Source organism: Styela clava, chromosome 11 (assembly GCF_964204865.1).
Source record: "Styela clava chromosome 11, kaStyClav1.hap1.2, whole genome shotgun sequence".
NCBI lineage: Eukaryota > Metazoa > Chordata > Ascidiacea > Stolidobranchia > Styelidae > Styela > Styela clava.
Window position 1 is genome coordinate 17,748,159 of NC_135260.1, and position 60,948 is coordinate 17,809,106.

Genomic DNA, 60,948 nt, shown 5'->3' on the forward strand with positions numbered 1-60,948 from the left:
ATTAGCTTCTGTTTATAACAGCTTAAAAGTATTTATTTTATATACAGTATATATATCACACTACACTGCCTAATAGCTAAAATAAATACCAGCTGTCCCTGTACTAGGAAGTTAGTCTAGGAAGTTAGTCTTTGGTCTCATGCAGTTCTGAAATAAAGTTAGGAATGAGAACTGAAGCACCTTCACGTAGTTACGGCGTTGTCAAGAACTATCCGTAAACTTGTTTCGTCACAATAGCGTATTTGTCTATATCGAGTAACCCCAAAGCGTATATATATATATGTATTTTTTTCACGGATCAAAATTCTTTCTATCTCGGATCAGTGTCTTAAAAGACACGTCATATCCGGGTCGAATCGGATTAGCGCTTCATAAGCATGCCACTGCGTAAGCAGCAGTCATACACTTAGAAATGCTTCGTTATTAGCTGCGCCATAGTACGGCACAGGCTTCCATCCCGGGGTTTGGTGTACGCTGTATGTCACAGCACAACGTTTTCCCGGAGCTTCCACATATGCCATCTATGGGACAGCACAACTTCCGCCTCCCCGGCTTCGTATCTGCCATGCATTGCACGACAAAAACGGAACCGAAAAAGCGTGATTATTCGGTGCCAAGACGGCGCCGCTCAATAATACCACGCTTATCAAACAGCAATATGACGGTGGAAGAGAAATTGCAAAATAAACCAACGTAACTTTGACTTATCAAGAAAAGCATGCAGGACGAAAAAAGCACGCATACTGATTTTCAGGTTTTTGAATCTTGCGAGATTTGACGGAGCGATTTCGCGATGAATCGAACCGAAAAAGCGAAGTGTGATTACTCGTCGCCAGATGTCACCGGACCATACCGCACGTATCAAACAGCAATATTGCGAGAAATTGCGTATTAAACCAACGTAACTTCGTCCTCGGTAAAGCGATTGAGACGGTAGAAAAACAACGTCATAATTGCGTTATATATTTAGGTAGCATAAAGCTTAAAGTTCAATATCCACTATTCGGCGGCTTCATTCTAGCCCTAATAACGGATGACTTATTCGATACAACAACACGACGAAAATTACTTTAAGACTCTATTGTTTCGCGTTTCCCAAATTTGGCACAAGATGGCAAATTATTGTTCGTAATACTTTGTGGAGCACGCCCTTTCATTCCCTACAAAGCCTTGACGTAGCCGGGATATTGCCTAACATTTTATTCATGGCTTGTTAACATCCTCCGCATTTTTTGTTATTTATCAATGATTTATGTTCTGCCTCCATACTCGATTGTGTTTTGCCCTCATACATCATCATTGTTTGCGTCCTGTTTAATCATTATTATATTGATTGAGTTTATATTCTATTTATTTTATCGCTTTACACTACAGCCCCCTCCCATTCCATATTAACACCGCCCTTTGTAAAATCTCAGGGGCAACTTATGCTGGTATCTGTGGGTCGCCCTCTATTGTCGTTTAATACAACTTCACTTAATCGTGCGAATATCCCGACAGCAGAGCCTGTAGTGTCAATCTTGATGAGATCGACTAAATAGATGAGACGACAACGAAATGAGTGTTAACAATGTGACACTTTTTGCCGGCCCATCTGTGCTGTCGAATATACAAGTCGGCCAATCGACTGACTTAATATCATATATACTTTTAATAAATATCTCAGAACTCAGACACTTTATCTGACAAAGAAGACCTAACGAAAGTATAGCACACCGTAACAAGACGGTAAAGGGAAGAAAGGACAATAGCCGCCAGTACCGTCTCTGCACTTGTATCTATCATTTATTTTGTGGTGAGAAATCGGCAGGCTTGTTGTCCATGGGGCACGGGCATAAATTGCTGACAGAAAAAGATATCCCAGTAACTAAACGTTTCCTTCCTAGTTTTAACCACTTGCAGTAATGGGCATTCAATGACCTGCAAGGGCATTGTGTGCGTTGTGAAAATTGCTTGCAACTGCATACACAATTTGAATTTATTTTTAACATTAGAATATATAAACTACGGATTGGTAAAAAATATGGATGTTTTTACGGTCAACAATGTCAATCATGATTTAGGGATGGGACGAGTCCTGTCTAACTTTGTTCTGAGCGAGGTTTTGTAGATTTTAGCAACAATTTCTATATAGAAAGAAATCGCACATAATAAACTCGATTAGAAAAAGTTGTCGATGAAATGACCATTTGGGTTGATCCCCTTTATATTTCGTGTTATAATATTTCGACATGAAACGGTTTTTATCAGGCCTTACTTATTCTTGGAAGGCAATGTTTCATTTCTACGCAGACTAGCATATATTGTGCCAACTCATACTTGTCTTATATACACCAATAAGGATAGATTATATGAATAGTTAGAAATTTTCGTAGATATTCGTGATTTGGCGCCGACAACATTGTTATAAATGAACAATCGTTTCTTGCGTTATTTTACCTTGATATCTATATCGTTTTTATTGTGAGCTATATACAGATGTGCGACCAGTAAGGTCTTGAACATGTATCCCGTCCCTGTTATGCCGTTTAATTATTATGCAGATACTGTTACATTTTTGAGGCAAATAAACATACATACATAGGTACCGCCTGTATATAGCCTCCTATATAACCTCACAATAAAAAAGATATCGATATCAAGATAAACTAACGCAAGTTAAAAACAATTGTTCATTTATAACAATGTCGCTGGAGCCCAATCTCGAATATCTACATATTGTATTATTTTTAAGCATTGAGTCTCGGATTTTCAACTGTATATATTTTGTATTGATATTTACAAGGGTAAAATTCCATATCGAAAGCGTCAATCGATAAAAACAGAATTGATTACAGATTCGATAAAAATGATGTAGATTCGAAATCGAATCTCGGCCCATCCCTACCACGATTAAATTGGACACGGTCATATGCAAATTGTGACATCACAATCAATTTCGCCCTTTGAAAAAAGATTTCTGGAATGCGGCTCTTGCAAAAAACTTTGTCCACGACTTGGGATTTTTTAATAGGAGTAAACTAAAACACCATGATTACATTCATGGAATTGAGCACTGTCTGCATCAATAGTATTGCATGCGCCTTGAATTCCCAGACTTTGTTCGAAAACCGGAAACAGACCGTACCCCACAACCTTGAATCATTTCTGCTTGTTACTCTTATGCCCAAGTAAATTCCAAAAAGCTTCAGCAAACTATTATCATTTATTTTTTAAAACACAACCTACATCTCAAACAAATAAATTTATACTATACGATACAATGTTAGAAAAGCTTCCCTCATCAGTAAGTTAATGATATTCTCAATCTGGTGCTGCAGAAAGGTTTGTAGAATAAATGGCAAATTGAGAAAATATTAAAATGACATTAAAATATTTTTTCTAATAAAAAGGCAAACTTGGTCATGGCAATACAAAGTTTAATTATTGCCAATTAACAGTTAACAATTATACTCACACAGAAGGATTATTGAATCATGTAAAAATAGAATAGAATACTGTAATCGACTAAGAGATTTATAAATCTGCTGGCTGCTTTGGCGAAGATTGTATAATATTTGGTGGCTAATAGGTAAATATTTCAGGAATGTAGGTGATATAACACTTAAACAACAAAATCTGTTTTGAACTTTATAAAAATATTTAATAATAATTTATAATATACTTGATGTATTGTATCATACTAGATAAAACAAATGGCAACACATTTGTGATGTACCTATTTTACTCATCACTTATTCCATTTATAAGTTTGATGTAGTATGATACAATATATAACTAAAAATGGCACACAAAATATACACTTTTAAGTCATTCAAAAAACAAAGATAAAGGTTATAGAATCACTAGTGAACAATAACACACATATGCTAATCATCTAACTGACACAAAATGGCAACTCCTCTGTTGATCCAGTGACTCTGGGGTTTATCAGTAGGAATTTCCATCAGGAGTACAAAGTTGGTGGAATGTCCTGAATTATGAAAAATTACTTAGAATAATATTACATTCAAGGATTTCCGCCTGATTATGATTAAAAGAAGCTCATGCTTTGAGTGACTCTACGAAACCTTATAGTGATGTCACTTCAATTACAGTATTGGATATTTTGTTTAGATGCCATTGAAAGTACCTACTTAGAAATGACCAATACATTCTTACTCAAAAGAAACGGGATCACCAAACAATGGGCGATGGGTTGCCATGGAATAACCTGAATAATAAAAATATACCTGTTGTAGACAAAGTTCCTCTTCGTGCACTGGTTTTATAAACAGGGCAAGTGTAAGTAGGCTTGGGCTTGAATGTAGATTTCTCCCCAGGTTGAAGCCATATTATAGGCATTGTATCAAAGAGTACTTTTGGGGATGACTCTCCCATTGACATAGCTTCACGATCCCATCTGGCTCCTTCCAGAAACAATCCTCTCACATAAACTCCTGTGAAAAGAAAGATTTCAAGAATAATTTGATCTGTTGTCTCAGATATTTTCTAGTATAGGAAGCCATAGTTTGATACAGATAAACTTGAAACTTTAATTTGTATTAAGTAAAATATTGATCTGAGCTGAAGCTCTTTTATCTTACAGCTGGAACTGATGCTAGAGCTCTCCTAAATAATCTTCAGATATGGATACTTATTATATTATGAAGAAAAATAATACACAAATATAAAAATTTGAATAATAAGGGTTTCGGTGCAACTTTATGATATTATAATGTTTTTACTCTCTCAAATCGCTGTACATAGCCTCAGCAAAAATGTCACTATATCACAATTTTACTGTATTTGTTTATTAAAGTCCTGAAGACTACTACTGAATGATTGTTATCAAATAAGTTGAACTGTCCAAGAGAGTTTGTGAGTGAATGAGTTACACATACCATCCTCTGGTTTCTTCTCAATTTCTGCTGGGCCTTCCGCTTTCATCATTTCAAACTCGAATGAGATGTGATCAATTGGTATTGTGTATCTGATAATTTCAAATAACAATTTATAGAAATATTTATTGCGTTCGAACAACAATAGTCTTGTTGTCATGAAATATTTAGGAACAAAATAATCTATTGGTCATAAGCAGAAATATGTAAGGTATGTTTAAAATATTGAATTGATACATTGAAGGATTATGCTTTCTTTTGAAAATTGCACTCGAATTTAGTTCATACATCAATATTAATTCACTGTCTTGCAATATTTCTATTTATATATTCAATTTTGAGAGAGTCCTAGCTTCTATAAATTTCAAAAAAATATGTGGAAATATAATTTTTAAATTTGCAGAATGCTACAAAAATATTACTTTCTCGCATAGTTTTGAGCTGCTCCAGTGAGAAACGACTGAGTAAAATAAAACCCAGAAATCCAGAATACATCAGGAATTCCATCATTTATCCAATCTGTCAAAAACTGGAGTCTCTGCAGAAGATCTGAAATACAATTCCAATGATAAATAAGCCGCCATGATATTACAGTTGGAAAACAGGAGAATAATAGCCACATTCACCCAATCAGGGTTTCTTATGAAGTCAATGTTATCTGTTAAAATACAACTTACCAGTGACATAACTTCCCAATGGCTTCAGAGATGGATAGGATTTCGATGCCCACATCGCTGGTACTTTTCCTATCGTCATGGAGTTAAAAACTTCCTCCAATTCTGATGACATAACGACAAGACCTTTGATTGCTTTACGTAAATTTTGAATACTACTGCGAACCACTGATGTCAGACGATTAAATCGAATCAGTTCTTGCCTAATTGAACAAAAAAATATAATACCATTAAAAACGAGATACGATGTGTGGAATAGTCCAATCTACAGTACCTGAAAATTATGTGGTAAATGAAAACTTTTTGACCAATCTCAGTACAAAGCAACCACATAAGTATATTACAGATATATCAGTTACCGCTACATATTCTGTAGTGAATATACACTTTCACAATTCAAAACATACCTCAATACAGTATTCATTGATTCATCATAGACTACAGGGTACTTTTCCATGACCATTTCCATATCAAAATCAGGGGGTAATTTGCTCAATATATCTGCCGCAAGATCATCTATTACTTCTTCCGGTGATTTTCCTTTCCCGCCAGTTTGTCTGGGCAGTGTCATTAAAATTCCATCAAATAGTTGTTGTGTTTCCTGATTGTCCTTTGTGATGTCTGCATTTTCATGAAGTCCAAACACCTTGGAATTATTCAAATATATGAGTTAGCAGGGTTTCTAGTGTTTTTAGACAGTTTTTCACTGTTTTTAAGCGTTTTAGCAGGGTTTTTGGTGTTCTTAAAACAGGAAACTATAAAAAAAATGAAAAAAAAAAAAATGGTTAAACTCTAAATTAAATTAAGATTGCAAATTTGACGCTCCAGAAGTATGTGTACCAATATGGAGGTAACTAATTTTGTTCACCTTCTTTAGATCAAGTTGTGTAAAAGGACAGAAGCCTATAGACACAGACAGTCCCCGAACTTGTAATAGAACTAAAATAAGAAAAATCTGAATAAAATTATGGCCCAACCTTAGCCTGGTACACATACTACGGGAGTACCGCAAATTTATTGGAAGACACATATTTAATATAGAATAAGTAAACAGAATTGTTGAAAAATGCTCACTCACCTCAGGGTGTGGTACAAGAGGTAATTCACGTATATAGTCAATGTACGATTGGTATGGGCCATCCTTGGGTGCTTTATATTTTCCACTTGGTGAAAATGTATAAGAATCGTCATGCACAATATCATCCACATAGAACTGAAAAAATGTTATCAGTGATCTATCTGCTAGGAATTGGTTAAACGTTTAATAAAAGAATCAAATGAATTTGATTGAGAGTACGTAATTACAGTGAAAGAAGCTGAAAAAATAACTAATGTGTTCTTCGTTAAGAAAAAAAGAGAAAACTCAAGATTACACTATTAACGTACATTGTATTATTACAATAAGCATCGCAAAAATTAAAACTAAAGCACCCTAAATAAATTTATTCAAAAAAGTGTTTTATATTTGTCGCAAAACTATTACGGTATTTACTTCAAAACAAGGAATGAATTGTTATTTATTATAATGAATTGATTTGAGACTCAAATAAATAAACAGAGTTCAAATATGGTCATTTCCGGTGGAAACCCTTCATCGGCATACTTACAATTGAAAGAAGTGAGAGCAACAATCTTCTATCTTTATCGTCTGTTACACGACCACCGTAGTTACATTCACCCGACAAATAGCTTAAAGCTATAAGAGGGAGGTCATCATATTCATTCAAAAACATCTGGAAATGACAAAATTAACACTTACATTTATACTAGATAAGACTGACAACTAAATTTAAAATATAAATATGCAACCATTAAAATATTATTGGAAAAAAATGATCACAGTATGACAGTTGGGCAGCAAATATTACAGAGATATCCTAAATTTAGATACATCTTAAATACTTCCTTCTTTGTATTATAATTTTTATACCTGTAGTTGCCTCATGCTTATACGAAGATCAGATTCATTGAATTCATAAGGAATATTCCATCCTAATGGTCCAAATTTACGTCTTTCTTGCACCATGGCATGGAAGAAACATAGGCCGAAAAGGAGTTTTTGCCATTCCTGAAATAAAGTGAGAACAACAAAATCATTAAGAAAGCATGATCATGTGTGAACAAATAACTAGTTTCTTTCTTTGTCTTTTAACAACTTGAACTGCTGTTTTCTTTCAGTAAATAAGCATTTAGATTTTGACATATATATAAACTATTACATCGTGATTATATTATTGATAATGACACAATTGAATATCTTACCATTCTTTTGTTGCAACCTGCGAAAAATGTGGGATCAGAAATTGGATCATTTAGATACGATCGAAGCAAGTTTGCACGAAGTCCTTTCGGAGGTTCATTTGTCATTTTAACACCATTCTGAGGAAAAATAAGTGGGGAATTAGTAAAGTGATTATTCATTGTATGCTGCTTGCCTTCATACAGTTAAAATTGAGTATTATCACTCTCTGGTTTACATCAAAGGATGTACATCATGTATTTGATTGGGTAACCCATAAACTAGGATTTTCTATCTTGCACTATAATATGTACTTGTTCAGTCCTATGAGATGCATCAAAAGATTTAAACGAATTTAATCATGAAAAAAACAAATATAGGAAAAGTATTACTAAATATTACCTGTAATATGGACACAGGAAATTTATCAGACGGATAGCTGGTGAGCCATAATCTGAAATCAGTGTGAGTGTTTTCTGGCACAATTGTTTCCTCACAAAGTTTTTCAAGTGTTGGCATCCAACTTGTCGCCAAGTGACAATTCTGAAGCACAACCCAAGTACCCTGCAAAAAGCAAAACAATAATATGATGAAGAAACTGCATATAATTTAAGATATAACAGAGATAATACACAAGCTTTACAACACATGAGTTTGATAAACAATGAAGTCATACATTGAGAGTTGCATCATTAATCATTTTCATAGCGATTGGTCCTTGTCCTTGTCCAAGAGATATAGTACCGATACGATCACCACCATATCCCTTGTCATCAGCAAATTTCAATAAACCTGCCATGAAAATTAGAATATGTTAAAACATAAATATCAACCTAAAAAGTTTTTTACTCTGTTGATGATATGAAAATTTTATGATACGAGAATTCATGTACCAGTGGCACCTAATGATAGATGAAAGCAGCAAATTGAGGACTAGAGATTGTTCTTGTTTACAAATTCAAAGCAATTCTATTATCTGTAAAAAAAAATTGAAAAAAGAATCTCAACAATTACTTTTTATGAAAAATGAAATATTTTCTTTTATTCAAACCTATTCGTATAATAATTGATTTTTCATTAGATTGGAAAATTTTCTGAACCAATTTATGATTTATAGCATACTATTAGTGGTAGCATGCAAACATTAAAATTTCATTACCAGCCATAGGATCAGCTCCTGGAGAGAGAACAAAAATTAAAGGTGTGCAACATCCAGAGTCTCCAAATGAACCAGCCAAGTCAAAAGTTGGAGGCTCAATGTATGCTCGTCCCATGACATCAACAATATAATCTTGTATGGCTGGAATGGCTTTGTCAGGTCGAACACACCTGAGTATCACCATTCCGTCAAGTCCAGATAATTTATTCCACTTGTCAGGAAATCTGAAAATAAGATATTATTTTGATATTTTTATCAGATCATTGAAACATTATGTCAAGAGACGGAATCATGTTTTCAAATTCGATGTGGTCGGGAGACAAAATTCCCAAAGTCAAGAGTCAGAATTTATATTGGAATAGACTTTTTTAAAAGGTGATGAAACAAGTCAAAATTTTATCAGGAACCATGCGTTTACTGCACATTCTCAACTAACTATTGAAGAAGACTTCCATAGTCAAAGTGTATGATATTAAAATTTCATATCTTCCCAACTGAAGTCGAGTCCAAATTTTTAGAACCTAGAGTTGATTGTAGATTTTTCTGGCTTCACAGACCTGGCTCAAAACGTTTACCAAGAAATATGTTGTAAGTAAATATAGATAGAAAATTTTACTTTTCAAGATGCGGTGAAGGAGAATCATACAGCGCTTTCCACTGTGTGATATTTCCGGCAAAATGGTCCATCAATCCATTCAGATTTTTCAAATTAGATGCTCTGACAATTTCTGACCAAGCTTTGTCGCTCAACCAATCAGATCCAGGGTTTGCATGTGGATTATCTAGAGCCACTCCCCCAGTGAGGAAGAATCGCCAAACGTCATCATCAATTTTACCTAAAATCACGAAAATTACAATGTAAATTGAATTAAAAATGGTGGTGCTGAATAAGTTATGAAACTGAAAATATGGCATTATGCTATAAATGTTAGGAATATTTATCGTATAAATCAAAATAATGTACCTGCACTATTTTGTAAAGCAACAGTGAGAACGAATGAAAACAGAAGTTTATCTTTTTCAAATAACGATCTGCAGACATTGTTGTAAATACTTGCAGTGAAGTGATCGTTCAAATTCTCAATTCTTTCATCCAAATCATCAGATTTTGAACTGTTTTCGATAGACTGTGACACAAAATAATATAAGAGATTTCAACTATATCAGTCAGAAAAAAATAACCCCCAAAAAAATAAAACAGACATACTGGCTCAATATCCAATCTCTCCTACCAAAACATATATATCCCGCATTTTTACATTTGCAGATGAACATTATTTGATAAATAAGTTAACTACATTACAATAAAAGATCAATGAAGCAAAAATTCAGTAGTGATACCCAGGGTGGCAAATGGCTCTACATAGGCAATGATGAAATGCTGTTCGATATTAACAAATTTGCTGTGCACACTCTCACCAGTGTGCATAAAATGCTTGATAATAGTTCATTATGATAATCAGTAACCTCCATGGTCACTAACAACATCAAATTTATTTCATATAAAAGATGGTTCATTCAATTCATTGATAATCAAAAAGTGAGTGTCAGTGAACAATTATAGAAAAGAAACTTATGCCGGGAGTTCATAAGGATGCAATTGAGTATGTCAACTTACCATTACATACAGGTTAATAAACCATGTGAGTGAATACTGATACATTGGTTCGATGTTAGCAAGATCACTGATGCAGAAGAATAAAACTGCTGAATGTATTGATACTGGTTTATATCCATTCCTTGTTTCATCAATTTCTTTCTCAGTCTGGCAAACAAAAATGTAAAGTCTGACAGTTCATACTTATAAGAACAAATAAACAAATAATATCTGATATACGACGATTAAATTTTCAGTTGCTTCCTATATTCGTGAGAATTAAACACTGTGCTGTTTATTTTGACTTCTAAACAAGCGTCTCTGTCTGGAATATGCTTATAGGATAGGATTTTCATGTTTATCTAAGTGTTCATGTTTATCCGTCTAAGGGAGAGGAAGGCCAATGAGGCGGCCTAATCCTCTGATCAGATTACCAGTCCATGGCAAATATGGAAATAGTTAATGGTGGTGGAATCCATAACGAACAAGCAATTATGTAAACCACCATATGGTGACGACGAGTCCAGTAATTCTCTCGCACACATTTATTCTCTATAGGATTAAAACCTGCGAATTCACACAGGGTAATTATAGGAGTGTATTCCCAATCCTAAAAAAGATAATACATAATAATAATAAAATAATAAATAAAAAAATACACCATTGAAATGATTGGGTGATCAGTGAAATTAATTTCATTTTTAAAATGCTAAATGCATCTTCAAACACTGAAGCAATAGTTCATATCAAACATATTCAAACCTGATTAGCAATTTCTTGCTTAGCTGAAATTTCCTCAGATAATGTTTTAGATGAAGATAAGATCTGAATTGCAGTTTCATCTTCTAGAATATTTCCTTCTGATGAAGACAAAACCTATAAAATATATTTTGCGAAAAATTCATTCCAATGAATGAGGAAACAGTGTACACTGTACATATGTAGTAATCAGTTAGAATGCCAGCAGTGAGTGCATCAGGTCCAATTTGGTCAATATCTAGTTTTATTACAAGCATCTCAAAAATTTATATGTAATAAAACCACTTTTAAAATACAATTCAAACATCATCAAAAATTAGGTAATAAAGTTATCCAGTTGACCATGTAATAATACATATTTCTCCTGGAAATCAGGAAGCATGACTATGATCATATATCACTGCAGTGGAACCAAATCAGTTTATGTCACAGTTTAGATTTTTCGTAAATAGCATTTTTGTAATAGTGCAGTACTTACAGCCAAATCTAAAATTGACAAAAGCGCTAGCACGAACCAAAACTAAAACAAGTACAACTGTGAAAAAAAGACCAAAAAATAACTACTAAAAACTACATTTCTGAAAAATGTAACGTAAGCTCCTATGGTATAGTCTCTCTCATTGCAAGTGATTGACAAATCAAATGCTACTCGGAATTAAAAAATTAATAAAACGACATATCCAAAGCAGGAACTAGACAGCTATTGTTTAATCTTAATTAATTTCACAATACCTTGAGGATCTTGTCTTCAATCTGCTTGAGCTGTCTTTTGTTCTCAGCACCTTCCAGTATGAGTTCATTCTTTTTCTGTTCAAGTTCAGGCTTTTCTTTTGCAGCAACAATTCCAAGAAGTTGATCTTGTAATCCAAGTGGGGTAATCATGAAATTTACAAGACAGACCTGAAAATGACAACAATATTTAAATCAAAAGAAATTCTGAATAATGAAGATTTTCGATTTTGTCCACTGGCTTTTCTTGTTTTCATTATACCTAAAATTACTGATTGGCACATCATGTTAAGCACTGTGAATATGATTTCCATTGCACCTATGATTAACTTGCGTAGGTTTGTAGGTTCAAATCCCGAGGGGATAATTATGTGCAAGAGTATTTCTGGACTCCTCGCCATTGTGAGATTTTTCATATAAACGCTGGTCAATTGTAGCTCCCTCCACTATGGACTGGTAATCAGGCCCCATGTCGTGGTTTGCCATATGATTGAAACATCTTCGACTTTAGTTTCCCTTGGAAAAATATGAAAATCCTATCTTATTTGTATTTAAAATACAGCGAATCGTTGCTGTAGATTACCTTCACAGAAACTTCAGGTAAATAGTGAGGATTTCTAAGTCTGGTTGTCATGTAGAATTTGAAATCTCGTGAATATTCAATTGTGTTGTCTCCAAGTTTAATATATTCAACACCTTGTTGTTTGAAAGTTTGCTTCAAAAGTACAGATTCAAGGATTGCATCCAACTCCTCACCTGGAGATGAGAACAATCAAAAAATTTTGGGCTTCGTTGAAAATCTTCTTAGTAGATTTAGCTTTCACTAACATGTTTCCCCGGAATTTAAGACTGGGTCTTATTTCAATTTTCTTCCGAAAAATAACACTAGGGCTTATTATCGGGGGATGTCCTATATTTTCATTCATCAAAAACGAAATTACAAAGTAGAAAATTACGAGATTTCCAAACATACAAACCGATATCCATTTATTTATAAATAACACGTTTTTATTCAAAGCAACTGCAAAACATAGATTATCAATCATTTGAAACGTGTAGTAGATATTTCTTGCTATCAACTATATCAAAAAATTTATTTTATTGACTAGGTCTCATTTTAAGGGTTGGGCTTATATTAAAATCATTTTCAAAATTCAGGCTAGATCTTATTCTCGGGTACGTCTTATTTTCGGGGAAACAAGGTAGTTATTTGTATTGACGTCAGTGGTAAATTTCAGTATTATTATTATGTCACGTTTTTTCAAATTATTACGCAATTGTTCATGTGAATCTATCTACACTGAACAAACAAGTTATTTTAAAACATAAAACCATGTTACCTATATTTTCAAGCAGGACTGGAGCACCGAACTGTATGCAGTTTTCAAGAGTTCGAATATAGTTAGCGTCAGAAAGTTTAATGACAGATAGTTTGTTATCTTTTTCCATATTCTTTATCCATTTATTTGCTTGACCTTGTGGATCAATCATCAGTGGCCAACGTCGAGAATTACTAACGATAATACCTGGATAGAAATAATGAGGAATAAGTTAAAAGGATACACCAATTCCTGAGATCATAAATCCATTAATCATGATTTTAATTTTCGGCACTCCCAAAGTATGTGAACCAAGATGGCGGACACCAGAATGTAGTATGTGTACCAGGTTAGGGTTAGGCCATAATTTTATTCCAATTTTCCTTAATTTAGTTCTATTACGAGTTTGGGGACTAGCCAAGTGACTCCCTTAGTATTTGTACCTAAAATTATCTTGGTTCACATACTTCGGGAGTACCAAATATTTTATCTACTTTCGAATACTTACTTCAAATATCTTCAAATATTTCAAGTAATGAAATTGAATACACATCTCACAAATAAACATTGGTATATCCTATAATTATATCAGGAATGAAAATTTTCAAATTCGTTCAAACTGATATGTTGTTAAATGTTGAATATCAAACTTAAAAGTTGTGAACACTATTTAACAATGGCTCCATTCCATCCCAAGCTTCAACTAAAATACCAGCGCTCCAGAAGTATGTGTATAAATATTGAGGTAACTAATTTTGTTCGCCTACTTTACATCAAGTTGTGTACCGGGATTGAAATTTATGGGTCACTTGGCTAACAAAGACATCCCCCGAACTTGTAACAGAACTAAAATAAGGAAAATCAGAATAAAATTATGGCCTAACCTTAACCTTGTACACATACTAATAGAGTACCAAAATATCAGTCACTAACCATTCTCAATGGAGAATGCATCAACAGGAAGTCCACATATTTGCCAATCTCGAATTTTGACAGGATCTCCCAGTGTATTTGATAAAGCAAATGTTTCTGAGCAAGGAATCTTCTTTTCATTACATATGTTTTGCCACTCGCTGACACAATCCAACCGGAAATCCACAGTGAAAGGCCCCAGATATGCGACAGTTCCTGTAAATAATCATAAATTTAGGAATTATAAGCACAGTAAATGTTCATGATTGTATACCGATTTAAGTGGTACTTTGTAATATTGTCATCTTAGTGGCTCAAGTCCAAAACACCTGGGAAATGTTTTTTCAATGACTTTTGATCATATTTATTATTATCTCTCAGAGTTGACATGAAAAAGAATAGAAATTAAATATTTTGCAACACAACAAGAGTGATGGAATCAGGATCTGGGCATTTAGCGCATCATGGCAAGCGCTGATAATACACTCGTTGATGCACTTTTGATTACTCGTTGCGGGTTGGCATCTAGAGAGGGTAAATTATTTGTAAAAGGCTTGCTAGACTCCTCTACATGGTATGGTGTTTCTCAAAACCGCTGGTTGATTATGGATTCCTCCACCATCCTATCCATGTATCTGAAACAAATTTCTTGGGTAACTCTACCCATACCCGACATGAACTGATAAACGGATGTGAGGCCAAGTTATCTTATTGGCTTTCCTCTTCCGGAAGAAATACAAAATTGCCATTCTATTCTTGTTTTAAATTCATTAAACGCTGAACCTAGTATAAATTTTGATAAACTTGAGTATTATCATAAGATCATACCTGATGACAACAAGACATCTCCAGTCAAGTTTGTTAGTCTTATACGAAGTTGTTCAGCTGAGTCTGTCCATCTGAATAAATTATTCAAGAACTTATTAATCAAATCAAAAATGTTTATATTCTTAATTTTATATTATCTGCCTTTGATTTATGCCTGGAAAAATAACACATATGCATGTTCATAATCATATTCTGCTATATCTGTTTCTCCATAACACTAAGTGAAATGATGAATATCGAAGCAAAAAAGTTTTCATTTGAGACAATTTTGGCACCATGATGGCCTGCCTAGTGGTAAAAGCATTAGACTTAATTGTGTTGGCAACACAGATTTTACATCTTAGGTTCAAATCCCACGTCGCCCCCTCACCTAGGGTGTAATAAATTGGGTAGCAATGACAAACCAGAAAATTCTGGTCCACCCAAAATCATAGTAGATCCTTAGATATCATTGGCTGTTTGTACAGGGGCTTGCTCTGAGCAAAAGATCTGATTGAACAGCATAAAAAAATATTTGAGACGCTGTTGATATTATGTTTCAGGCTGTAGCCAGTCCGAACACGTAATATATCAAACCTTTCTTTCTCTCCACCAAGACCACTGATCAACTTTTCTGCTCTGACTAATTTTTTGGAACACATATCGATATTTGCTTCTAAATCAATTTTTTTGTTGTTCATTTTTTCAAATTCAGCTTGTAATGCTTCCATCTTGTCAACAACCTGCATTGAATTCACAACCAATCAGGACAAGCTTTTTAAATTTATATAAGGGAGAGAAAAATGAATAGATGGCATAATCATATGACGTTTCACGGCCTCTAAACTGGCCATCAGTCTTGATACTTGACTTGCACAGACTTGATATAGAAACTTAATTCATTGCAGTCACAATATAGGCTGATTGGAAGCCAATAAGGCACAACTTTGTAACACGGATATCAAAATTATGTCACATTTCTATATTCATACGTGAAGATTCCAACTAATATTCTGCCGCCAGCGTTTAGAAAAATTTACCGTAAACCACATAGGCTAGAAACAGGCCTCTTTTGTTATAAAGACCAAGTGGGGATAAAAGTGAGTTTTAGATGCATTTAATTTTTCCAAAAATGTTTTGAGATCCACTAATTGATATGGATGCTTACAAATTGTTTACTTCATTTTTGTGTCAGTGTTTGAGCCAGACCGGCCCCAATAAAACAGGTTCAAATTTGAATATAATACAAAGCTGATGATACCTCCTTCAACTCTGCTCTCTTTTCATTCAGTTTTTTCATCTGAACGGCTAAGTCAGATTCAGCTTCAGCAAGTTTAATTTTTTTGGGAGCAACAACTTTCGCGACTCTCTCATACACTTCCATAGCTCGAACCCATTTGCACAAACCTGAATTGCAAAAATTCAAACAAATATACATGTATATATATACCAGTATATATCCTAAGTGATGCAATAGTCTTGCTGCACACTAACACAAATATATTTTTGTAACGTTTCGTCTGACGGGGTATTTGTGTTAGTGTGCAGCAAGACTATTGCATCATTTAGGATAGTTAACTTCAAACTTGCTACAGCATCCTTGCATTATATGCATACGGATCCACCGGCATAAAAGTATAGAAGACGGAGAAGTAGTTGGTCTTGTAGAAACCCCATCAATAGCATATATATATATATATATGTAGATATATCTCGAAAAATACTGCTATTGAAGACTAACTACCAATTAACCCACTCTGTCTTTGCACTAGTTGATATGCGTAAAATCCAAAGGTTCTATATCAGGAATGAAGACAATTCTTGAATCACTTGAATACACTAGTTCAAATTTGCACTCGATGTGAAATTTATTTTTGTACAATATTTAAGCGTTGTCAGTAAGTAAACATAATACACGAGTTCTGTCATAGTTTCAGATATCATAAAAAACGTATTAATATTGCTTCAAGTCTTGGTCAATCTGTAACACACAATTTCAAACTATAATTCGTTACAGTCTCAATAAGTCTTAGCACTTTGTAAATTCACTTAGGTCATTCATAACATCACTCAGAGATAAGTTCCCTTCTGAGTGAGTACATATGATCTTGCTTTGAGCTCATAAAAAGTTCATAAATTTGATAATTTTGCTCGGCGATGATGAAATTTTGAAGTATATAAAATTAGCATTTTTGAAACTTGAGAAAATATATTCTACATACCTTCACATGCAGAAGATACATTCTTAACAACAGATGGTAAAAAGTCAGGATGTGGAATATATTTTTCACGAATCTTCTTGATGACGGCTGCTGGAATCTTGTCTTTATCGTATGTTTTTAAACCGTCCAAAAATTTCAAATCACTCAACATTTTCTTGCTTGGCCCCCAGAAGTCTTCAATCATTTTTCCTATCGATTTAGAATATGGAAAAATAAATTTGATATTGCTGTTCCTAATAATATGACATAATAAGGAAATATCACATAAATTTTAATAGGGTTAATGATTCAATGTGAATTAAATGATATTCATAATCTGGACAATCACACAGCGATTTGGTGTATTCATCTCTAACCAAAATGTATGTCATAATTTTTAACTTCATCTCATGCATACATCAAGCGTTTTACTTTATCATGCCAACATTTTATACCAGAGTTTCCCAAACCGGGGGTCTGTGATGACTGCATAGAGGGTGCGCATCGATATGGGCCTACGAGTTTGCTTGTCAAAAATTGCTCCGAGAGTTAATAAATCGTGCAGTGAAAAGCAAACTCATCCATCAATCAATGTCGTTTGCGCTGTAAAGGAAATTTTATCCACGTTGGTTAGGCATGGAAATTTATATGGCATAGAATGGGGGTTCGTCAAAACTAAGATTTACAAATACGGGTCCGCGGTCCAGAAAGTTTGAGAAACCCTGTTTCATACAATGCAATACAGTTGATTGCGCTGGAAAATTTCGACAGTGCATCAACAGCCATTCCGGCACTTTATTAAATCAAATCCCTCAAATAAACTGAGTGCAAAACGTTTTAATTTTGTGAATATAATAGCCACAGTGAGCAATCACACAAACTTATAGGAAAGTCAAAAAGTCTATAAACTTGAAATTGAATCAGTCACACTGTGACTGAATATTTGCCACTATGCCTGGTACGATCATCAAGTGACATTTCAATAACCAAATAGCATATTACATTTACTATTATAACATACAAAGTACTTTCAGTAAAACCTTACAAGACGGACAACTTCGATGGAAACAAAAAATTATTTCCAAGAGTTCTAAACTTTGACATAAATGCTCATGACGTATATTTAGTATCCAACCATAAGCACTAATATTTGAAAACATTTGAGATTGAGATATTTATAAAAAAAAGTTTGATCGGAGAATATTATGTGTATGATATATAAAATATCAGTAGGGCTGGGAATTTCAGGGAAAACACTTTAACCGTTACCCGGGTTAAATTAACCGGTTAACAGCAGCGTGACATTTGACATAATAATTTATGATTTTAGTTTATTACATCATAATAGTTACAAAGCAATTTTGCGTGATCCCGGTATCTCTCAAAATTATCTACGAAGATAGTTTCGTGATCGCTCTGCTGCAAAAGATATGCAGCGTGCTACAGACATATGGAAGTAGTTTAGTAAAACCAGATTACGTTATTAAATGTCATTTATGTGACAAATTTTCAGTGCTCTATGTACAAATTGTACTTTGAGATATCACATAGAAATACAGAATCGACTGCACACATTTAATAGACGATTTTGAAATAAAATCGTGAACAATATATTTTTACCGAAAACTGATTCTGAATTCATCATTGTCAAATTTTCATAATCAGCAATCTTGGTACTTCAGATATTTTTCACATTCATTGGGTCCTTAGCAATACAGTTAGTGGTATTCTTTTGAATTGAACGCCACAAGAGATAAATTTTCGATACCGTAATCATTTTTGAAAAAATTGTATACCATAAAAATGATTGGTATCTGAAATGTCAGTTAACGGTTAAAATGAATCATAACCATTAACCATCCAAAATCGGTTAACCAATTAATCGGTTGACTATTTCCAACCCTATATCAGACTACCGGTATATGCTGCATTAGTAATAATATTTTGGAAGAATTTCTGAATACAGAAAAAAAAGTCATATACAAAAAATCAACCTTACCTGATCCACCAGGATCTGGCTTTCTTTCTGCTTTAATTCCCTTCATGACACAAACAGACTCCAGTACAAGTTTGATTGCACTGGCAGGATTTTGCATTGATTTGACCACAGTGATATCCTGTAAGCGAATATTATCATTTTGGAATTTATAAAATTGTTGCATGCTCAAACAAAAACTCTATCGAGCACTTTCAGATAAATAACTATCCTGAGATTTGAGTCTAGAGTGGTTGGCACTTTTTGCGTTGACATAAGAAGTACAGGTTGAATTGTTTCAATATGTTGATTTTTGTAGTAAATTGTATGGCAGTGGTAAAAGTGGCAATATTGGCATTGGTACAAAATGACAGAATAAATTTAAATGAGATTTCAATGATAAATTTATAGAAGAGATTCAAGAAAATCTCGGTTTTCAATACATTTCAGCCAAATTTGCACAACGTCTGAGCAAATTAACATACCGCAGGTTTTAATGTGTTCAATGCTGAAAGAGCTGCTTCAAGTGCAGGCATAGCCTCTGCTAAATCGGCATGACATTCATCCGCAATTGCTTTTGCAACAGATGCCGCTTCATTGGCAACTTTTTCATCTGCAGCAACGACCTGTGGAAAAATGTTAATTGAATCTTAAATAATAATAATGATATTTGTCACATTTTTTTTATTTGGTAAAGAGTTTTTAACTCTTAACAAGAGTTTTTAAAATTTGAGTATGATGGTTAACCAAGTGACTGCCATTCAAATACAAAATATTTATTCCACAATTAACATAGGATTTGCATATATATCCTGGGGACGAGGAAAGTCACGGCATCTCTCCTAGTTACCAATTCATGTCGGGTATGGGAACGGGGCGATAGCGAAGAGTTTATCAATCCTGTCGCACATATTCATACCTCTGCTAAAAACGGAACTGCCCCGCATAAAAAGTGCGATGACAAGCGCATACCTAATGCATAGCGTGATGCACTATATCTTCGAGTAATAAATGACCAAATGTATAACTTCTAGAAATTCACTACTCGCCTCTTTTTTGGCTTCAACTTCCACTGAATCATGTTCAATTTTCACCATAATTTTGTCAGTTTCTTCCGATGTTTTGATGAGTTCAGGCTGCAGATCAGTCAGTTCTTTTTGCATGACTGACACCTAGACAAAATTTATATTGCTTTTTTAATCTGTACCAGAATCATTTACATGAATGAAGTAATATTCGATTATTTTCAATATTTTATTTTTTTAAAACAAGTTTGCTTAGAATAATATTTAACTAAAAAAGGTTTACATGCTTCATAGAAACATGTTTAATCAAATTATTTTCATTTTATTTCAAGCACATTTTGAGAAATAAAGTTTGAAAGAATAATAACAAGATGTCTATTCAGTTTCTACATATATCTTTATTTGACCATAGACGGGTTAAGATGGGCGGGGCCATCTAGGCACACAAGATTGAAGCAAAGTGAGTTAGGACTTGATTGAAGATAATTTGAAAAATGGGGGAAAATCGACAAAAAACAACCGTAACTTTAAAAAAAGCATCATATTACACGTTATATCAAAGGTGTCAAGGAGCTCAGTACCCTCACTTGCAGCCCTAGGAAAATCCTCGATGAGCTCCCAGGTTTCTCATTGGTTCCATAGTAGATGGCATAAATAATTTATATATGAATATACACGCTTAATAAAGGGAGTTTAAAGTAAAATACAGTTCATTTAATTAGCATGCAAATCCCAAATAAATGTTTAAGAGCATTTAATTACAGACAGCTTACTTGATCATCAGAAACGATTATTACTTAAAATTATTTGTTAACAATTTTACTTGAGATGCTGCAAATGATAATTTGTCCAATCCATTTATGTAACGTTCCAACATCAGTTTTACTTCAGAACGTTTCACTTCCAGAAGAGACTTGAATGTCAGAATTAGTTCAAGATAGGATGTTGGTGTCACATAGTTGTGTCGCCGCAAAACATCCCAAAATCCAGCAGAAAGTTGGCGAACACTGAAATCAAAACAATAAATATATCAGAAAACATAATTTCAAAAAGGAATTGTTTTGTTCAGAAATTTAAAATGAATAATCACACTTTTCAATGTTAAAATTTCTCCTGGTTATACCGATATTGTCATTCTTTAGTCTTCCAGCCATACGCACTTATTTTCGGAGGCATTTAAATAGTGCTAGGATTTAATTTACATAGGCCTTGCCTAGTTAAGTACCCCGCTAAACTAAAGTACACTGAAATTACCATCTCACGATAAAAAATAGAGACAAGGCGCAAAGCCATATCTCTTTTTGCGTGACATGATAATTATCTTGGAGTGCCTCTGGGTTATTTGGTACATGTATTAATTTCTCAAATTGTCTGTTTTCCAATCATCTATCAAGGAGGGACTTCCCAAAAACCCCAGTGTCAGCTAATAATACTCGCTCAGAAAAACGTTCATAAAGGCTGGTTTATTCAGATTATGAATGGAAAGAATTTATTTAAAAAACAGGAAAATACTCGAGAGGTTTTATAAAACAAAATAATATAAAAAATACATAAAAAAAAATAATATAAAAACAAAGATCTTATTAACGATTAATTGCTAACACAAACCTTTCATGGAAGTACTTGCACATCCCGACGCAAGATAATCTAACGTCATCATCCAGATCCACATCTTCTAAAAACTTGTTTGCAACCATTTCCAATGCATCTTCTGGCCATGCCTGATGAAAAAACATAAACAGTATAGAAAAATTGGATCATACAACTCATTAAAGACAATAAAAACAGAGTTAAGGTTTCGAATATGTATATTCATAAAGTATAGTATTATGGTATTGTGGCTCCATATTATATCAGTGACAAGAAATTTTGAAACAAAAATGAGAATCTAGATGTGATGAATTGACATGAATCAGACTAGAATCTAGCTGCTCAATAATAGATCAGTGCACAACACAATGCATGCAATGATATAAAATCAAGGGTGGGCAATGTTCTTGGACCAGAGGCCAGAAATTTTGCCCATATAGACTGGCGAGCCATGTAAGTGTGAGTAAAAGTTACATTTTATAAACAATATTTACAGTGTTACAAAAGCAAAAGTGGAAAAAAATAACCCTCGTCTTTAATCGCAATTTCAACAAATTCCTTCAGTTATTTTTTAGCTTAAAAACATCTAAATTTGGTTTTAGTTTGGTTGTGGCAGCATCAGGTGGGCCAGATTGAATTATTAAACGGGCTGGATTTGACCCGTGGGCTGTAGTTTGCCCATGTCAGATATAGACTCTCATATTTAATTGTTAATTGCAGAATCCATGAACTGTACTGGTGGAACCTCTGGTTAAAAAAACACTGTCATAACCACTTTCATCTTAAATACATTACAACTTTGTCAGTTAGCAATATTCCCAAGGTGCTTCACTAATTTCTGAGCCCAAATCTGAAAAAATTCAACTTTCTTACCTGAAACCAATCTATTGTGCAACAATTGATAAGTGAGGGAAACATTCTCAGTCGATTTCTCAGAGAATCACCAATAGGACTCATTGCGAGGACAACGTGTAAATTGCTCTTGACCCTCTCAATGAAGAAATTGTACATCGCCAGAGGAGTACCTTCTATTTTCTTTCCTTCCTGTCGCGCAATTCCCTAGAAATTAAGATATTATATGCAGAAATTCTCATGGTGCAAACATGTAATAGTATAAAAGGAGTATAAAAATGTAAAAATATTATAGAACAGATAACATTTTTTATCAGAGGGAAAAGCTGCAAAAAATAGTCAATATCAAAACAGTAATGAATCAGTTCAAATTAAATTATCCCTTATTCCTTTTTACATTCATTTGATATGAAAAAATTTGATAGGTCATAAAGATGGTTGAAAGAAATAACAACGAAAAGGATATTTGAGATGTTTTTTTTCATCCACTCTCAAAATTCCTCTATTATAACAAAGTGGCATTTAGAGGAGTGTAATATATCTGCAATATTTATTATTCAAATCCCTAAATGCTTTTTCGGTAGTGGATCCGTATGTGTATAATGTAAGAATAATGTAGAAGGAATAAAAATATCATAATATGGAATTCAAGAGTCCTGCTGCACACTAACACAAAGGTATTCTTGTACAAGATTATTGTCATTGATGTAAACTGCTTGTTTGAGGAAGTCTGATTTTGGTCAGACAAAACGTTAGGAGAATACATTTGTGTTAGTGTGCAGCAGGATGCTTGCATTGCATAATAAGTTACAACATACCTGCATTTTCTCAATCACTTCAGCTTTTTCATCAGATGGGAAAAGGTTGGGAATATCAGCTGTGTTCAATATCATATTGATGTCTTCAACAAAAGATTCTTCTTTGATCTGTTGATCACTGAACAGAAACACTGTCTGTAAACCTTCCACTCCAGCCTTCAACATCATTTTCTTAATATCTTCACGCCAGTCATTGAAACTGTATGTTCTGTTGAAAAAATCACTGATTAAAACAACATCTTTCAGTTTTCTAGTTAGTTAAATTATGCGTGGTTGGTGAATATTCAATAACATTTATATAAATGAGGTTATTTTAAAATCCCTAATTAGAAGCATCAAAATGGAAATGAATTCAATATCAAATGTTCATTTTAGATAATGAGAAAATCAGTCAAATGACTTGATTCTGCAAGTCTAACTACATATACTTCTTCTTATGTTTTTGTGCAGGTGTATCTGTATGCATATAATGTAAAGAGGCTGTAGAAAATGTGATGATAACTATCCTATGTGATTGAAGAGCCTTGCTGCACACTAACACAAATATATTTTTGTAACGTTCTGTCTGATCAAGGTCAGAATCTTCAGACATACATACTACTGGTAATTCAACTGTAACAAGAAAAACAGTTGCATGCACAATGATTGTTTAAATTTGCATGCAATTGCGTTTCTTGATACAGTTGAACTAGTGTGTTTGAAGAAGTCTGATCTTAGTCAGAAGAAACATTACAGAAATTTATTTGTGTGAGTGTGCAGTAAGACTATCGAAGCACTTAATTAGCCAAGTGTTTCTATTTTCTGAATTGGTATTACAGTATTGTCATACATCTTTATGTCTATATTACAAACTGTACAAATGCCATTGTGATTTGTAATTATCCCGATCTAATAATTGTGAAGATCGAGCAATAAATGAAAACACGGTTTTTATGCACATAGAAGGAGGAATGAAGAATTTCAAAATAGGCAGAAGAAGGAATGTATCATAAAACGTGGGGAACCACTGTCACAAACAGATGTGATACTTCAGCGAACTTCACCATAGACAAAAGATGTAAAAAATATTTACTGTATATTTTCTGAATCCTATTCAGCAAAGAATATAACAAAGATGTTATTTTATCTACAACAGGGAAATTTTATTAAACAAATTTAAAACCTAATTCCAATCATTTACCAGAAGTTATGTTTAAATTAAAATGTAATCGAAATGAAATATTTTAATCCAGCTCCAATCAGGGAATCAGTAAATGTTAAAAAGTAGGACTGAGCATTTCAAATAGTAAATTATTTGAATTGGTTCAGAACAAAATTTCAAATCGTCGTCATCTTTTTTTTTTCTTTTTGCCAATGGTTGAGGTAAATTTCTCAATTTTTTTATTGGAACCATATTTTTTCAATTCAATTCTGACATATGACTCCTTTCTGTAGTGAATTATTAATGAAAACATGTTTTTTATTGTATGTGGACACTCCGCAATCTGCCTGAGTGATGTATTCAATGTTTTCAGTAATTTATGTGTCTGGAAAACCTAATACAAAAAGAAATTTACATACAATTTTACATCTCTCAAGTATTCGAGATCTGATTTGATTCAAAAAAAATATTCGATTCTAAAATCATCAGGAATTCGAAAATGCCCAGCCCTGTTAGAACGTCCTTCTCATCTACCACATGTTAATGTTGCGAGAATAAAACAAATAAATAAAAAGTACAATATGAGAATTTATAAAAGAACCTTGTGATTTCAATCTGATACAACTCATAATCAGCCATAAATGTAGATAATCTGCAAGCACTTTTGCGACCTGATCCACCGATACCAATCAGAAGCAGATGCCCATTGTCCTGTTTCAAGACACGAGATACTCGAGAAATATGTTCAATAGCAAATTTAAACATCACGAGCGCCATAGGTGCTTTTGACATCTGTAAGATAAATATTTAAAAATTTATGAAAAATATAAATAAGAGAATACAATTAATCCCACAACACAATATGGGAAGGCTGATGTAATAGTAAAACTTTCTCAGTAATTAATCAATAGGTAATAAATATACAAAGAAATATTTAAGATTTCTGATGTGTAATAGTACATTCTACTGCAAAATATCGTGGCAGTAATACAATGAACTAGTTGTGGTAATACTGGTCCAGATAATACCAAGACTTCTACAATGTTATTATACTCAAGAATATCATTTTGTAACTTTGTTTTTGTATCTGAAAAAGTTAGTCTTGGAATTTAAATTTTAAATTTTTGAAGAAGGGAACATTTTATGCATTAAAGTTTGGTAAACCTGTACCTGGTTATGTTCATCAAGATAATGATCCATGACAGCAGTAAGCTGAGATAAATCTTGAATTTCATCATAAACTCTTGGGTTTGCATCAGGATCGAGAAAGTCACCGAAAAACAAGTTTCTGACATGATCATCCTGGAAGATGTTGAAAATAAATCATTGCAATATTAAATATTGACAGTTGGTTTCAATTCTACAGACAAGGTTTACTGTATTGTATTAGCTCCAGCCTCCAGCGACCACATCCAAGTTATATTGAAAATTCATATATATATATATAATAAGGCATTTGATTGATTCAATCATCATAAATATGGTGACCTATCATTTCTTGTTAAGTTGACAGCTGAGAGAGTAAATACCAATTGTTCTTCAGTAATGATGAGCAGTAGAAATTAGCATCAGATTTGGGCATCGGGTATATTCACTTAGCTAATACAGACAGTCCCCGAACTCATAATAGAACTAAATAAGGAAAATCGAAATAAAATTATGGCCTAACCCTAACCTGGTACACGCACTACAGGAGTACTCAATTCAGTGTACTTCTATGCAATTTCGGAAGTTTAAATTGCATTACCAAAACAAAATAAAATATGTCCAAATGAAAACTTGAAATTAGCATGAGTAGTGATTTTTTACAAAAGTCTTCAACAACACCAAATCGAAGTGTTTGAACAAATGTATACCTAGCATAGATTAGAAAGCATCTATATTCAATCTTACCAAATCTCAATTTTGTCCATCACATAGTGGAACTAACAGAAATGAATATTACTTGAAACCCTAACACATGACCAAACCCTCTGTTGCTGCCTTCTGACTTACATGAAAATAATAAAAGCAGTAAAAACTCACAGTCAATGTCTTTGTCTTGTATAAATGACTCAATACTTTGTCAAGATTCATTTTGAAGAAATTAGATGAAGTTTCTTTCACAATTCCAAAGAAAGTTGTTCTGTCGTGATCATCAATCAAACGATCATAGAAAACTCTGAATATAAGATTCACAGGAATTATAAATCTATAATGTGTTTGATTTGACTATAAATTTCCAGCTATAATTCTCTGAAATGTCAGTAGTTCTTGGCACATCAGTGGCCGGGAGTAACTTCTCTCAGAAACCATTCTCCTTTATTTTTGAGTGAGTGCACATGACCTTGGTTTTGAGCAAATGTTCTAAAACATGATAATAATGCAGTATTGCAAATATGATGAGCATTAATTTCCATAACCAAATAATTTGATAACCTAGGATTGATTATAAGCATTAATATGATTTAAATTTTGAATCTGCTAGAATTACTTAATTTTTTAAAAAATCATAACATAACACTTTGTAAAACTTTTAATTTCGGTAATTAAATTTCTTTTCCAAAAAGAATAATTTAGATAAATAAAAAAAAATTTTGAATCGAAGAATATTGGAAAAATCTATCTTAGATAGCATTTCGAATATCTTTCAAACTGAATTTCTATCATATAATAATCAATCAAACACAAAAAAAATGAAAGGTACAGTTTTTATATTCCAGTAGAATTAATTACTTATTATGTTTCAGTCTATATTTATTATCCAAGAAAATAAGAAAAAAATGCAATCATATACTAAGAGGTTGTTAATGTGTACATCAACTGAAAATACAGATTACAAAAGCACTAAAAAGCGTACCTGTATACTTCATGCACCCAGAGTCTCACAAACTTATCGGTATCCGTCATTTGAGCACTGGGAACAAGAAGAACTCCTCGGATGACTCGAGCAAAATCACGAAGGTTGAAAACATAATGAGATTTTGTTGGTGTGGGCAAAAAATTTTCAATAGTGGCTTTGAAGACACTCATGGTAGCTTGAACCATGATCTTGCCTGTGATAAATTTATATAAATTTGAGTTAAACATAAAAATGCTCTTTTCAAGTGATTCCATGAAACATAACATAATCAGGTTATTATTTTGACGATATAGTGCATGGAGAGGTAAGTTTTAATAAAATCTATATATAATCACTAAACTGAGCTTTGTTATCGAGATGCTAAGAAAGACATGTTAGCACTCATTCAAAAAATAATAATTTCAGCTTGAAAAGGCAAAGACAATTGCCATTTTTTACAAATTCTATCTATTCGAATTATTAGACTCGAAGTATAAACCGAGTATGTACTAGAACGTATTTTTCATTTTTGTTTTAACAAAAAACAGTTTAATATAAGATTTCTCATTTCTCAAATTTAAACTGAATCTCTTTTCTTACCAAGCCGAACAAAAGCTGAGTCGAATCCATTTGCAAAATGCCAATCACTTATTGTAGTGAATATTTTTGTCATAGTTTCATCGCTGAATGTATCGATTGAGATTACATTCAAATGTCGAGACATTCGTCCTGTTACATCGTTTCTACCACCACCAGGTGGCCCCATACCACTGAAACATGCAAAAAATAATTGTTAGTTCGAGCATAAGCATTCAAATAGGTAAATTTATATGAAATAAAACAGTAAGTTTCAATTCATTACATCAGTGATTTTCAACCCGTGTTTCGTGGATACATTCTGAAAATTCCATTCAGGTGTTCCATGTCAAATTGTTGTTTCTCAATTTTTTCTCATTGAAAAGTAGAAATCAAAATTCACTAAGCATGTAATTAATTTAGGATGAGCTTGTTGTTCGATAATGAAAATCCACAGCGTGAATTTCATAATATCTGAATCCCCTTTTTTGGTTTTATTATTACGTTTTACTTTTATTTATACGTTAGCTCTTTGCAGCCATAAATTTGAATTTTTTAGGCATTTTTCAAACTTAGTCTTTTTCAATCTCCTTTCTATGACAAAATATTTTGTGACAGGAATCTAATTAATAATCAGTTAATCGGATCTTTCATCTCTGAAAACTTGAATTCCCCCCAGTAATATTTATGATATCAAAAGTGTTCTGCGGCCAGAAAGGGTTGGAAATCACTACATTACATGATTAAAAACATCAGCAGTCTTATTTGCAATATTCAATCTATTCTACAAAAGAGATCTATAAAATTAAACCATAATCATGCCATCACATTGATTGTCATGCACTAAAATTGTGTTCTGTACCTGATAAACAGTACATCAGTGAGTTCAACTTTGGACATATCTTTCTTGTCGTATAAAAATTTGTGATCAAGCCATGTTCGAAGAAGTTCAACTGGTGGTTGTGCTCCATATATCTAATAAAACAGAATATACACTGTTTTGTTCGTTACTAGTATTATTTCATTAACAAAAAATGTCAAATTGGACATCGCAAAGGTAGAAAGTCAAAATGAGGTAAACTACCTAGTTTGACAAAAGGTTGTGGTGGGCAATCTAAAGTGGTTTTAAACTGTGTCGTGTGAGTCATTTCTTTTCTTAAAAATTTATTTCTCGTTTGCTGTTGTTTATAACTTGACATAAAATGATCAAATTTTTTAAAATTAACGTTGATAGAGATGTATGACTGGCTGTATTGGACATCTAAACATGTTATGATCATTCATGTGCACGAAACAAGCTTACTCATTGCATTGAATAAATAAAGATATATTATAAATATGTATAATTATTATCCATGTCCCAATTTAATGTTAATAAAGCGTAATTTTTATTCCAGTAAGTAAATGAGTCATAGTAAATTCTACAGAACATATGATTTTTATCAACAGACATAATAGACACTTACTTCTTTTGCTGGCATATTGAGATCATCAACAAATACAACACATTGTTTGCCAACAGGAGGTCCATACAATCCCTTGCGTCTTCTATCAAGTTTCGACATAATAATGTCTTGTGTTTGACTTGCGGACGTTCTTGCAGAAAAGTTGATGTTGTTTGGTATGTATTTATCTTTAGGCAGAGAAACTAGATAGTCATTTGTAATTGCAGATTTACCAGTACCTGAGTAAAAAAAAATATTATATTAAATATTATATACCCAAATCATGAAGAATGGCAAGATATTTGTAGCATAGATACATATTTAGAGTTTTGGTAATTGAATTGGTTTCTCTTTAACATTATATACTAGCCATACAGAAGGTAAGGATGAAATTCCTTCAATTTGGTTTCAGTTATGCACCTTGTCAAATAGTTTTATAATCAAATTTTAAATCTTGAAGAGGTATACGACTCCACTTAATGACTAATAACTTTGATTTGGTTTTATTGAATTGCAGTGAAAATTTTCATCCTTTTATGTTAATTGGAATAAGCCAGAATTATATTTTGTATACTATATGCATAATGACAAACTGATACATTTTTTTTCAGGACTGCTTGTGGCCTTGGCCAGTGGGTCTCAAACTTTCCATAGCCATATAATGACTTGAGTGAAAGTTGCAGGCCCCTTCAGTTAACAAATAAACTATATTGAGCCATTGCAATTATAAATAGGATAAGATTAACAGATTTATGCCGGAGGAGAGAAAAGCTAAAAGGCGACTTAATCATATGGTGACCCCCGGCCACCTGTCTGGTTACCAGTCTATGTTGGGTATCGTATTAGTTAGTCAATCAATGTTCGGGAGCATGGACTTGATGATGGAAAAACCCGCAGTTAATCAGCGATTACATAAAAGTACAATAACGAAGATTACATAAACAATACTCGATATTCATATTGTGTTTGATTCTTAAATTATTCCTGGTCAACAGGATTAATTCCATAGATGTTTGATTCACTACTTTACAGGAAAACTCACCAGTAGGTCCAACAAATAGAAGCGGAACACAATGGCTGATGAAAGTATCCAAGAAAAAACATTGTTGAGCAGTGTTGACTGTCTGCACAATGATTTCACTGACCTGGAAAAAGTTATTTAACTCATTATTATATTAATACGATAACAACAACTCATGTTGAAGTTGAAAATTATGCGAAAGAATGTGAAGTTCAACAGCACACTGCTTCATTTCATAGTATTACTTTATGTTTTTCGAAACTAATCATAAGAGATGAAACACAAATAAAAAACATTGCCCAAAATACTATTCTGCCTATATTGACTATTGCAAATTTAAAAATGATGTTTTGCATAGAAAAGAATTTACTTTGACGTCTTTGCCAATTGTCATCTTTTCTTTATCGACATAATCAAGCCAGTTTGCCCAAGATCCACTCGATTTTTTTTGGAAATAATAATCATAGATTGAACCTGTAGGTTAAGAAAAATCATATTTCTGTCACAAAACAATTTGTAGGGTGCAGAAACAGAGTCAGTGATTCCATAAATGTGTGGCGTAACCTACATTGTAGCCAACTGATAAAAGGTGTGAGGAATCTAGACGAAATAAAGTCTGTAAAAATCTTGAATATCTGTTGCTATTTTTTGCATAAAATTCGACATAGTGAGTTTCCTCAACTTTTAATTTAAAAATACTATCATATCAAATAGAGCTATCAGTTGAGGTTGCACGAGACTAACTCCCAATCCTTCGTCAATGCTATTGTGCTAGTGGATCCGTATTTGTATAATGCAAGGATGCTGTAGCAGGAATAAAAATATCATACTGTGCAATTCAAGAGTCCTGCTGCACACTAACACAAATGTATTTCTATAACGTTTCGTCCGACCAAAATCAGACTTCCTCAGACAAGCAGTTTACAACATAGACAAGAAAAACTTTGATGGAAAAAAAAAGGATTTCAAATTTGTTGTTGACATATCAATTACCGGTACTCTTACCTCTTTCTGGGAACACATGACTTTTTGTAAGTTTTGAAGTTTTTGGTTTGGGATGGTTGGTGTCAGTGCCACTGATCAAATTACGGAAAAATTGATCAAATTTTGACCGACTGTCACCATCAATTGTTCCTCCCAATGTCCATACAAGAGAAAATAGAAACAGTCCTTGCAACCATAAAAATATCTGAACAATAATTTAGTATGTTTAGATACAAAAAAACACCAATGTAAATGGCACAGCCAAGATTTTTTGCGCATAAGGGGGTGGTTACATTCAAATTAAAGCAATGCAGGAAACACGCAATTCGTGACACTGGGGTCATCCTCATATTTGAAAAGCTAAAAATCATAATTATTTGTTGTTATGTGTGAAGAACCATTAATTAAATTCCAGTGTTGCGTCTTGCTTGCCTTCTTATTCTAGACGACATTCTATTTGGGATGCCTTATTTTAAACAACTATTATTCACCGATTGTTACCCTTATGTAAGGTAATCATATCCAGCTCGCATTTTGAATCCAGAGCGGGAATTCAGACATTAAATGGTGATCATCGAAAATTTTCTACATAAACTCAAAATGGATTAACTTGACTAATATTTCCAACAAACAATTAAAAAAAGTTTAAAAAAGCCAATGTTTTTGTTTTCAAGAATTTGTTTTCTGGAAGTTCGGAGCTAGAGTCAGAGTCAAAACTTGATGCTTAAACCTGAAGTTGGGAACCGGAGTTGCGAGCCGAATTTGTGTCAACCCAAGGTCAAAGTCACTTTTTAATGTCTTGGAGTTTAGAGTCTGGTCTAAATTTATTTGATTTCACAGCCCAGTAGTATGGACAATTTGTGAGTTTCTGATTGCTTTTTATTCCACAGTACGAAGGATATTTAAACTTCTTACATAAAAAAACAATGATTACTAAATTTACAGTATTATACCTGCTGGCTGCTCATAGCAGTCGAGCCCTCTTCTGATTCTGTGGGTGGCTGTGCAATCTCATCAAGTAATGAATTAAACAACGACAGCATGGTGGATACCAAGTGCATTGGTGACGTGTTGAGCTAGGTAAACAAATAATCCTTTATATAGATAAACAAATAAATGAGTAAAAATACAGCTAAAATGAATTGAATATTCGTGCGAATAAATTTTATTCGACTAGATTTCATACAAGCAATGATTTAAACAAGAAAAATGTATATGGGATATATATTTATTAGAATTTCTGTTTGGAAAATTAAACAAAGTGCAAAAACAATCATAATGTTTAGCAATACATAAGCATACTCCAGAGAGTCTAAAAATGTAATGTAAATTTTTAAAAATATTTCTCGAGTGAATTCAATTAATAATTAAAAACAACATGCTTCAATATTACAAAATAACATTTGTAAGAATTGAATGGATTATCTGTGAGGTACATAAACAATAAGCTCAACAAGAAACACACAAAATATTGGGAAAAACAAGAATTGGTTAGTAAATCATACCTCGAATGTATGATATGTATTCATTCATAAAAGAACTAAAAATTATTAGTTGAGCTGTTGTTAATGATTTCTGCAAAAAGATACTTACAATGAACTTGCAATAATGTCGAATAAAATCAAGGCATGGATCAATCAACCACTCAAATAAATCATGTAACATTTCCTTATGATCTTCATCCAGTGTTTCAGGAACTGTACTCATGTACGACATCTAAAACAAAAAAAGATAAAAGTTTTCTTTATGTCGTCTTGCTTCATATAACAAAGAAATAATGGTTGGAGATTTATAAGCCAGAATATATTGACATAAATGGATCACAAATTTTTTTTCTGGAATCACTAATACTTCAAATTGATGAAAAGATTTTTTAGTTTGTAAAGTGCTTTGCAGCTTGATGGTATCCCAGGGATGTCCAAAATGAATCGAATACATTTGAAATTCAGTATGTTTGCGATAAAAAAATTTCGAATTCGGGAATCTTTTTATTTAAAAAGTAGGGATTTTGAGCTGTAAGACAAGCAGATCAAAACGCATGATATCTAAACTGGTAACAAATAACACAAAGAAAACAATGATCTTTATTTGTTGTTTTAGATATGATCAACACGAAGATATAGTGAATTATGTCATTTTCCACATGAAATTGCCCCCAATTTAAAATGTATTCCATATTCAAAAATATGTTCTTAGAATGTATTTAAAATAGTGGAATATTTGGTTTTAGCTCTCCCTAATGTAGAGCGATATACATAGTAATATTGCTATCAAACAGCCAAATTTAATTACCATAAAAGGTCTCCAACCAAGCTGATGAGGTTCAAGATAAATCATTCCACATCTTGAAACTGTAGCAGGAGATGCTTGCTCAAGATCAGCTGGTTCAAAAATTAAATTCATCTAAAATAAAATAGTTTGAGCATTAAACGTTAGCATAAATCAGTAAATTATAACAAATAACATTGTAAATGGTGCATAAAATTTTTCTGTGGAAACTTTATTATATTCAATACAGTTATATTTTGATTCTTTAAAAATTAAAACAAGAGAGCTATGCTCAAATATATGGACACATAGAGCCACATTCCTGAAGCCATATTGCTGAAGCCGATTAAGAAAATTCAAACATAAATATAATTTCAAAATTGTAAACACAAAAGCAACGCCAAAGCAATCTATCATCCAAAGAATGACTATTTACTTTTTTAAATCAATACATATTTTTGGGATTTTACAAATTTCAAGAATAAAGTCAGTTTAATATGAGATTTGTTATTTGTTTAAATTTAAAAACCTTGCTGCTCATCTGTATAATTTCTCCAGACATCAAGCATAATTTCTTGTTGTCATCAAGTACAGTGTTCATGTTCTCAATCCATACGGCATCTACGGGACCATCAAATATGATCCATTTTCTGTGAAAAAAATTCTATGAATATTTGGAAATCTATGGTCTATTGCAGAGGTGAGCAAAGTTTTTGAACCAGGGGTCAACAATTTTGCCCACCTAGACTGGTGGCCGGTGGGCCATGTAAGTGTGACGTAAAAAGTTACATTTTATGAACAATATTTACAGTGTTACAAAGCAAAAGTGGAAAACAATAAACTAAATTTAATCATTATCTGAACAAATTTCTCGGGCTTATTTTTAGCTGAAACGTCCAAATTTGGTTTTAGTTCGGTTATGGCAGCATCAAATGGGCCAAATTAAGTTACCCAAGAGGCCAGATTTGGCCCGCAGGCTGTAGTTTGCCCATGTCAGGTCTATTGGCATGTTGGGACATGGATATCAAATTTAAATATTAATGTTTATTTCTGGACATAATAAAATGAATTGGCTTACATAACATGATATGCTTGATCCGGGCCAATAAGACAAGGATAATAAAAGAAAGAATAAATTACGCAAGAAATTGAAAACTACTACTTCTTGTCCAATAAACGGTACTCTCAAAGTATTCGTGAACCCATTTGGCGGACACCGGAACGTAGTATGCGTACCTGGTTAGGATTAGGACATAATTTTAGGTACAAATACTACAGGAGTCACTTGGCTAGTCCCTGAATTCGAAATAGAACTGAAATATCGGAAATTGGAATAAAAACCATACTACGTTCCGGTGTTTGCCATTTTGGTTCACATACTTCGGGAGTACCCAATAAACATACCTGTTTTCACTAGTAGATGATGCTTGTTCACGGAAAACAATTGGTAAGACACCATCTGTCCATTCATGAGATACAGGATCGAAACAACCATACAATTGTCCCATTGTAATAGATTTAGGATTGATAATTTTGTATTCAACAGCGAACTCTTCCATCAATCCTGCTGCATGAAGGTCAGTGAGAGCACCACTGAGAACCTTGCAATGCAAATAAATAGATATTTAAAAACAACTATGAAGAACAAAATGCGCCTTTGAACTTTATATGAAATGACAACATTGAATAAAAAAAAATAGATCATATAATACCTAGCAACACAAAAAATGTGAAATGCTAATAATAAATATTCAACTCTATATTACTGTTAGATATGAATTACATTGTAGAGTAGATAGCATAGCACAAATCAGCACTACCTCAATAATGATTCGAAAACTATTGAATAATTCAGTATCATTTAGATCAGGGGTGTGCAAACTGGGGCCCCGGGGCCAATGCGGCCAACTAGGAAAAATTGTGCGGCCCAAACAGAAGTGCAAATTTTAATTGGTGTTACACGAACGAGTTCTTAATTTAGTTTAATCTGGTACGTACGTGCAAGTAATTCCAATTCCTTTGCGTTGCAAAGCGCGAAGCGAACAACGCATGTCATAAGATTAATAACCAAATTTTTTATGCCTGCAACTACTAGCAAGCATATTTGTTAAATAAAGTTGCGGCCTGTGGTTTCACCCATTTATTTGTATCTGGAACTCCTGTATTAAAGGCAGCACACCCCTGATGTACATAATGCACATGTTTTAGACCCGTATCAGTATTTTTTTTAATTTTATTTTGATCACTTGGAGTTCTCAGTTACAGAGAAAAAGGCATATAAATGGATGTTTTAAAACTGCAATGCTAGAAATGACAGAGGGGTTATGATATATCTGGGAATGATCAAATAGTCGCCAACACTCTTTAGATCCCAGTCGTAAAAAGACTGACACAAAAGCTGAATTTTGAAAAAGTTCTGTTTATCACAGCATAAAATTTAGTTAATAAACATTTACCTTGTAGGACATCGTCTTTCCTCCAAGAGGCTCTCCAACAATCATGAAACCATGACGGACTAACATCATCTCATAAACCTGAAAACAAACAGAATCATATCACAAATAGGAAAAATTGCCCTGGAATAAAGAAAGAATGAGTGACTGATTACAAATCAAATTAGAAGGTCTTGAAAATGAAAAATATGAAAAGAAAACTACTAGAATATGATGTGAAGACCATCACACGTTCGGATTAAAGCTGCGAAAAGCAATAATATTTCCAACCATATTATTTAACCAATATAATTATATTATATTAATTAATTACCCAAGGACAAACTCACCTGAATCATTTTATCAATGGACCATTGGTGAGGCTGCAAGTTTAATTTCGCCATATTGTCTTTTATTGACTGAATGAAAACATCGTAGTCTGGTGCAGGAAGTATAACACCAGGAAACAAATCTGATATGATACCTGAAATATATTTCAAAATTAATTTTCTTGTAAACAATGTCAAATGTATACAGTATATCCTATATTAAATACAGTATGTTCTTATTCGCCAATATTAACAACCTGATCTGTAAATGTAATTGTTGCAACTTGCAACATATATTATTGATAATAATTACCATTGAACAGTGGAACATCCTGAGCCAAAAATTTCGCCATGTTGACATCCATCAATGCTCGAAGCATAAGAATACTTTCATCTTGCTGTGGATATTTCAACTTCAAGTTTCCAGCTGCAGTCAATACTGATTTGACAGCTCGCATACCTGTGTATTTAGAGGGAAGTTTTCTTATAAATAATATGATAAAATTAAATCTTGTACGAATATTCTTTGACTGACACGAGTTGGAGATGAAAATTTGACAGTAAATATTTCAAATAATTTTGTTCATGAATATATTTCGGGTTTCTTGATACCCCATCAAGTAGATATTATTTTACAAACTTGAAAATAAACAAAATTCAAGCATAAAAATTACCATAATCATAATGATGCTGAGATGAGAGTTGTTCAGAACAAAGTTTGTAAGTCGCAACAATTTTCTGAGACAAACTTCTGGCATCAACGAAACCCATTGAATAGAGAGAAATTTCACCAATCATACCATAATCTGGTACCATCATAGCTACAGTTCTAAATAGCACCTGCGACAAAATCAGTTTAATTATATATCATGTAATATATTAGGTAGCACAACCATGATGCTATTTATTTTGGCCGAAAACGTGTATAGTGCTACAGCAAACTTTTTATGGTCAGGAAAGAAATTCTACTCAAGCAAATTACATTTTTCGATCAGCTCTTATCCACATAAAAGTCACCGCCACCCAATTCAAATTTTCGAAGCTATTTATTGAGGTTTACAAAGTTTGGTTTTTTGAACAACATCTTTAGTTCATGCGATTCCAAACAGAAACTGCTGTATTGTTAGGTCTTAAGCGTTGCCAATAAATGCACACAGTACCAGGTTAAGGTTAGGTCATAATTTCAGGTACAAATACTACCGGAGTCACTTAGCTAGTCCCCGAACTCGTAATAGAACTAAAATAGAGAAAATTGGAATAAAATTATGGCCTAACCTTAACCTGGTACACATACTATGTTCAGATGTGCGCCATCTTGGTTCACATACTACAGGAGAGCCAATTTATGTTACCGAGATGTTAGTATGTTTTTACATCCCTTTGTGACTTGATGGTTCACCAAAAAAAAAGGTGATCACATTGTAACTCACATCAGATGTTCGCCATCCATGCCTGGCCCATATTATCAAACCAAAAAATATCTACCTTGAGATTGTCAGGCAGTTCTGTACGTCCAGCATAGCCAGGATTCATTGTGATAAATACAGCACAAGTCCAATTGAGTGATAATTCAGAACCTTCAAACATGAACGTTTTCAGCTTGTTTATGATTCCATTCTGAATGCAGAGAATTTGCTGTGCAACGACTGACAGCACCTCAATCTGTTTAAAGCAAAATAAATAATCGATACAAATGAATAAGTTAAATATTAGGTATTAGGTAGATATTTATCATATTTCATAGTTATCCCGGGAAAAAGGATTTTTTCCAGATAATATACGATTTGATTCCAGTACATTTTGCACTTGTTATGGAACATCTTCAATTACAGTTTGCTTGAAAGTTATTCATATTTCATGCTGAATTTAATTATGCATACCATAAAAAGTGGAGTATGTGTTAGGCAAATGTGCATCGATAAGAAAACCTTCAAAATACTCATTTGAAGATACACGTTTTGTCTAGGAGATTGCATATCACATGCAACCTTATGAATAAATATCATTTAGTTTTCCATCATGAAAACACAAAATCATACCTCAATGCGATTGAATTCATCAAAGCAAGCCCACGCTCCACATGAAGCAAGACCTTTAAAAAATTTTCCCATAGCTTTATAGTCAAGACCATCTGAGCAGTTGAAGACAACACATTGCTTTGCGAGAGCTTTTGCTAAATCCTTTGTTGTTTCTGTTTTCCCTGTGCCGGCTGGTCCTTCAGGTGCTCCTCCTAGATTTAGCTTTAGTGCTCCCATCAAAGTTCTTAATTAATAGTTATAAACATTCAGATATTTATTTTGCGATGCATGAAACATTGGGGCAGCTACAATTAAATAAAAATAGTAATATTGAGAGAATAGTAATTGAGAAACAGGCATTTGTGTCATATGCCATTCGTGTTCATTAATTTTACAATATAAACTGCCTTGAAGATAACAAGCAACTTCAGAACAAATCTGCCATGGACAAGTTCAAATAAGCAGAATAAGATATGGAAAGAAATCCAGATGAAAGAACACATTCCCTATTTGACGTGTAACTAGAATGGAATATGGCAGCTTCTCAATTCAAACCATATTCATACGCCAAGAATAAAATGCTATCTTCTAATCTATATAAAAATTATCTAACAATATATTTTGAATACCTGTAGCATCTGTCGGTTAACGGTGTAATTACGAGACGTCCAGAATTACCAAGATATTCATAACCATAACGATATTCAGTGTTTATCATGTTTACAATAATATCAGACCCATCCGAATAATATCGTAATTGACTAAGCCAAGAAAACTCAGTAGGTGACGCAATTTTTTGCTTCACAAGATCAGCAATCGTATCTCGAGCTGAAAAAAAATTTGTATCAAAGGAAAATCAAATTGATAGCTGATAATTTCATGATAAATTACTAAACTTATAGCATTTACCTGCTGATGAATGCAGCAGAATCATTTACCAGCAGAAATTAACATGACAGAATAAATCACAGTTTGCTATTCTAACAGTTTGGTACCATTTTTGACTTACAACACAATGGCCTATAAATAACCTATTGACTTGACTACCTCTTGAATTCAAATATTTCCACCGTAACGGAATTTGCTGAAAACATGTGAGTTGAAAAGAATTTCAATTGCCATTTTATATTGAAGAAATACCAGCATCAACTCATGTACTTCGGTACTCCCGTAGTATGTGTACCAATTTAGGGTTAGACCATAATTTTATTCTGATTATCTTTCTATTACGAGTTTGGGGACTGTCTGTGTTAGCCAAGTGAATATCCCCCATCCATTTCAGTCCCTTTATATAACTCGATGTAAAATAGGCAAACAAAATTAGTTACATCAATATTGGCACACATAATTCTGGAGCACCAATACTTCTCTATAAAGGTAAAGCGTATTTGAACAAAATAATAAAAAGAATAATTCACGAATTACTGTGTGAAATAACATTTTAATAATTTAAAAATATATGATTATCCCACCATGAACATCAATGACAGTGAGTGCTCCGAGAGTAATACGAGCTCCTTTGTCTAGTTTTCCACGAACAAGTTCAACAATATCATTGATCTGACTATTCAGTACCTCAAGATATTTCTAAAAATTGATGCGAAAATAATTTACAACTGAATCCTTGTAAATGAAACAAATGAAGTAGTATATCATACATCAAGAGTATTGGTATTGATGGCTTCTTCTACTTCTGATGTCCAATATGTCTGAGAAGCACAAAGTACAACCTGTCCGGGCCAGTCTAGAACCCATCTTTTACGTGGAGTATTCACATATGCTTCTACAGCTTCCAAACATACTCTTCTGACATTTTTGAGCATAGACGACTCAACTTCAAGAAGCCACTTTTCCACCATACCCTGTTGAAATAGAAAAAAGGTTGAACAGAGTGGAAAATATAAGATAAATAAGAAATATAAAACACTGCGCAAAATGGGAAGCTTAAAAACAGCAAAGAGGAATGTTACAAACTTCCTAACCTTTGCTTTAGCTGGATAAATAGTATTAACAAAAGTCACAACTTCAGACTCAGAACTGATCATGCCAACAATTTCAAGTTGATCAGTAAACTTTAATTTTGCAATTCCTTCAAAACATTTCTTGAGGTGAGGTTGGACGCGAAGAGGATCTTTTGTTTCAGAGAGAATTTCAAGCAACTCATCATTGGATAAGAAGAAAAATCTATAAATGAATAATATTGAATATGAATCTCTTAATATAATTTGAAATTTTCTCTGAAGAGGGAAAAGTCAACAAGATGGCTTTGTAATCATCATCAGTCTAGATCAGAAATATGATTACCACTTGTTTCAATGCATGGAATCGTTCAGTAGAGAAAGTCGATATCAGTGATTTGCAACCTTTTTGATATTCCTCCTTTCTTTATCTATTTGGATTGTATTATTCCTCTCTCACTATTCATTCTACATAAAATCGCTATTTGTCCAATTTTTGATGGATCATTATCTAATGTTACCTGCAACTCGCACCTTGACTTAGGCACAGGTTGGATAGTATATAATGTGTCCAAATATATGTATTACAACAATACAATATAACTAAACAATGTCAGTAAAACTACAGCGAATACAAATTAATATTTCTGTATTTTCTCCCAGAGAACAACTAAACTCCATCTTGGGGAAGACGTCCTCCCCTTTTGATAACTATGAACTATTAATATAAATTTGGGAAATAATTTCCATAAGTTAAGTAATCAAACAAAACAAAAGACAGAATACCCAACAACCTTGGAAAATAAATTCTTTTCTTCTCAAGATAGTTGTTCAATCCCTTTTGAATTTGTTCCAGCAATTCATTTGATTCCTGCAGTCTTCCAAGCATGTTATTTTGTGCAGTAGCAACCAGAACTTTAGTATCTTTTGCCTAATTAAATAATAAGAAGACACCAAATACAAAACAAATAATCCACATTTTGGTATTCTGAAATGATCTATCTGAAATAGATTTAACCAATGATCTATCTGAAAAATTTAACCAATCCTCGGTTCGATACTAGGATAATTACTTCTATATACAATAATAGTTAATAATAAAATTTGAAATGTAGCAAATGATACCACGTTGCAAATGAAGTGATTGTAAAGTTGAGAGTTTCATATCTTACGAAAAGCAGGAGTACATTGTGCTGATACTCACTGCATTCAGCATAATATCCCTCCAATACGAATCCACGATTCCAAATTTTCTTCCTTCTTCAGGCATCTGTGCCATGATATCTTCTGAGCTGAAGATAGGTTCTAGATAAAGCCAAGTAGCTTGGCACTTGAGCCAAGCATCCAAAATATCTTGCATCAGAATTAGTTTTTCTTCCCATTCCTACATTTGAAACAGTTCAAATATAAATTATTCCAATATTATCAAATATTCAACACTTAATTGGAAATTATGAATTTGAAGGATCAGAGCCATCATTTTTTTATTCACCGGAATCACTGCATAACACCGAATAAAAAAAGATATTCTATTATCTACATCCTGAATCTTGCAACAAGCATGGCATTAAAATTTTTATCATGCCTAATGAAGTTTCGCAAATAACACATATGACACTATTTGTATCTCTGCCCCATTACATAAAAATAAAAATATAAATATTGAGAATTCTTGTGCCAGTAAAGTAATGAAACGTTCCAATAGTTATTATTTATATACCTGCATTGCCTGCAAATAACTTTGTTATGAAAAAATAAATTACATAGATATAGAATTTCCAAAACACTAAAAAATACAGCAGGCAGAAATAAAGAAGATACAGAAATTATTTTTGTAAACTTACCACCAATTTCATTTCTATAATTAAATTATCATACCCGTGCTTCAGTCTCAATAGGTGCAATGAAGGGAGATCCCTTCATAGTTTGTGCTTTAATAATATGATCATCAAGCAATTCTTGTATTTCATCAATGCCTGATAAAATGCTCAGCCCCTGTGTAATGGTCAAGTTATTATGAGAGAATGTAATATTGCATGAGCAAATGCAGGTTTATTACAGAATTTGATGTTATGGAAGCAGACAAAAGAAGATAGAGTTTTTCACAAAGTCTGAAGTTTTTTCAAAGAAAAAAGAGCAGATTGAATCTTGAATGAATGAAGACAAATTTTGTGTCGCTGATATATAGAGTATTTGCCTGTTGCATGATCTTAAAATCCTCACTGTCTGTTCAATCTCTCATTGCCTTACTTTATGAAAGCTGCACCTTTACTTGGCACGTGATAGAAAGTTTCCATTGAAGCTATGAATCTTCCAGTTGCTCCTGTACAATTTTAACTCTGATGAAATATGAAATGTGAATGTACAATGAAGAAAGTGAAAAGAGAGAATATTTCCTGTTGTGCTGTTCTGATATGTTTTAACTGAAATCCCACTTCACATGACTGCGTCAAAGTTGCAAAAAACACTCATTCTTCTGCTTGTCATTCTCCTGTTTTTCTGTCGAATTAAAACTACAAAAATATTACAATATTCAACTTTATTTCTGCCTGCTGACTCTACTGTTTATTATGACATATATTTCACCGTAAACTCCTCTAGAAAAGGTGTAATAAATGGAGATCCTCTCATTGTCATTGCTTTAACAATATGGTCATCTAGTAACGTCTGCAGCTCGTCAATTGGCCCGAGTATGTCAACACCCTAGAAAAACATTTTCCTGCGTCATCATGCATCCAGCAAAATAATAAACTGTAATCTATCTTTGTCCTCAATACCTGCTTTTGCTACAATCTTAAGAAGTTCGTTCTTTGTAATTTCTGGCTGCGTATGCTATTTTATCCTAGTATAGGATATTCTATTGAACATTTCAACTAGAAGAAAAGATTATAATACCGGTATTTTAAACCGAATAAGTCCTGCCAAGCTAAGCTGAAGTATATTTGTTGAAGAGAAAATTATATTAACAAGTATAGTAAAAAAGGTGATATGCTAAAACATAGAAAATCGTCAAAGCAATTTCAAGTTATAATAAAGAAACACTTTAAAAATATATGCTCACAATCACAATGAACTCTCAAGAAACAAACAGAAATATGTCACAGCAAACACACACAACTCAAAATGTCCAGCTAATGGCATACCATGTATATTATACCTGAATTTATTTTAAACATAAAAACATTCAGATTCAACGAAATCTAAAACCAAACTTTATTGTAAAAGGGATATTCAGAAGGGTACAGATATATTGCTGCTTTACCATTTTGAAAAAGAACATTGGTAGATAGAATTGTTAAGTACAAATTAGACAGATATCATAATCTTTTAGCCTATCAGCTTAAATGCAAACTGTAAAAAATGTAATTAAAATGGAAAATGAAAAAACTTTCAGAACATTTTGTCCAGATTACATAGTTTCAGACTCGAAAAGATTTAAATGATGTATATTTAGGAAAATCGAACCCAAACATCTAATGATCACAGCAAGTTTATCAACTGACAAGTGATGTAGCTCAAATGTGATGAGGAAGTGGGCCTGTGTATTCAAAGTAATATATGAAAAATTTAAAATTTGGAAAGATCATAAATTACAGAGCCAGAGATGAACTCATGTTTTAAACTTTTCGTTCTACCACCCTCGAATATAACTATCGTAGTTAGGAAATATTATAACCGGAACATTGAAATTGCTTTGGATCTGATTTATATTACGGTAAGTTACCACACCTTTAGTGAGAGGGAAGTTAGAAAACAATTCACATCAATCCAAATAGATTATTTATCACAAATCAACCCAAACCACAATCAATCCCTAATTCTTACAGAATCTCTGTATGGAATCAGTACAATTTCCACATCTCTCCACTCAAATTTCATTTTTTTCAGAGCATTTTCCAGGGACCATTCCTTGGTAGCACGAGCCCCAATTGCTTCAATACTGAAATCGTTAAAAATTATTTTCATAAAAGCATACACATTCATAGTTATCATTGTGATTCATACTCACACAAACACTCAAAACTAGGAAAAGCCTTCATTTGTACATTACACTTACCGAATCTCGATATGGAATCATTTCAAAATATATATCACCCCATTCAGTTTTCATTTTTGCCATGGATTTTTCGAGTGAAAATTCTTTTGAGGCTTTTTCTCCTATTGTGTTGATTCTAAGAGGTTATTCACAGCAACATATTAGCAAGTTAAACACCAAACACAAATTAAACTGTCAGACTCGAACACTAAAAAAGTATTATTATAAAGAAACAAGGATGACACTTTGACACAAAAATAGAAAGAATTTTGATACCAACTACAATTGAACCAAACTAAGAACAACAGAGATTTTCTAATAACTTCAAAGAACAATGCTGTAGAGAGCTGTTCAAAGTATTGCATTCGATTCGAGTGGGTTTGGGAATAACTGAAAATTGAACAGTTGAAATTAAAGAAAAATTAAGGGCTTTGATCCTTGGTATTGAAATGAACATATTTGCCTCCAGCCTCGACCCTAAACTTTGGCAACAATAGAGATGTAGTATTGTATGAGTTGAACAAACTGTTCACAGTGAAGGTGTTTAAAAAAACAGCAAATGAACAAAACACTGAAAAAACAGAACACTTAATGGCAACAAAATAAATTAATTCTGTGCATATTCCAAGCATCAAATTCTTTTTATCACAGAAAAACAACAGATAATAAAAAACACATAATCGTTTGCTTTTTTAATTCAATCAAATCAAACACCAAGTTCAAAATCAAAGCAATTGGTTGTTAATATTTTGTTATTCTTCATGACCAATAGTTATAAATCCACAGACAATCCAAATATGAATTTTAAACCAATTAAGACATGTGAATTCCTGAATATAGAACTCTCTCGATTGATTTTTTTCTTTGATCGGAAAAAGTGACAAAATGAATGGACCATGGCGATATGCTCCAATAACAGAATTTTTACACATAATTAATTTATCTAATATTTTTACCCCTTACATTTATGTATTTAATATAAAGTTCTAAACAAGATTTGAGTTCCAGGTAGTTTATTAGTTATTTGCCCATGCTCTCACTCATGCTCTGGTAACACCCAGATAACTAAGGTTTTTGTATGCCGCTTAAATTAATACATATTTTTTAACAATGAAATTGTCATATTTTTAGAGAAATAGCTTACGCATCCATATTTTTGTGAAGTCCATATTCCAACATATGTGCTAATGAAGTTTCCTCATCAGGTTTGATGTCAAATCCAACTATATCACTGATCTAAATGATAAAAACGAGTAAAAATATTATCGATCACTCAATAGAAAAATTCAAATATATTTGAACAACTTAGAACTTCCAACAAATATATTTGATACAACATCGAAACACTCACAAAAAACGGTACTCCCGTAATGTGTGTACCAGATTAGGGTTAGGCCATATTTTATTCAGATTTTTCCTTATTTCAGTTCTATTACGAATTCAGAGACTGATTGTGTTGACCAAGTGAATACACACCCCTTGGCCATAGGCTTCTGTTCCTTCACACAACTTGATACAAAGTAGGCAAACAGAATTAGTTACCTCCATATTAGTACAAACGCTTCAGAAGCGCCCAAAAAGCTGCTAACTATAATTTATTTTTCATTTCATCAGAAATCAAAATTTCCCAAAACAATGTCACTTATATTTGTCTGCATGATCTCATCTGAGGCTAAATTTATGATAAAACATTTTCGAAAACCTTATCATGTGATTAGTGGTGAGACCTTGAAATAGATAAACCGATTGTTACATAGCATTATAAACGTCACCTGTTCCCAATGTCTATCTTTGATGCCAGGATTACAGATAGTGGAAAGAATTGGTAGATGTTGCTTGAATTTATCGATCTTTGAACGAACTGATTCTGCAATTCTACGGGGACCTGCAGCATCAGAGAATGCTTTGGTAAGTTTGTACATTGTTCTCCACATGGTTCCAATATCGTCACTGATTTCTTCTGAATTCAGATCTTGGAAGGAACCTGCCAATAAAATTAAAACATAGAGTATTGAAAATGTAAGTCAATGGCTGCCGTGTATATAAAAAGATTACATTCATCAGAGGTAAAACATTCATGCAATAGAATAATAATGATACACTGAAAAAGTCAGCTCTTTCAACGAGCAGCGTGATGGCGGTGACTATATCAGAAGTCGTTGCATGAGAATTCTTGATTCCGTTTTAAAACTCCCCTCATGAAAATCCTGGCTGAGCTCCTGAATATACCTATTACAACATACTGAATGAAGAATGTTTGAATGGTTATGTCTTATATGCTTGGTATTTTATAACTGAAAAGGCCTACCATTAAGCCATGTTTCATTTTTATTGTTCCACTGTAAAGCAGTATTCCACAAATTATCGTAAGGTTGTTTAAACTGAAACATGCTCTGCAACACTGGAAATGAACTTTCTTCAAACTCCAGAAGTCGTTCTTCTTCATTTATTTCCTAGCATGAATATGGAAATAAAAAATATTGGATGATTTCAGGTGAAGATCATTTTCAGCATTCCATAGCTCCAACATCCAAAAAAAATTATGTGAGGTGGGGTACATTTTTATGAAGTTTTTGATGAACCCATTATTTAAAAAGTTAAGTGAATTGGGTGACTGAACATCATGTGGCAACAGGTTTTCTCAAATCAGATAAAAATAGCAGATGCTCATTTGTGTAATAGTAAGTTAGATAATAACAGTAATTTTATCCTTCCAATATTTGCATTGATGACAAACTATCACATAGTTCACGTTTTTATTAAAATAAATAAATTTACTAATGCCATTTAATTATTACATATTCTACTTTGTTAGCAATATGGATTGATATTCTGGAAATAGTAGGCCTAGTCCTATATTAAATAAAATAATAACCCCCAATTCTTTCGTCGCATTTTCAAGGTTTTCCGTAATATCAGCCAGAAGTTTTACATTCTTCTGCATTTCATCGAGATTCATGACTTCTTTTTTCTTAAAACTCTCAACTTCTACTTTATACTCATTGAGTAAAGCTTCAAAAGTTTTGATCCTGAATATTGAACGGAATATTTCCAAGATTTTTTTGTCAGATTATCAAATTTGCTTGAATCATTTTCTTCCAATTTTACATATCAATCAGTAATCAGTAATTTATTTTTCCACCATGCTAAAGTACACATTGTGAATGAACAATATAAAAAAATGAAGTAAAATGGTACTTCAGGGTGAAGGGAGGCGCGAGACACCAAGACTGGTTATCAAGCGGCGATACCTGTGACATAAGTCTAACAGTAATATTTAAAAATAACAGTATAAATCAAACAATAATTGGTAAAACAAGTTTATGTCAGAATAAGTCGAGACGAGGCGACTTGGATACCCAAAAGACGCTCGATTCAAGGAGAAGCGGATAACGAATCCGAGCACCGCCTTGTGAATAACCATGGAACGGCAGCGAAAGTCTGTACAGTAACACCGGAATAAAGATATTACAATACCCAGGCTTGTGGTTAGTAGTTAAGGATTTTCATATTTGTCCTGTGAATGGAAGTCGATAAGGAGGCAAAATCATATTGTAAAAAATAGTTTTGTTTGTCGCAGTTAGGAATAAGAGAGTATGAGTACAATGAAATTAAAAGAGAGAATAAGTAGGACAAATCACCACAGCATTATGCCTGACAATATCTGAATGTTTACAAGATATACTATATTATATGTAAGGAATTTCAATTACCGTACTTTCATTTCATCTGTTTATTGTGAGAAGAATCTAACAACGAACCTTGTTTTTAGTTTATCCTCTGCTGATTCACGTTTATTTGTCAGACGTCCCCTGTTCACATCAAACACTTGTTGAATTTGTTCAGGCCAGTGGAATACATTGCTATTCAGTTTGATGTCTTCATCTAATTGAAGTGTGTTAAAATAATAAATAGTAATTAGTTTATGGACAACTCATCATGCCCACTTGTTACATTTATGTTATGAAAACTCACAAGGTAATGTTGCATAATCGAGTAAGAATTCAAGTCTATCAGCGGCCAGACCAATTTCAGCTTTCAAATCAGGTACTGTCACTTCGCTGGATTCCTTTAAGAATTGAGCTAGTTCAACAAGTTCTTCTGTTGTCTCAGGAATATCAGATACTTTTGTCGCAATGGCATCATATCTCTGATAAACCCTTGATATTCAGAAAGAATAAATATTAAAATTATTGATGTAAAGCAAAAACATTTGAGGTGCTAAGACCGAACCCTGGGGGACACCAAATCAAATTTGACTTGATACCACAGAATCATCATATTTTACATTCACTTTTAAATTATTTGGTAAAATGTTTGTTGTTATTTACGTGTGAAACAATCTTCAACGAACAATGTGATTATAGCAGAAAAAGTATCCCCATCAGCATATTTCCTTAGAAAAACTAATCGTGTAGAACAGGGTGTGATGGAAACAAGAAATGAAATAGTCACCATAATATTGGTATAAGAGTGAGCAAATGAAAACAGTACTAAATGCTCAGCTGAAAGCATTGTGCCAAAAGGATCAGAAATGTTACACTTTCAAATTCTGTCTCAGACCAAATTTGGGTAAATAAATTAAAGGTTAAAAATATCAAAAAAATAATGCTTCATTTATGTATATACAGTTTATTTTCTCTTTATTGGGTATTTTTAAACTTTCACGCGAAACGAGACTTTAAAGAAACAGGTACTTACGGTACCTATGTGAAAAGCTACTATTTTAATAAGAACCAAAATCTTGTTCAATAAGCTAATTTTTTTTTTGCATCACTTTTTCAAAAATTACATACGAAACAGAAATACTCAAATACCACAAGCACATCATTGAATAACTACTAAGTCATACAACATCCTCTAACAACTCACCAATCACTTTTAACACTGAGATCATTAAAATTGAATGTTGCGAAAATCCTATACCATATTTTATGAAAATATTACGGTAATCAAAATCATAAAACATACTCTTTGTTCTTTTCACGGTTTTCATCAATTTGTGATTGAATCAATTTATCACGAAGCAGTTGAGCTCGTTGGGCGAGGTCATTGTTAAGTTCTGTGCAATCAAGTCCAAACATATTGAGTGGAACCGATAGTCGAAGCATGTTGATTTCATCGCGTGTTTTCTGGAAATAATATTTATCATAATATGATAGTAAAGCCATACTGAGTAGCAACTCACATTAAACAGGCCCTTTTTGGGCGGTTGATTTATGTGCTGAGTATGACGCAGCTTTTACTGGAAATAAAACTTACATATATGAAAATGAATAAACATAGCTGAAAATAACTGAACCATATTCCATTGACAAGATTTCTAGATTACCTCATAAGAGCGAAGCTTTGTTCTGAAAATATCCAGATTGTGATCTTCTTTGATGAATTGAATAGCTTCTGCCTCCGCTTTTGAATTGAGGAGATCATTGTACTTGGTGTAGACATCCAGATACCTGAAAAAGTTCATTACATGATCAAAAAGAAAAGTCAATTTAATAATATATTTGCATTGTAACTGTTTCTGCATCCCTGCAATGTATAAGGGTATCATATAGAAAATCAAACAAAATTTATGACTTTTCTCATGATGCGTAGTACAAAGATGTTCGCATTTTATTTTATAGGGCAATACAGGGCTTAATATGTAGTTTACAAAATGAAAATTCCGGAAAGTATCTCTTTGGTCTGTGATAGATCAAGAAAGTATATAGCGCAGCATACTCCGCAAAAACTTTGGGCAACCCTGATATAAAATCTTTTGCTTCTGACGTCCCTACAGTTGCTCTTCAACATTAGTTTAAAATTTAGTACTCTTGCATCACGAGTAATCAGGCTCAAATTTTGGAAAATGATTCAAATCAAATCATCATGAATATCATGGCATCAAGCTATATAAACAATGCAATGAAAATTTTTTAAGTTACGGTATGTATTAGAATCAATTTCCTAAAACAATTGAAACCATCCAGATATGAATATTTATCATGGAATTTACATCTGTGGTCCCACTGTGTTACATTTAAAAATGTCCATAGCCTGGTCCACATAATTGGTGACCAAATTTTCATTCAAATGCACTGTTCGTAAAAGTAGTTTGCTATCCCTCATCTCAGGAAACAGCAAGCATTCAACCTAGAAAGGAGAAAAATAACTTTATATAAATAAAATTACAATAATTATGGCAAATAATTCAAAAAAATGTCGAAAGAATCTTCTCAACAGATATGATAGGATTTACATGTCTATTCTGGGGGAGAGGAAAGTCGATAAGACGGCTTGTACATTAGTTAACCAGTTATGTGTTTTGGATGCATTGTCTTGATTTTTTTTGTATCAGAAAATAATCCTATAACTAATTCTGCATTAATTTTGTGGCACTAAATAAGTTAACCAATAATGCAGTAGTTTTAAATCCTAATATCAATATTGCATCTGCAAGCATTTGATCATTGGTAAAATCAATCTTCAATAACCACTGAAGGAAAATATCGCTGATTAAATTGGATTTATGTAAATTACCCTACTAATTTCTTCACCAGCCTTGACGATATGTGCAAAGCAGTTCAAGAGTACATCCCTGCATTCCTTAAAACTGGGATCAAATGAGATTTTTGGTTCTTGAACAATAAGTTTCAGTTGCATGATAGGAAGCATGCAATACTGCAAATCTCCATATTCTGAACCAAAATTGTTGCCATCCTGTGAATATTAACAAAAAATAATCAAAATCAGTAAAAACTTTAAATTAAATGGTACATTGATTTGTTGATTTACACCTTTATGTCTTCACAAGAGGTGGAAACATTTAAATCAGATCTGATAATTAATTATTCAAATCGCCTCAGAACGGTTTTCAAAAACAGCTCTATTTGAATATTGTCGGCTGACCATCGGCAGTCATCTCTGTGAGTTAACACATATGATGACCGAAACACAAAAGCAGCCAAATGATGAGAAATCTTGCATAATTAAAATTTCAATATCATAATAACTCCCCAGGTTGATGGTTGATTTTACAAATGTGAGTACAGAGTAATAGTTTTTAACTGCGATGAAGTTGACCATCGACAGTCTGAATAGTAGATAGAAAACTCTTCAGATTTTGCTTTTATTTTTACAATGTAGACAATAAGTAGTATTGTTTATAAATAGAAAAATGATCGCTATTTATTTGCAGCAAATTGTTGGGTTGCCATATTTTAATATGACACATTTAATAGAACGTTGAAAATATTTTTAGTTACCGGTACCTATATCTACACTTTCCCTAATTCTTGGTGTGCCGATATTAATAGTGTTCAATGTTGTCATGTAAGTTGATGAATAGTAAATTACATTGTGGAAATACGATATCAATTCAAAGAATCAATTCGATTCGACAAAAATATTCGAAATCACTTGGTATTTGAACTTTGAAGATACTGATCCCCATTGATTACCATAAATCACTTTCCTTGAATTGTGGCATGCAAATTACTGATTAATTTTTTAGGAAGTGTTGTGCAGTTGCTAGCAAAAAAGTTTTTCTGAATCAACTTTAAAATTCGAAAATACATAAATATTGAGAAACATTTTGTCAAAAAACTTGTGAAGCTCTAAGAGAAACTGAATTTAAAGATTTCAATATGAGACATATAATTGAAGTTACCTCATGAATTGATAGAAATGAAAGTAGGTCATTGAATGATTCAACAACCATTTCACGAAGTTGATTTGACATCAGACAAGCCGCACAGGAGAAAAATTCTTGCACCTTAACAAAGTAAAAACGTAGTGTTAAAACAAAAGGAATTTATACACAATGGTAGAAAAAACCTGACATTGTTATCTTGTTACTAATGTGATATGTATTTGTGAGCGTGATCAGTGGAGCTTGGGTACTCCCGTAGTGTGTGTACCAGGTTAGGGTTAGGTCATAATTTTATTCCGATTTTTCTTATTTTAGTTCTATTACGAGTTCGGGGACTGTCTGTGTTAGTCAAGTGAATATACTCCCTTCTCATAGGTTTCAGTCCCTTTACACAACTTGATGCGAAGTAGGCGAACAAAATTAGTTACCTCCATATTAGTACACGCCCAACTTGTACAGGGCCAGGTATAATATAAACTGATACATGATAACAGGAATAATTGGTGAAAAATGCTTCACAAAAATAGATTTCACTTATTTTACTTCCATAAAACTCCTGTATTCAATTAACTTTTAGCATCATTATGGTTTCAAATAGCATTTTGAAGTGAACTAACCTTACCTTGAGCAAAGCTGCACAAAATCTTATACAGTTTAAAATGAGAACTAAAAAAATATTAAAAAATATCCAAACTTAATTTTTGATTTCTAGAATTGTATTCATAAGAAAAGTCTTGTACTCAATGTATAGATTTTGTTTCATATAACAATTTTTTCAGCTTGATGAGGGTGGTTAAATGCTTCAAATAATATTGTGTAATAATCAATTAAAGTGAAAAAAAATTCCAACAGCTCTTCGCATAATTCCAAATTTCCAATAAATGCTGATTTTCATGGCAAAGAAGCAACTTATTTTTAAAAATAACGATTCATAAACTGGGGAAGGTAGCTTGATGTTAGTTAAATGAACAGGTTTATATAGAAATGTTGAAATCCACAAGTCAATATTTTCATCATATAAAGCAGGGGTGTGCATAGTCATACTGCCGCCCGCAGCCCACACAGAAAAATTGTCCGACCGGCGGAGAAGTGCAAATTTTGAATGATAAGCAGCTTGTGTGAAGCAAACAACGCATGTCATAAGATCAATAACCTAACTTTTTGTCTCTGCGACCACCAGTAAGTCTATGTTAAATGAAGGTGCGGACTGTGGTTTCACTCAGTCATTAGTATCTGCCCCTCGTGTATAGAAGGTTGCACTACCCTGATATAAAGCATACCTGTGCAGTGCTGTCACCATCATTTTGAGGCACAAGATGAACCCAGCTATCTTTGTATGTGATGAATAATTGTGAAGCATCTGCAATCCATTCTTTAGAAAGGACTTCATGTGCATCTTCACAATGTGACATAATCTAAAATATGAGTTTATTCATAACAAAACTGATAAAAAATTTATAATTCAGAATTCAGATATATCAAGAATGTGATAGAGATATCCAAAAAAGCAAAGCACTATCATCGGTAATCTTGGCAAGAACATTTTTGCAGAAATTCATCTTTGTGGTTTTAGCAAAGTGTGGTACCCACACTGGAGTGGTGGAGAGTTCTCGTTCTCATCCATGGTAGATACCATTTACTGTATCTTGGAATTGCAGTTAAGTTGTCTTGGTATTTCTTTCTCTTAGAATGTTTTTATTTTCTTTTGTAATTATGACAAACCTTGATCTTGTTGACGAGGCTATACCATAGCAAAATAATATAGACTAGATCAATAAGAATAAAATTATTCTTAGTTAAATGCCATTATAAATCTCATGAAAATTAGTTTACCTGTGCTTCAAAGTCAGACGGATGTAGAAGAAGACCAGTACTTTTTAGTTTTGCGATATTAACAAATCTCAGCTGGTTGTATCTAAAAATAATTATATATTATTTCTATCAATATTAGGTTCCAACTATTGTTATTAGTGAACAACTCAACAAAACAAGATGCGCAGGAAAAGTAAAATTCTGTGATTGCATTGCAATATATTTCTACAAATAGACAAAAATCTTTCAGCGGTCTTTCCTATGTCTATCTAGTATTGGTTCGAATAACTGATTTTTTTTTATATCTAAACTATGAAGACATGGTTATAGTTGGAAATATTATGTAGTTCAGACAAGATATAGATAGATAGGCATGTGAAAATTTGCTTACAATTAAGCTTACTAATGTCACATTAAAAAACTACCAACATTCAATATAATATTTACCATATTTTTCCACTTACTTATCAAACCATAAATTCTGCAAATGAAGCATAATTGGGCTGACAGTAAATAGACTTGATCGACAGTAATCTCTGGCTTTTTTGCAGTCATCTTGCCAAGGTACAGGTGCACGAATAACTTTTTTCAAGAATGGTCGAGGTATAGCTGCTACATGTACTCGCTTTCTTTCCTTGTCATCTTGAAGAATGTAGTCAACTATAAAAAGAAAAATCATGAGAACTTATGGAAGTTAATAGAGATGGAAAATATAATTTACAGTGCCTTCAATAATTTTCTCGTACAAAATTCATCCCATACTTTGAATTTTGATTAAACAAAAGATTTCTTATTCTGGAGATGTCTATAATACTGTATCAAAAATTATTTTTAACAACCTTTTATATATTCATGCAGAGAGCATATATCTGAAATACTAACTTTAAAGCCCGAAAGTGATTTCAAATAATTGGAGCAAATAAACAATTAAAATTCCAAATAAGGATAGTTTAAATGTATAATTATTTAAGCAGATATCTTTACAGAATAATACAATTAAGAACAATGTCTTTTCGTGAGTATTAAATTTCAGGCTTTGCGTAGGGTTTGCTAGACATTCCTATGTTTTAAATGATATCAGTAATCAGTATTTATTTTATCACCCTAAAGAAATTACACTTTATGCGAACAATAGAAAAAAGAGATATTGCAGATAATATGGTTGTGTCAAGATTGTGTTAGAATGAATTAAAGAATTTTAAACATAAATGTTTAAATCCTGAATTTGATTTTCTTAAATATGAAATAGAACTTCTAGATCGCATCAGAATCAATTTTAAACTTTTTTTTTTGAGTACAAAATGATAAAATATAATACTCATGAAATTGATGTTCATAAAGAATCGAAAGTTAAATTTGTGTGATGATTTGTAGACTGACAGTATTGCCTTCAACCAATCTTCAAAATATTTATGAATATTATACTTGCTAATGGTCGTTGCCTTAAGAGTAAGAAAGACACCCAATAAAAATAAAAAGTTTTATTATAATTTTGATCTCGTAATGTCAATATCGTTATATTTATTCCAAGAACCAACCAGTATTGCATTTATCTATAAATTTGACTAAGTTCAAGATATAATCAATATTTAAATTATTTTGATATTGATTATTTTAATATTAATAATAAATATTCTTTGAATATTAGATTGTCCGAATAATTGCTAATTTTTTTTATCCAGAGTGTCAATAGATTTGAATAGAATAAAATTATGAAAGTTATTTTCAGAAGGCTCTTTGCAAAACAATATCAATGCTCGATTGCCCATAGGATACTCAAATGTTTCAGTGTTTCAGTATTCATTAAAAAACTAAACATACATGAGGCAATAATAGAATACCTTTGTGTATTAGGTAACATAATAGTCTTGAGGTAATCAAATTTCATACTATTGAAGTGCTGATTTTATGAAAAATGACAACAGAGATTAGTACAATAAAGTGAACAATACATGAAAATTGCCAAGATAAAATCAGGCTCACAACATCTGACTGAAGAATATCAAATTGCTTGCCACATCTGGCAACAGTAATAATTTGTTTATTTCTTATAACAAACTTTTGTCATCCATGACCAAATGCAACCAAAAATATTTGTTTATTTGAGACAAATTTTACATCTTGTCAATGAAATCAATCTTTTTTTCAAAATAGATAATAAATTTATGGAAGCACACAGATAACTTTCACTAACTTTATTAATATATATATATACCATATACTTGTGGTGCATAGAGCTATTAAGAAATCCTATTAACAAATTGTGATTCATAGCATCTCAATAGTTTCTTTTGAGCATATTATTAGTGTTTCATTTCTACTTAGATACTTGCTTATTGCACACTCACCTGAAAAATAATACCCTAATTAAATGTCTAACATTCACTAATAAGATTAAATGTTTTGGTGAAATTATAATTATTTTTTGAAATAATAATTGGCACACAGTTAGTCTTATTTAACTCAGCTATGTAGTCGATTCCAAACCAAATAATTTATTCAAAACAAATATCTTCCAGTGATTGATTTATATGAACAATGGAACAATAAAATTGATTTAAAGCTTTTGAGGAATATTAAATCAACATCAAACATTTACTTTGGACATATGAAGTTTTATTAAATTCTATAGAGTATGTCATCTAAGATCACCTTGAAACTGTCAAAGGCATTCCATGTTAAATATGACCACTTTATAATTGGGCCATACTTTTAATGTTGATTCAGTTACATTTCAACTTAATAATGAAACTAGAAAATTTTATTGTTCGGTTTTAAATGATACTACCGGTACTCCTTCCCTGTGAAAGCACAAAATTTGACTATAAAGTTTATGAAGTCTATAAAGTACAAGTGTTGACAGTAAAAGATAAATTTGATCCATATAAAAAATTACTTATTAAATTTTTTGTTGCGACACCTTTTCATGGACAGATATTTTGGTACTCACGTAGTATGTGTACCAGGTTAGGGTTAGGCCATAATTTTATTCCGATTTCCCTTATTTTAGTTCTATTACGAGTTCAGGGACTGTTTGTGTTGGCTAAGTGAATATATCCCCTGTTCATAAGGCTCTCGTCCCCATACACAACTTGATGTAAAGTAGGCGAACAAAATTACACACACTTCTGGAGCGCCAACTTATCATTTGGTGTTGGATCATATCATTTGTAAGTTGGACTTACTGACTGATTTCCTGTAACTGAAGTCATAATCTGTCAAAACTTCATCATTTAATTCTGATAGATGTGGAGTGAGATTGACATTTGTTCTCAGTTTTTCAGGCAAACTCAGTTTGATACGATCCATCTGTCCTGAAGGAGGTCCAGCTATTTGTTCTGCAGCAATTCCTTTTTGAATGTAGTAGTAGTATCTCTAAAAAATATGATACATCATTCTCTAGAATAGGGTTGACTGGTAATCCAAAATATAACAAAATAATTACATTATTAACAACATAGTATGCCACTAAAACATAGTCAAATGTGATCCTCCTAATAAAGCCATATATATATGGACGAGTGAGTATCTAAATTGATGAATAAACTATACACAGTTAACAATATTCGAAATAATGAATTCCAAAATACATCACCAAATGAAAGAATGATTACCAGATTCATACCAGTAAAAATTATTACCGGTACATCTTTCAATAAATTTTGGAGCATGGCCGTCTGAACGTAAATCGATATAAGATATTTCTACCTCCATATCTCTCTCAGTTGGTTCTTGTTCAGTAGCAAGTCGTTGATTATCCAATTCTGTCATCATAGTCATTTGATCTGTAGGAGACATAGGGCGACTAGGAGGCAAATCTTCTTTGGGTGGTGGTGGAAGTGGAGATTTACTACTCGGGCCATTATATCGACTAAATCCATTTACACCGGCACCATCCGCTCTAAAACAGTAAATATAGAGTGGATGTCAATGCATAACCATAACAAAGTTGCTTGTTTTCAATCCTGTCAGAAATTCTCATTCGCTTGTAGCATCAAAATAAAAATAAAATCAGACTCAAATTATCAAATTAATAGTTCAGCTTGCGTTCCTGCCACATAATTATAATTCTCCACAAGGAATTCTGGAATATCAAGCCATCTAAACTCAGACATCCCCAGTTAGCACAATGAAATATCATTAATTATGAATTATACCTTGGGGATTGAAACTTGGAATCTAGTCTGACTTTCTTTCTGGGAGAAGATGGTGCGAATTGCTCAACTGAGAATGCAAAAGAATATAAAATGTCAATAAATATCAATTATTACATTGAATAATATAACACTAGAAACAATAAAAAAAAAAATGATTAGAATATCTAGCTCAGGGTGGTCCAGGATTGGCGTCTCCGCGGGCCACAAAATTATTCTTGCATTGTTCGCGGGCCGCAATAGTGCCAAGAACTTCGCTCATTTAACTTCGCTAGTTGTCTCAGTATGCCATAGGTAAGTCAATTCAGTGACATTAGTGATGCAACAATATGTCAAAAGATTTTTTGGTTAATTTTATGACAAAACAAAAACAAAATGCAATTTTTTGATTCCTCTCCGAATGCGACGTGGGCCACAGATAATGAAGCGGCGGGCCACATGTGGCCCGCCCTGATCTAGCTGCTACATACCTTGCATTTTTCTTGATAGTTTTAATGGAGATCTAACATTTCTCTGCACAAGTCTTGATTTTGGAAGATCTTGTATTTTCAAATCAGCTGCACTAGGAGTGTAATTATTGGCAATTGATTCACTTGGTGATCTGTGGTGACGTTGTTCTTTAAATGGCGATAGAAGGGTCCATGACATCCCTTGCATAATTGGTGGGTGTGCACTGTTTCTCAGAATAACCTGATAAAAAATAAGGAAATGGTTATATAAAATGGTAAGATTCAATCAATATACATTTAAAATAATATCTAATATCTTTTTAAAATAATAACTTTGAATGATAAATATTATGTATTCCCTAAATTTTTAAAATGTGAAGGTATCAATTTGCTTCAGTCCAATCATTGATATTACGAATATTCAATTATTGTTATTAGGGGAAAATGTGTGATGAAGATAGAACATGAAGATATTATTTTGGATGACAACTCAAGAAAAAGTATTCATGTAGTTATTTGTAAGATTCAGTACTGTCCTTGCATGTGAACATGTAATGAAAAACATAGCAGGTACATTTGGTTACAACACTTTCTTTGATCCCAGTATCTAAATGCTATAAGTTTATTCAGGAGTCATTGAATAAACTAATCTATATGTTTTGTATCTCTCACATTCAGCTTAGTAGATTAGAAACAAGTATCTCCACTTGTTAGTAAACAAGATAAAATTGAATGAACCCATGTTTGAAAAAGGAACTTGATTTCATTATTTAGCATCACAATTCCTATATATGGATATATAAATGTAATGTGTTATGCTGTAAATTGTTGAATAATATTCCTAATTATGATTTGTTGAATAGGTAAAGAATTGTACTGTAGCAAGAGATGTGAATGAATGCTTAAATGATCTATAAAGATATTTTATTTCTAGAAATCCAGATGATCAAAATGATTGTTGCTTTGGCGGGATAGGTTTTGGTTGTAGTTGAATGATTTATGTCAGATTTTGCAATGCAAAATATGATATTAGCATGTGTGGGGATATGACTTTGATGTCTATATAAGACTGTAATGCAGATTTCAACATTATTAAAAAATAGGCCATGTTAGTTGCGTTTATCAGTTGTGATGACTGTTTCATTTTGAACCCACATTGATTCCAGTCTATTATTTACCAATCTTGCATGATTAGTCGCACCACCATAGCTCACAACTAAGTAGCCTACCTATTCCGAAATATAGCAGAATACACTTACTTTGTACAATTCAGATTGATGTTTGTTATCTGCTGACGGAAGTGAAGGCAAGCTGGGTATAGAACGAGTTTTTTCATTGTTCTTTAATGAACTCCCCATATGCTTGAAAATGTAATTACATAGTAATTTTAAAATTTCAAGAAGTAAATGTTTTAATTTTGTATTTTATTGCGTTAGGTCACCATCAATCTATAAAATGTATCAGAAACAAAATTAACAGTATATTTATACACAATATTTATGTGCATTGTGTATTGCACCATCCTATGTTACTCCAATATAAAACTATATGCGCAATTAATAATAGTTATTCAAAAGTTTCAGGATAAATAAAAAAAGTCTGAACTGATAATTATTCTGATAAACTGAACATATCATCTACTACAGTTTGCAAAATCTTAAATGAAAATACAGACCATCCAAAATACATATGGTAGCATTTCAGAAAAAGTAGAGACAACAACTTTGTGTTCTGTTGAATGACTGTTTATATCGTCATTATTAATACAAGGTACTCAAGATGATGAACAGTAATCGGACGAGCTTGATAAAAACTAATGCACTCACCTTTGTCCGTTCCATTTTTATCAAGGCTTCCTTGATTTGCAAGAACAATAGCAAATTAAAGTTCTACATGTTAGTCGGAATAGTTGGTAGCCTAAATAATTGTTCATGTGCTATAAAATGTAATTTTTAATATTTAAATAGAGATATGGGAAATAAAACGACATCAGCAAATAACCCGAAATGAATATAACAAAGGGTGTTTCGTGTGTGTTCTATGCTACATCAATTTATCAAAAGCAGTGTGATTCATTTCATAAAAAATTTGGAAAGAGAATGGAATATAGCATTCAATTACTAATTATTCCAGAAGTAGCATATTATAGTTTATATATAACGTTGGCTGTGCATTCAATACACTAACTAAATGATAATATAGTCTAGGATAAGATAGGATAGGATAGGATTTACATATTTATCCCGGGGGAGAGGAAAACCGATAAGACGGCTTATCCATATGGCGAACCACGGCCTCTCGTCCGGTTACCATTCCAAGTCGGGTATGGGATTTT

General features: G+C 32.7%; 1 protein-coding gene across 3 annotated transcripts; it reads right to left on the minus strand.

The window, feature by feature from the left end:
* Positions 1–3,186: 3,186 nt before the first annotated feature.
* Positions 3,187–60,551, minus strand: LOC120347748 (dynein axonemal heavy chain 3-like). Of its 3 annotated transcripts, none has more exons than XM_039417824.2 (81): positions 60,440–60,551; positions 59,873–59,974; positions 58,635–58,854; positions 58,168–58,234; positions 57,719–57,911; positions 57,196–57,385; positions 54,475–54,670; positions 54,032–54,113; positions 53,479–53,613; positions 52,217–52,321; positions 51,088–51,267; positions 50,564–50,700; positions 49,898–50,021; positions 49,537–49,697; positions 48,541–48,725; positions 48,327–48,450; positions 47,441–47,594; positions 46,874–47,018; positions 46,338–46,549; positions 45,710–45,801; positions 44,355–44,469; positions 42,408–42,524; positions 41,734–41,913; positions 41,324–41,460; positions 40,554–40,755; positions 40,230–40,433; positions 40,044–40,158; positions 39,201–39,399; positions 38,593–38,815; positions 38,039–38,215; positions 37,228–37,393; positions 36,867–37,013; positions 36,575–36,708; positions 36,249–36,326; positions 35,197–35,393; positions 34,322–34,442; positions 33,817–33,927; positions 33,118–33,240; positions 32,478–32,600; positions 31,546–31,729; positions 30,911–31,014; positions 30,562–30,664; positions 29,541–29,758; positions 28,937–29,049; positions 28,099–28,268; positions 27,517–27,712; positions 26,703–26,838; positions 25,848–25,979; positions 25,279–25,469; positions 23,537–23,744; positions 22,740–22,925; positions 21,885–21,997; positions 21,100–21,283; positions 20,301–20,423; positions 19,737–19,877; positions 19,276–19,393; positions 17,298–17,486; positions 16,337–16,482; positions 15,673–15,818; positions 15,097–15,167; positions 14,290–14,484; positions 13,378–13,563; positions 12,621–12,793; positions 12,041–12,208; positions 11,312–11,425; positions 10,571–10,717; positions 9,917–10,079; positions 9,569–9,788; positions 8,953–9,176; positions 8,470–8,585; positions 8,196–8,357; positions 7,817–7,933; positions 7,485–7,622; positions 7,162–7,287; positions 6,633–6,767; positions 5,962–6,200; positions 5,558–5,757; positions 5,303–5,429; positions 4,884–4,972; positions 4,233–4,439; positions 3,187–3,973 (listed from the first exon to the last, which is right to left on the minus strand). In XM_039417824.2, exons 1-81 carry the CDS (start codon positions 60,452–60,454, stop codon positions 3,870–3,872), a joined length of 12,210 nt encoding a protein of 4,069 aa, XP_039273758.2. In that variant the 5' UTR covers positions 60,455–60,551; the 3' UTR covers positions 3,187–3,869. The 3 variants fall into 3 exon arrangements, with proteins under 3 accessions (XP_039273758.2, XP_039273756.2, XP_039273757.2); XM_039417822.2 differs by lacking the exon at positions 44,355–44,469 and adding an exon at positions 44,587–44,701; XM_039417823.2 differs by lacking the exons at positions 42,408–42,524; positions 44,355–44,469 and adding exons at positions 43,116–43,232; positions 44,587–44,701.
* Positions 60,552–60,948: the final 397 nt, after the last annotated feature.

Excerpts from the sequence above, each read along its gene's own strand:
- LOC120347748 (XM_039417824.2), bottom strand. Across the intron at positions 42,525-44,354 it reads TGATTCCATACAGAGATTCT|GGGCTGAGCATTTTATCAGG; the intron begins GTAAGAATTAGG and ends ACCATTACACAG. Across the intron at positions 12,209-12,620 it reads TACCTGAAGTTTCTGTGAAG|GTCTGTCTTGTAAATTTCAT; the intron begins GTAATCTACAGC and ends TGTCATTTTCAG.